The sequence below is a fragment of the Nuphar pumila genome, chromosome 7 (genome assembly GCF_984573655.1).
Source record: "Nuphar pumila chromosome 7, dmNupPumi1.hap1.1, whole genome shotgun sequence".
NCBI classification, from domain to species: Eukaryota; Viridiplantae; Streptophyta; class Magnoliopsida; order Nymphaeales; family Nymphaeaceae; genus Nuphar; species Nuphar pumila.
The window spans coordinates 110,299,717-110,371,805 of NC_143255.1; the positions used below are offsets into that span (position 1 = coordinate 110,299,717).

The following is a 72,089-nucleotide window of genomic DNA, read 5'->3' on the forward strand; positions in this document are numbered from 1 at the left end:
CTCTTAATCAAGCAAATATATATATATATATATATATATATATATATATATATAATAATGAACTAAAAAATTAAGGATGTGTTTGGATCAAGGATGAACAGGAATCCTTATTAATGAAGCAGCCTTGAAATCTTAGATAATGAGAATTGACAGACATTGTTGGTCCAAGGCTGAATAAATATCCAATTTACAATCTCTACAGATAGTAGCCACATAGACATGGACACTCATACAGGACACAACACAGACCCACTTCATACAAAACAGGTGTTTCACAAAGCTAAGACACAAGGACATGGCTGTACATTTTATACATAGTGTGATTATGTGCATGCATTCAAAACCTTTAATCTGAAAATATAAAGCATGAACTTCATCCTAAGTGCAAGTTCTTCAATACTAATTCTAAGACATTATAATTCACAAATATTAAATAATAATTCCAAGTTGAAAATTGAAATATAATGCAATCAATAACAAATTTTGAACAGAAAAGAATATGAGTAACAAAACAACTAAAAGATTGACCATAAAAAGTGATGGATGAAGTTCGGGATAACCTGTTGATTGTGTTCGACAAATCTTTCAGTGACGAAGTATTATGGTGCTCCTGGCATCATGTCCAACATTGTGTTGTTTTGACATGGGGCACGCATGGTGAGTCCTGTGACATAGCCAGATGGTAAAGTATATTACCCTGGAGGGACTAAAACCACACCTTTTCAAGAATTTGATGGAAACATGAGTTTAGTTCCTTCCATCAGGCAAACACTAGAATTATGGGCCTGGTGAGGCTTCTCTTTATGAAGAAACTTCACTATCAGTATTAATCACAATCTAAAACTCTGCAAGATTTCATTTTATAGCAGAAATAAAAAATAGACAGATCCAGCATAAAGATCTTTGGCATGCAAAACCATTGTATACCACCATCAATAAGCACCAGAGTAAGCAATATTTTCTGGGCCCAGAGCACTCAAGCCAGGTACAGATATGCAAGTTTAGGTATCTTTGAGGTTCTTTGATGGGCATAAAGAATTTACCTTGATAGTCACCACCAAACCGATAGAACAAAAGGGTTAGAGAACATGTTAGTAGAAAATTTCGTAAATACCAAGCCAGATCTCTTTCAAAAAGATGGATAAAAGTTTTCAGAAAATATTCAGGGAAAGAAAGGCCATGAAATTAATTAAAGCATGTGAGAATGCATTCAGTCTTAAATACAAATAGGGGAGCATCTGGACAATAAGGCAAGTCTTAGTCAAGAACTATGGATAAGAAAGTGCCCAAAACCCAGGCATGTTGAGGTGGAAACATTCGGTACACTACGGCTTGTTGGGCATCATCACAACCAGAATCTAGAGAACTAGGTACCTGTGTTAAGAACATGCTCGTGCAGGATAAACAAGATGTTAAATAGATAGAAAGGAAAGCCTCTCAGCTGTACACTAGTCAAGTCAACAAAACTTCTGACCAAATAACTAATGTAGAGATAGCAGTTCTGCACATGCAAAGAAAAATTCCAAAGAATGTGAAGTTTAGATGTACAATCCCCTTTCTTCATAGTACTGAAAATAAATATATTTAAATTAAAAAAAATAGTTAGATACAAGATACATGAATGTGCTTAGAGCAGCACAACTTGTGGAATTCTCATACAAGGTTTCTGTTGAAAACAAAAGGTGCAAGATTATGATTTTATAAACTTGGGGAAAAAGAAACCATTTCCTGGCATCCACATTCTGAAGCTGACAACAGTTGAACTCAGTATTTGCAGACGTATAGACATGCCATGCATGTCAATGTGCCCAACTTGCCCATCGTTCATTTATGAATGTGATCAATTCAAGCCAATTTCTTCCAGAAGAAGCAGAGCTTCATGCTAAATTGGAAACTTTTCTTCTCATCACATCAAACAGTATCAATCTGACATGTCATCCCCACTAAAATGTTCCAAGTCCAGTTCATGCGATGTTCTACGCCTTTTTTCATGGTTATCTTCAATTGGAGATCTTCCCCGCTTTGAGTTAGAAATGACTCTCTTAGCTTTGGCATAACCCTACATATTTAAAAGAAAAAGTCAACAGGATAAGGATTGAGCTAAATACCATCCAACAATAGGAGGAAATTAACTTTTCTTTCAGTATGAAGCAGTGTTGTGAAAAGCCTTGAGGCATAGCGCCGCACTCCACCAAAATCTAAAGCGATGTGTAAGCCTCGAGGCGTAAAGCGTAAGCCCCAATTTTTTTTTGAATAACTTTAAAAAAACTATAAAAAAATATCTAAAATTATAAATAAATAAAAAATGCTTTATTGATGAAGGAATTATGCTTTATACCTAAACAAGAATAGCCAAAAAATAATAAACAGAGCATGTTTGGGCTTGGCTCATTTACCAAGGGACCGAGCTAGTGACTCGTCTTCTTCTTGGAAGGACATAGGACATTTAGGAAGATGGTTTCTTGAGGGAACCATCCTTACAGGTTGCTGGTGTGTGGTGTTGGTTTAAGTCTATCATCTTTCCATTGAATGAAAAAATAAGAAATTCTTTTTCCTATTCAATAACCATGTTATGCTGACATCTGCAGAGTTTGCTAATTTCATAATATTAGTTATTTGCATTGATCACCTAAAGCTTCCCTCTTTGCCTCGATGAAAGGCAAACCAGAGAAACTTAATCCTCAAGCTCCTCTTCAGGACAGAAACCAAAAACAATTCTATGAGCAATACAAGTTCAGGTATCCAGCTTCCAAGAGGACCTGTACAAGTCATAGTGGAAAGCTACATGATCCTTCATGAACTGCAGAACAGGTGCCTTATAACTAATTTCAAGAAAAATGTGATCAAATTGACTCATGGTTATGAGGAATGTTTCCAGCCAGTAGAAGTTCTACATTGCAGAAAATCTGAAACTGTACACATGAGCTTTCAACATACCAATCACCTTTAAGGCTATAAAAGAACTTGTCAACCTGAAGCTGAAAAGTTTCATAAACTCGGACAAAAAACTACTCATAAATGTTCAAGTGGATTAGATATATAGTCAACAGACAAAACAGAAAGAATGAGTGGAGTGGTTCCAGAATCATGTAGATACATCATAGATCAAGGGAGGAAATAGGCATAACCCCAAATAACTAAAAACCATGCATCATACACAAAGAACTGGTATATGTGAAAGACAAACATAACAACAGTATGAGGATAAATTGAAATGAGGTGATAAAATGTTCTTTTTAGGGCTACAATTCAATACAACTCTCATGCAACAGCGAGACCAACCCTGAAAGATGATACAATGACTACACACTTAAAAAGCACACTTTCTGCTGCTTATTTTCAATGGAAAAAAACTTTAAAAAGGACTCAAATTTGACAAGCAATGACACCAAATGAAATAAAAGGCCCAAAAGTTTCAAAATGAGATCAGGTATACCTTCTTCTTCTTCTTCTTCTTCTTCTTCTTCTTCTTCTTCTTCTTCTTCTTCTTCTTCTTCTTTCGAAAGGCAGGCTCGGGTTAGGTTGACAGACGAGACAGAGAGAGGTGAGAGAGACGGAGACGAGAGGTGGGAGAGAGCAGAGAGACCAGGGAGAGACTAGCAGAGAGGTGAGAGAGAGCAAAGAAACGAGAGAGAGCAGAGAGACGAGTGAGAGTAGGGTCGGGGGCCCTGATTTGTAACCCTAAATTTTAGTCAAATTGGAGCTTTGACCAAAAAAATGAGGTGTGCCTCACCCCGAGGCGTACGCCTCAGGGCCTTTATACTTTATACATGCACCTTATTAAGATTGGACTGCACACGCATATACGGGTCCAAATCTAGACCTGTATCTCTATCTTTATAATATCGGGTCTGGACTGAAGAGTCTCAGACCCAACCCGATTTGGTGGTTATAAGTCCACATAAAGAAATAGGGCATGACATAACTGGAGACAAGAAGATTTGTTGCAGCCGTTCTCCCTTCCAGCAAACAGCTAGAAGAGCCGGATACTAACAGGTGTGTTTCTTTCATGGCATCTGAGCGAGTTGAAGTCTAACGACCAGGTCCAGTTCTTTCTCCCTCTCCTCTTCTTCTTAAAGTTCCACCTTCCTCTCTTCTTCTTCTTTGATTTTCTGGTCGTACCTAATCGACCTAATCGTGTCCGAGAATGTGAAGAATCTCTTGATTTCTGCTCTTTCTGAGTTAAGTTTTAAGCAGACTGAGCAGGGAACTTGGTACATTGACTTTGGGGCTGCTGCACATGTGACTGGTGATGCCGGTAAGATTTCTCAACTCATTCCTTATCATGGTAAATTCAGTATTAAAACCGGAGATGGTGCCCTCCATCCTATCTCTTATGTTGGAAACGTTTCTCTTCTACTCCCAAACTCTTCACTTCTTTTATCAAATGTTTATCACTCACCCAGTATTGTTAAAAATATTGTTTATGTTTCTAAACTTGTTGATGATACTAATTTTTTTGTCGAATTCACTCATTCTGTTTGTGTCAAGAATCTTCTCACGAAGAAGACGCTCGTTGAAGGAAAACGACAGGAAAATATGTATGTCCTCAAGGAGTCTCATACTGCTCGTGCCGCTCCAATAAAGTCACAGACAGCTCAGCCAATTGTAATGAAGTATGCGAAAGAATCCAAGAATGCCAATGCATTCACTATGTCCAACACGGACAAACAAAACAAGCATAAGAGAGGAAATCCACCAAGGGATATATGAAGGGCCTTATAACAAGGCTACACACATAAAAAGAATATCCCTTTTATTGGAGAGGAGCTCTCTAAAAGCAATACAAGATACAAGGGGGTTCCCCCTATTTATAAGCAAAGGGGGCTCCCAATAGAGTCGTTGGGAGCCCCCAACGGTCACAATTGTGACCGTTGGGGGCCCCAACGACTCCATTGTGGGGCCCCTTTGGTATCCCAATAAACATTTTAGAAAATAAAAAACAGAAAAATAAAAGAAATAAAACAAGTACCCCTATTGGGTACTTGTAAAAAGACCATAATACCCGATAGACCATAATACCCCTATCGGGTATTATGGTGAATACATCTATATATATATATATATATATATATATATGTATTATTACATATGTCTTAACACCCCCCCTCAAACTTTACGGGGAGATGACCGAAAGTTTGCCAAAAAGAAACAAGAAGCGAGGAGCAGGAAGTGCTTTGGTAAAGAAATCTGCAAGTTGATATTCTGAAGTGACATATGGCAGTGTAACTGTCCCACGAAGATATTCATCACATACATAGTGACAGTCCATTTCAATATGTTTAGTCCTCTCATGAAAGGTGTGGTTGCTGGCAATATAGATTACACTTTTGTTGTCGCAACAAAGCTTCGAAGCACCGGTAATTTCGACTCCCATATCTTGAAGAAGATTTCGAAGCCACACAAGCTCCATTGTAGTAGTTGTCATAGCCCTGTATTCTGCTTCAGTAGAAGACAATGAGACTTTCTGTTGTTTCTTGCATCTCCAAGCAATTAGCGAATCTCCTAAGAAAACACAAAAGCCAGTAGTTGAGACTCGATCATTTGGGTTTCCTCCCCAGTCAGCATCAGTATAAGCGAGTAAATCTAAGGAAGAAAGTGAGGATAGGAATAGCCCTTTAGTCAAAGTATTTTTGATGTATCGAATGATCCGAAGCACAACACTCGTATGCACAGATGTAGGGGCATGCTGAAATTGGCTTGCAGAGTGCACAGCATGAGCAATATCAGGCCTGGTGATAGTCAGATAGGTGAGGGAGCCAATGAGTTGCCTGTAGGGCGTAGGATCATCCAGCAGAACTCCATCCTCCAGTCGTAGTTTAGCATTGATAACCTCGAGAGTCTCCACCTTTTTGTCATCTGAAATCCCAGATTTGGAACATTTGTCTGCAGCAAGCTTCATCTGTGACAAAATATACCCTTGAGGAGAGTATGTTACTTCTATACCAAGAAAGTACCTGAGAAAACTCAAATCAGACATATCAAAATTATGTTTTAACATATTTTTAACATTAAGAATACCACTTTCATCATTGCCAGTGATGATCATATCATCAATATAAAGCAGAAGGATGATGATACTATTATTTGCACGTTTAACAAAAAAAGCAGTGTCAGTATAACATGAACGAAATCCCAATTGTAACATGATAGCACTAAATCTATCATACCAAGCCTTAGGGGCTTGTTTAAGGTCATATAAAGTTTTTAATAATCGAAGAGTTTTACCTTGGTTAACACTAATTCCCGGCGGAGGGTCCATATATACTTCTTCATTCAACTGACCATTAAGAAAGGCATTTTTAACATCTAATTGAAATATAGGCCATTTCTTAGATGATGCTACAACAATTAGAGTTCTAACGCTTGTCATGCAAGCCACGGGGGCAAAAAGTCTCCTCATAATCGATGCCATATTCTTGTGAATATCCCTTAGCAACTAATCTAGCTTTAGAACGTTCTAGGGAACTGTCACTTTTGTTTTGACTTTGTAGACCCACCGACATCCTATAGCTTTTTTATTTGGAGGAAGTTGAACTATTTCCCAAGTTTTAGCCTTATTTAAAGCATCTAGTTCAACTTTTATTGCTTCAACCCAATGAGGAATATTTTTTGCTTGATTATAATGGGAAGGTTCATAGTAAGAATGCAAGGCTATTAGACAAGCTCTATAGTTAGGTGAGAGAGTTTCATATGAGACAAACCTATTAGGTGGAATTGATTCTCTAGAAAATCGCCTAAGGGAGGTTTCTTCTAGGGGTTCATTAAGCCGCAAGAATTTTTCTAAAGCACTAATAGGTTGTGCTTCCTCACGCCGAGTGTATACTTGGAGATTGTCACCATTAGTTGGTGATACATCATTATTATGAGTATTTTCTAAAAATTCTGGATGACTCAAAGAGTCATCATTTGAATCTTCTAAAAGATCATTGATAAACATATAATCAATTTCATTTGGTTTTTCCAATATTTCAAATCCATTTTCATCTTCTAAAAAGGTCACATCTTTGGAGACAAATAACTTATTGTTTTTATAGTCAAAGCATTTATAGCCCTTTTGATTTTCACCATATCCTAAAAATACGCATTCTATTGCTTTAGGTGACAATTTATCTCTTTTATGTAAAAGAACAAAGCATTTACACCAAAAAATACGAAGACAATTGTAATCGGGTGTCATATTGAAAACCTTTTCATAAGGAGAGATATTGTTCAATTTTGAAGATGGCATTCTATTGATTAAATAGGTGGAGGTTAACACGGCTTCGGCCCAAAAACTTTTAGGAATATTTTTAGAAATGAGTAATGATCTAGTGGTTTCTAAAATATGTCTATGTTTTCTTTCCGCTAGGCCGTTTTGTTGAAGAGTTCTTGGACAAGATTTTTGATGACAAATGCCATGTTGTTTTAAATATGATTGAAACTCATTTGATAAGTATTCTCCACCCGAATCGGATCTAAGAATGGATATGTGACTTTGAAATTGATTTTGAACTTTTGCTGAAATTCTTTGAAGAAGTTAAAAACTTCTGATTTAAGGTTAAGAAAATAAATCCATACATATCTAGTATAATCATCAATAAAGGTAACATAATATGAATAACCACCTTTGGATAGAACCGGAGATGGTCCCCATACATCGAAATGCACCAATTCAAAAGGTCTTGTTGTCACAAAGGTTCTAACAAGAAAAGGAATAGACTTCATTTTTCCAAAAATGCAATCTTTGCAATTGATATCTTTTTCTTTATAAAACTTGTTTCCAAAAGGAAAAAGATACATTTTAGAGTAACTTGGGTGTCCAAGCCTTTTATACCAAGTTTCAATACTTTTGTCTTGGACATAAGTACAAAATGAGGTATTTGGAAGCATTAAGTTATCCATAAAATAAAGATCTCCCTTCCTATGGCCTTGCCCAATCCGCTTCCCGGACCGGAGATCCTGCACAAAGCACCCTTGGGATGAGAAAGATATTTCACATCCATGGTCGACAATTTGGGAAACGGAAAAGAGGTTAAGATTTAATTTAGGAACTATTCTAACTTTTGGAACAAGAAAATTTTGAACATTTTTAGAATCGAGAGTTCCAATACCATTTATTTTGAGAAAAGTTCCATCGGCCGTAGAGACACAAGATATTTTTGAATTGGTGTGCACGTTGGTTAATGCATTTTCATGAGGAGTCATGTGAAAAGAGGCTCTGGAATCTAAAATCCAAGAGTACGTACCGGGAGGTGATGATGAGGCAATGGCGGCACCGGAGGTGGAAGAAGTAGCATTTAGAATTTGTTGGAGAGCCAAGGAAATTTGACCAAGAGTATCTTTGAGATCCCCGTTCTTGCCTTCATCTTCTTTGGTGGAGGATTCCTCAACGGAAGCCACCTTTGGCTTGAATGCCCCATTTAGCTTTGAGCAAACAGGTTTAATATGTCCCGGCTCATAACAATGATGACATATAATCATTTTTCTTCCACCACTCCCTTGTTTACCAAAATAAGGTGGCTTGTATGTTTTAACATGATTGTCGGGTTTAGATACGGCAAGAACTTCATCTATGCTTTTACCCATGCTATGCCTAGTCTCTTGTTGAGTAATTTCAGCAATAGCCTCTTCTAAAGGAGGAAACGTAGATCTATAGAGAAGTGAGGATCTAACTTGTTCAAATTCGGGACGAAGCCCAAATAAAAATTGAAACAATCTATCTTGTTCCATTTGTTTTTGTCTTAGTTCCACATCCTCCGTAGCCACCCATTTAGGCTCTAAAAAAGTCAATTCATCCCACAAAGCATTTAGAGCACTATAATAGTCTTGTATGCTCATGTCGCCTTGTTTTGTGGTTCTCACTTTTTCTTGCAAAAAATAAGCTCTTGCAAGATCCTTTTGGGTATACATGCCCTTCATAAAAAACCAAGCTTCATTTGCCCGGCGGAATTTTGCAATATTTGCACATACCTTAAGTTCGACATTATTCATAAACCATGCTAGGATTTTTGCATGGTTGCTCTCCCAATCTTCCATTTGGTGATGATAATCTTCAATGGCCTTGAGACGAGCATCACCTTCAAGTGCTTTCTCTTGATCTTCTTCCATCTTTGTGAGCTTAAGTTGGGGTTCCGGAACGGTTCCCATTACATCACCCCAAAGCTTCTTGCCTTTGAGATTATTCTCCATTGCGGATGCCCACATCATGTAATTTTTCCCATTGAGTTTGAATGATAGATCGATCTTGACTTCCATTGCTACAAAATGAAGATGTGAAAAAGAAAGGAAGTAGAGAGAGACATGATTTTACCTTAGAAGATCGTATGGCTCTGATACCATGTAATGAAGTATGCGGAAGAATCCAAGAATGCCAATACATTCACTATGTCCAACACGGACAAACGAAACAAGCATAAGAGAGGAAATCCACCAAGGGATATACGAAGGGCCTTATAACAAGGCTACACACATAAAAAGAATACCCCTTTTATTGGAGAGGAGCTCTCTAAAAGCTAAAACTTCCAAAACTAATGCATCATTAATAATCAAAACTAATTTTTATAATTTCATGCAAAACCAGATGTGTAACTATGGTTAAACAATCACCGAGGTGGTATCCCATGTGGTAAGCGGGGTCCTGTGCTAAGCTGAAGGCCCGGTTTAAGAGATATCTGGTAGGGGTCTGCCTAACCCCAGCTTGCCTTTCAAAAAAACAACAACCAACTGTTGTTTTTAAACAACAACAACAATCTGAAGACAGTGAAGCAATGTTAAAAGTGAGCTACCTGATCTGCAACAGCATACAGAATTGCAATAATACAAGGTAGGCAACAGCATACTACTATACCAATAATGCATGCCAAGGCAATGCATAAGACAACGAAGAACACGTCAAAAGCAAGGAGAACCACACAGAGCCTGTAAATCACAAGGGGGTTCCCCCTATTTATAAGCAAAGGGAGACCAAAGGGGGCTCCCAATAGAGTCGTTGGGAGCCCCCAACGGTCACAATTGTGACCGTTGGGGGCCCCAACGACTCCATTGTGGGGCCCCTTTGGTATCCCAATAAACATTTTAGAAAATAAAAAAACAAAAAATAAAAAACAGAAAAATAAAAGAAATAAAACAAGTACCCCTATTGGGTACTTGTGAAAAGACATAAAACAAGTACCCCTTTCCCAAAATGGATTCATAGGAACGTCCACAATATGTGGCATATTTAAAAGTATTAACTAAAAGTAGATTCAGGCAGCCAATTTTACTTGGGAAAAAATAGAAGCTTGTACACAAAAACCTAAAGCTTTGTTGGAAGCAGATGACATTTGAGAAGTTAAAATAAAAGTAAATCACACATTTGATATGCTACAAAGACAAATGTTGAAACCAATAATTATTGACATAGACTGAAATGAAGAACATTCCATATCTATCATTAGCAAATGTTTTTATTGGGTCCATCCTATAATGACAACAGTGGTATGTAGATGGTCAGGCCCAAAGATCAAATTAACATCAAATGCAAAGGAAGAAATCAAAACTTCCTACAACACATACGATAAGCCTTTGGTTCTGAAACAGGAAATGAATCTCTAACAGTATGAGAAGGCTGAAATTAGTACCTGATCGGAAGAAATTCCTCCATGCTCATTCTGGTCCCCAATAAAAACAGCTGAACTTCTCCTCACTGACACTCTTGAAGGTACAGGATAATGGGTATCAGCCTCATCCATAGACCTTCCCTCCTTTGCCTTCTTTTTCTGTAATACAAGCTTTGTTGGAAGAGGCTGCATTACATCAAAAAAATCACAAGTCATTGCAGATCATTCACCAATCCACTAACAGTATACTTCTAAAGCCAGTTGATACCAAGTATCTGGCTGCTTCTTCATCAAAATGAACAAGGTATGTGGTGGGACCTTCAGCTTCATCACCCCTGACCTATGAAAGACAAGGAAAAGGCATGCATCTAGAAATGGTTAATCTACAATCAAAATGTGCCAAGAATTTTTATTTCCTATCAAGTAATAATTCAAAGGGCCAATGCAAAAAGCAACACACACACACACACACACACACACACACACACACACACACACACACACACACACACACACACACACACACACACACACACAATAGTAAAGAAGGTGCCAAGATTGGATACATACATCCCAGTGGTACTCTCTCACCCAGGAGTATGTCATGTCTTCATTTTCATCAAACATATCCTTTGAAAGCTGCCATAAAAGTGGAATGACCAAGTATCCATTAGCAACATTAATTTGAATACTAGTTGAGAAGTAAAACATAAATCAAATGTAATGCAACATTAAGAGTACAAAGAATTGTGTTTTCATCTACATCACTAGCCATGGTTGGAGAAATAAGCAAAATATACCTCTTCAGGAGCAGGAACCAAATATGCCAAGAACTTCTCTGGTTTAGATGAGTCTGAGCCAGTGATTACAAAACTCTTCATAACAGCCTGAGAAAGTGATGAAAAACATGTATAAGACAAGATATAAAAAATGAGGTAAAACATAGCATGAATGCTCAAATAAAATGGCAGTAGCAACGGAAACAACTTGGGAAAAGTAATACTGGATTTAATACTATAGTTACAAGTTTATCAAAAAAGGAGAAGAATTAGCAAGCAGGATATTAATAAAACACAGCAAGTTGTCACCTTTGATTCAAGATCATCACAAATATCTCGATCTAACTTGCTGTAAATTTCGGAATCAGCTGTAGGATCGCTGTCAAAGGCCACAGTAACAAAGCGGTCTTCGTACCTGGAGATCAGAACCATTGCCATCAATTGGAAAACAATGATACTGGACCAAAATGTTAACTCAATTAAGTGAATTACTGAGAATTTTTTGACCTTTGTAAAGAATCCTCAATTTTTTTCTCAACCGCCAACCATATCCTACAACCTCAGGAAGAATTCACATCTTTACTCTATTTCTAGGAGTATGTGAGTATGGGTATTCATCTAAAGAATAAATCTGCATTCTGAGGTAAACACTTCATTTTTGGTTTTAGCACAAATTTCCTTGTTAATATTCCCAACAATCACAGTGACAAGCTTGATCCCATATCCATTAGATGAATTTCCTTGGTTTCACCTTTACTTAGAAAACAGTAAATTCTAAGATACCAAAATATATAAAATAAAAAAGTACATGTCCGAAACGCCATCACTTTACATGAACCAAAGAATATGTAAATGAAATTTAGGAACTTCATGTTTAATTGCTTAGTTGTATCATTTACTGTGTAACATCCTTCCCCCATTTCATATATCAGGCTCCACCTCCCAGGATTGCAAGCCTCTGTTCAAGGAAATCAGAATAGGAAATGTAGTTCTAATTACCTTGTCTTTATGAAGCTCCCGAGGTGACCTTTGTATATCAATGTAAGTGAATATTCTTATGTATCTGCTTTTCTCTTCTCCCGTGCCACTGTCATATCATTCTTGTTATAATTTCCCATTATCTAATCTCATACAAACCACTAGAGAGGTTACTTCATATTAGTTGACCAAGGAGAAAGAAAGCATTGTAGGATTTCTCCCTAGAGAAAGCTAGACCATCCCATAAAATAACAAGTTTATCTCAGGAGATAAATTTGTTCATCTTATGAGTTTTCAACTAGGAAGAAATACCTGAATTTAGTACTCACAGCTTATGCTCAGTCCTTCCAGTCATATAGACCTGGACCCACCTATTTCAAGGAGGAAGAGATGCCCCCTTCAGCGAATCAGCAGCTTCTCTCTTGCAATATTTGATCCTTCAAGTATAGAATCTTCCTTATCAAAGATTGCAAGTGCATTTTGCTCTCTTTGCTAAAAGGAAGACTATTAATTCATACTGGTTAGTTACTGCAGACCTGATTATCCTATAGATTAATTTGATTTAGAGAAAGTTATCTTGAATAACCTTTCAAATTTAACATATGTGCAAGTCAATGACTCCTAGGAATTAAAAAAAAAGGGGGGAACAACTTGATTGCAGGCTGAAGTGACCAATCCATATACGGAGTAAATGATCATCAAAATGCTGGCTTGAGAAATTCAGTAAATATTATTGAAATAATTTGTGCAGACCAGATCCTCATAAACAGGTATGATGCAAAGTCCACTATAAAAGCAAAGCTAATATTGGGGACAAATAAATATGAAGGACATGGGAGTAATAACTTAGTTAATAAAAGTGGCTCACTCCAAGAAAGGGATGCTTGTTTTCCAATGGAAGAGCATCTTGTACTCGAAGTGAAGTCTGTTAGCTGTTTAGCACATTATAGAAAAATCTGATCCGAGATCAGACATGGTAAGAAGACATTAATTGCATCTTACAAAAGAACAATTCAGATCTTGTTTAATCAACTGTTATAGAACCCAAAGCATGTATATTATTAGCCAGATTACACATTGACCTCTACAAGCATCACATGGAATCAATGCTATGTTCCCAGATGGCTGAAGGGATCTCCTCATGAAAGACTTATATTATCTGCAATAGACACCTTGTGGTATCTACAGAGTTGCATGTGGATTAATACAGATCATGTAAGGACAGAAACTTGACTATAGATTTTTGTATATTTGCAAGTGGAAAGTTGGATGAGCAAAATAGCAAAGAACAAGCAATTGTAGCCCAATCAAGCATTAACACAAGATGCATAGCCATGACCCTGACTACCTCCAAACAGGTGCGGCAGACTTGAATGAATAAATAGAAGACCAAACAGACAGATGTAGCCTAGTCAAGAATTGACACAGTGCATACCATAGTTCAACTATTTCCCCAACCAATATGGCAAAAATTATTCTTAAAGGGTTGGGGTTTCAATCATAACAAATCTCTAACAATGACTGGTGATATGAAAGAAGCAACGCTCGTTTCTAAATCTCAACCTCATTAGAAGATAGTGATGTCGAGCACATTCATCTGAGAAATGGTGCAACAGGGCTAAATATTGTAATATCGTGTGTTTTTCCATGATTTTTAATTTCGCAAACTTTGAATTTTTAACCAAGTATTTTATGAGATTGATAAAAAATCGTGGAAAATACCATAAAAATAGGTGACGTCAATTGTGTCTAGGCATGGCCCGGGGCCCACTGACAAGACCTAGTTGAGACAATTAATATTTGTAAAAAAATTTGTTTTTAACCTTTAAAGTCAAGCAAAAATAAAGCAAAATTCAAGTTATATTCAGGCGAAAATCAAGTAAGTATATCATTAGATGTATATCGTTAGATGTGTCTCATAATTCTGAGAACCTTGGTGCTTCATTTTTCTGAAATCGGGTTACGGTTGGCCCGAAAATCACGTTTTTCAAAAATGACCCACCTCTATTTTTATATTTTTCTGGATTGGAGTGGACCGGATCCGATCCGTTTGATCCAAGTTGATATGGATCTAGACCCAATCCAAGACCCATATTAATTAGGATCTGGTCCAGGTTTGATCCATATTGATTTTAGATATGGATTTGGATCTTGGATCTAGATCCGAAATCCAAGTCTAACAAATTTAAAACTTTAAAATCAAATTAAAGGTTAGATTGAGTAGAATCCTACTATGAGAGGACTTCCAGTGGAGAGGTGACACTCTTTGGGATATTTTTAAAATTAATTATTTAATAATTAAATATTAAATAACTAAATACATTTTAAATTTATTTATTTGATAAGGTGGAGTTCTACGTGAAGTAGAACTCTACCCAAATGAGTTCTCTAGAGGGGATGACCCCCTCTAGATAAACATTTAATTAAATAATATAAAAATATTAAGAGATAATAAAGGAGAAGGTTTAGAGAGGTAGAGTTCTAACCTATGTCACACGGACTCGGCTAGGGAGGTGCCGCACCCGAGTCGACACGCCCCGACACGGGTGCAGACAATGGTGCGGCTTCGGACATGGCCCGGACTCGATCAACGCCGAGTCGGACTCGATTAACGAGTCGAGGCCGAGTCCATCCTTGTTTTAGACTCGGTCAACGTTGACTAAGTCCAAAAATATCTATTTTTAGGGCAAAAGACAAAAAAAATAATCTTTTTATATATTTTTTTAAAATATATATATATATATAGCATGAGTCTCAAACATAAGCCCCAGAAAAAAAAAATTCTGGGGGGCACTGCCCCCCCCTACGGCCCCCCGCCCGCACAGCGGGACCCACGTCGGGGGGAGCCCCCGAACCCCCCTTTCTGCAAGGGCAAAAGTACAATTTGCAAAGTTTGTAAAAGCACTCATGCTGGTGCCAAACTTTAGAAGACAATATCCACATATATGCACAAACTGGATATATTATTATATATATTTTAAAAAATATCTATATATATATAGCCGAGTCCCCGTGTCTATAATTTTTAAAATTGCGCCACACCCGCACCCATGTGACATAGGTTCTAACCCTCTATGAGAGAGAGTCCTCTAGAGGGGACGTCACCCTTTAGAGGAGTCCTCTAAAAAAGAGGAGATAAAACAAAAAATATATATAATAAGAAAATTAAAAATTTCTAGAAATAAGATAAAAAGGGGCTGGATTCCCCCTCTCTCTATAATCGTAATTCTAGAGAGAGAGGGAGCCCAACTCGTGGGAGAGAGTTATTTTTCTAAACAGTGTAGCTATGTTCGGATCTGAATCATATGGATTGTAGGGTGCTATATACATATTTTGGGTTTTACTTAGCATGTTATGCATTCAATTATTATGTTGCATATGTGCATATCATACTCATGAAAAATCTGAATTTATTTTTATGGTTGCATATATATGATCATGTGCATGTTTGAGAGTTTAGGAATGAATTGGATCATGATAACGTGTGTTGCAAGCATCTCTTCACATGAGTATACAAATTGGTTTCATGTGCATTCTTGTTGTGTGATTAAATGTGCATTGTTGGACATGTTTTGTAACAAGTGTATTGCATGTTCACTGAGATTTTGCAAAAAGATGCATAAATCACCCTGAAACTCTTTTGTGGTCAGATGTGAATTACTGCAGGCCATGTGGACCAGGAGTATATGTTGTTTATTTAAATTTATGCATTGCAAAATTTATTTTTAAAAATTATTGTTTTTCAAAAATTAATTGCACTGTTAAAATGTGGCGGGTCAGGGCCCGAAATTGGTTTTGCATATTGATTTGCAAAATAGTTCGTGTGAATAACCTGAATTTGTTTAAAAATGTAAAAGAGGTCAATCAGTTTAATTAATCTCTTCCTTAATGTCCAGTGTAATTAATCTCTTCATTGATGTCCCTTTCACAGTGTGAGAATCTTAAATGGCGGTTTTGAGAAAACCGACAGGATACTAAAACCAGAGTTACCAGTCGAGGAAGCGGGAGCGGGAAGCGTTACGGGAAGCGGGAAGCGAGGCACTTTCAAAAATTTAGGAAGCGAGGAACCGTGGGACTACTTAGAAGAAAACTCTGAACCGTCTCGGAAGCGACCAAGGAAGCGAACCGAAAGCGAGGGGGAAGCGAAAAAAATGGAAAAAATGGGGAAGTGAGAGGGAAGCGCATTTCCCATAAAAGGGAAACGTGCTTCCCATAAAAGGGAAGCGCGCTTCACAAAAAAGGGGGATGCTTCCCCTCACGCTTCGGAAGCGCGATGTTTCGTGCTTCCGAAGCGCGTTTCCCCTTTTACCTAGGCGCTTCCGATAACTCTGATTAAAACTCCACGTGCGAGTGTGCCCCTGAACCCGATATGGTGGTTCACCTCTCGGCTACGATTTTAGGGAGATTCAGTCACTTTGCCTGAAAGTAATTTTGTTGACTCAGCTGTAGTTTTAGTATACCAAGAAAGTGGCGTCAATGGTTAAGGATTTTCATTGATGTTCCGGCATTAGGTGAGGATTCCTAATGTTTTGATGGAAGGTGAGGATTTCTGATATCAATCGAGAAACAAGTGTGAAACCCAGTAATAAAATACAAATTGTGAGTTAAGCTACAACTGGAAACCTAACTTGGACTTCGAGAATTGTTGTACCCGTTGGAAGCATCTGCGGGTTTAAGGAAAAATGAAAACTAAAATTGTGCAATTAATATGGACATGCATAGAAAAGAAACTCTGATAAATAACTTAACAAGTTATTCATGCATGTGTATTGAATCATGCATCTTTATTGTTTTGCATTAGTTTATGCATTCATACTTATTCTATCTCGTATGATATTGGTTATTGCATGATATTTGTTTTAAATGCTTGAATGGTAAGTCGATTATGAAATTTGTTATTATATTCCTCTGAAATTATGCATAAATTTGGTTTATGTTGTTTCCTCTCTCTTTAGCTTTTTAGAAAAATTCGTACAAAGGACTATGGTTCTTACTCCGTCTTTTCAAAACTGTTTTTTTCAGAACCAAGTACACAGTGATGGGACGACTTGCTATATGGAGCCTGCGAGATTTGCGTAACATGTTTTGGGTTCTAGATAGAGTGGCTCCTTATGATAGATTATTTTATTATTTTAGCTTATATGACACTTATTATATTGATTAATAAAGTTGATTATTTTTTCATTGATTCAATGCACTATCTCGCATGGTTTTGTATATATTAAATTTGTGAGACCCCAGATCCTTGGGTTTTGTTTCCACAATTGTTTTTAAAAAAAAAATCTACTTTTTACAAGGATAAGATGGGGTCGTTACAAATATATTTCAGACATGTTTGCAAAAGTTCTGGCCTTGCACAAGGTGAAAAATAGTTGGTAATTTAAGTATGATTCACATGCCAGGTTGATGAATAGTGTTCAAGACTTCAAGATCATTATCTCATGTTTTATATGCAATTCCATTTGTCATCTGGCTTTTATTTAGGTTTTTATCTTTATCACCGAGATATGTTCGATATATACATGCTGGATCAAGAGATAGTGACATCCTTATATTGTGTTACATATGTACTATTATTTAATGTTTAGATTTTGAATTAACAATTTTATTTTTATTTTATTGTTTTCATATGTATATATATAATTATATATGTATATATACAGAGAGAGAGAGAGTATAGGATCAAGAGATAGTGACATCCTTATATTGTGTTACATATGCACCATTATTTAATGTTTAGATTTTGAATCAGCAGTTTTGTTTTTATTTTATTATTTTCATATGTATATATAATTATATATGTATATGTACAGAGAGAGAGAGTATACTGTGTGGAAGTAGGCCTAATTTCTTGGGTCATAATTGCTATCTTATTAAGTGCCGCCACTATTCTCTGACTCCTAAAATGTTTTTCATATTGTCCAATGTTCTAATCTTGTTAGAACCTGTACGTATAAATTGATGCACTTGTTTGGTTTTCCAGGTGACACCTAGGCAACAATTAGGCTCTGTTTGGAAACTAGTAGCTAGGTCCGGAATTTATGCATTTGGTAAAAGCTTGGTCAAACTACCTTGGTGGTGGCTGTTTGGAAGAATAATGTTGAGGTAGTTTATGTGTTTGTGAGAGGTGAGACTGTCTCCCCTTTGTATTTGCATTAAAAGATGGATTTGGTAACTACCACCTCCAAGAGGTGCTAGCTGCCAAATCGAGGAATTGGCAGCTGCCACTTTTTCAAATGCATAAATTTCCTCCAACTGCCAGCTCCCAAATAGAGCCTTAATCTTTAGGAAGTCTAGTGTCTGGCACCACTAGCGTTTTTCACTACATATATCATGCACTGCAACAACAACAAATATTTAGACTCGAGCACACAAATAAAAAGTTTGGAAGATACCTGTCAAAATCGGGCAGAAGTGGCAAAATCTCAACAGGCTGCAATTCAGGTTTAGTTTGATGTACTGGACGTAATTTAGATGCCTTGAATGATTCTTCAATAGCCTGAATTTGCCTATCCCTGGAAATTTTCAGATTATGAAAATTATGAGAATTTAGGGAAAAAAAGGGATTTTTGGAACCCCTGGATAGTTAACAGTGAAAGAAGTCAATAGTCTAGAAAAACTACCTATTATTGAGGTTCTCCAAGAAAAGGTTACGACCTTCCCTTGTTTCTCTTAATTCCTTGGCTTGCTTTTCAGTTATGGACTACATAATTAAAACATTAATTTTTAAAAGTTAATCAACACTTAAGAAAATCATTTTTCTCATAAATCAAGTATATATTTTACCTGTTTTGCAGCATCCAAGCTAATGGGTGAGATATATTGAGTTTTCACCAGCCAGGAAACACCTTTATCAGTAGGACGATCCTTCCTTCTGATTCCATCTAGTTTGACTGGTGTTGCTACGTCACCATCACGCAACAGCTCTTCATCTTCAGGAGCAAGAGCAGGCCTTATACTGGGAGTGCTGGTCAAGAGGCAGGAAAAAAGAGAATTTGAGCATTCTAAACACACCATATGCTTCAAGTTTTAATTTGTCTTGGAGATGCCAAAGCATAGATATTAAGAAAGTTCAGGAAGAGAATAAATGAAAACACTTAACACAATTCCTGTAGGAGAATCGAAAGATATGACAATAAAGAAATATTACTTGTAGACACTGATATCAAGTATGTCAAGTGGTATTCCAAGGTCTGGCTCATGAAAAAGCTTTGGTTTATGCATCTTCTCCAGCGATGTGATGTTGAATCGGGTATATCTGCAACAATGTGACATAATTTATGCATCACAATGAGATATAGAAATATGAAACTCCTTATGCAAAAGCTCATTAATAGATAAGGTGCCCCATACAGGAGCCAAGATTTACTGTTTCAATTGAGAAAATTGAATTTGTATTTTTTTATACTACTTTGAGTCTGCAGGAAAAAAATATAAAAATTAAAAAGTCAAATTAAATTTCAGAGCCATATCACAATGCACGCCAGCAGCCACAGCTTTCCTCCTTGAACACATATATCAACAAATAGACTGGCAAGTTATGAACTATGATGGCTCACGTTCTTCATCAAGTACAGCCATATTGTCATGAAAGCAAGAGAAATACAAAAAACCAAATAGGCAATACAAACAGTCACTACCAATGTCATGGAAGCAAGAAAAATACAAAAGAGCCAACATAGACAATACAAACAGCCATTACGGGCAATACAAAGCACTAAGTTGTTAAAATGTATTCTTCAATCATTGTAATCATATATATATTTTATATATATAAAGGATGATACATATACATATATGGTATATATGTATATGTATCTTCCTAATTATATATATAAAATATATATCTCTATTATTAGTCGTAGGGGTAGTTTAGTCATTTTACTTATTTTTACGCATATTACATTTGGAATATGATTGTAATTTTCCTTTTCTTTTTTATTTTTATTTTTATTTTTATTTTTCTTTTTATTTTTCTTTTTTCTTTTATTTTATTCTTCTTGTGGGAGGCTCCCCAAAAGAGTCGTTGGGAGCTCCCAACGACTCCTTTGGGAGCCCCCTATGTAGATCCTCTAAGGTGTTATAAAAGGGGTCTTCCCCTTGTATTTTGATATTCTTGAGGGAGCTTTAGCTCCATTGTAAAAGGGTTTTTACCTTATTTTTCATAATAAAGAGATATTCTTTTAGCCCTTTGGCTTAACCCCTTTGTGGGTTTATGGGTTTAGCACTTTATGTGCTTTTGGTTGCCCCTTAGTGGATTTGTGTATTTGCACCTTTAGTGTGCATTTATGGGTTCATTATCGAACCCTTTGTTTTCTAACATAAGTCACAAGAGCAAGAACAATCATAAAAATAATAGTATTTTATTCATAATAAAACTCACAAAGGAGTTAGAATGCTTAAAAGAGCATCAAAGGAACAAGAGGGGGTTCACCCCTATTTATACACAAGAGATAGTCTCAAATAGAGTTGTTGGACTCTCTATGTTAACTAGTCCAAAAAGAACCTAACTAAAAAGAAAAAAGGGGAAAAATAGTTACAACATACTTACATATATAATATATATACGCACATACAATAGACGGATACAAATATGTATACATACTATATGTATATACATTTTAACATATATATATATATATATGAATCAATATATTTTAACACTCTCCATCAAACTTACGGTGTGATTACCGAAAGTTTGAAAATACAAAAACAAAGGGAAGGATCCAAGTCTTCACAAAATGTCTTCGTCAGCTATCTCCATCTTCATGATATGATGCATCAAAAACAGAATTTCTTTCTCAACCTATATCATCTTTAAGGACATGCAGAGAGAACAAAACAAAGGTTTCAACTACACAAAGTGGCAATAGGAATAAGAGTCTTAAAATCATAGATTACAGGTTATATGTATATAGTTTCAAAACAAATATATTTTGAACAAAAATAACACAGATTAAAGTAGATGGATATAATATTATAGTATATATATAAATATATATACATATATGGAGAGAGGATGGTTAAGTAACCCAACAAAACATAAAAGTACTATAAACTAAACAATTTTTAAAAAGCAAATAAGATATGCACCTTAAGCAATAATTCCAAAATTTTAGAAACATTAACAACAATTCAAGCAAGGTACAATAGCCGTTAAGATAGACACAAGGAATATACTTCAAAATCAATTTTTAAGAATTTCTCGTTTAGACAATCATAACCATAAAAACAACATATTTTTCAAGGAATAAATTCTGAACATAGTAGAATTTTGATTACTAAAGTCCAAAAGGCAAGCACATATTAAACATAAAATATCAATAAGATATAAACAATCTTGCAATAATGTCCCAAAGGGTTAGGTAAACATTTCAAATAAAGATACAACTCATTAATTATACTAAGCAAAACACAACAACATGTACATTAAATGTAAGAATTTAAAGGAGCTCACAATAAACAAGGAATTAATTAAATTCATACAAAAATGCAAGATAACCAACATGGAACAAATCCAAATACCCTCAACATATATATCCAACATGTAATTAACGCATTTTTAATGAAATCAAGAAGTCTTCACACACTTCAAACAATATGCTCAAAGCAAATCCTCAAAGAGGTATAAACACAAAAACCACTCAAGGGCTAATCAAGAACACTCAAACATAAAAAATATATTCTTTATTGATGAACAAATGCATGAAAATTTTTCAATGAATAATCATTTTTTATGCAAGAGCAAATGGGCACCAGAAAAGATAAGAAAATACATAGAGAGATTTTAAAAATCCCATATACAACAAATCATAACAAAATATATGATATTTGCAAATCTCAACTTTAGTTTGCTCGCCACAAGCAATTACCTCTTTGACCTCCAACTCAACATCATCAAAATTCAAGTCTATCAGCGAATAAGACAAGAGATCAAACACAATGCCTCTTATGGGCTTTACAAACATACAAAAAGTGTTAATAAACAAGGACCGCTTATGGGTCAAATATCAGCTACAACCACAAGAGGTGCACATCCCTCACCTCACAAATGATTGTAAAACTACCATCAATACTATCAGCTACAACAGGTGCACTGATAAACAAAATCTCTTATCCAAAGAAAAATCACTCAAATAAGAGAGAAGAGTGGAGAAAACAAGAAAGGTAAAAATACTGTAATGAAACAAAATTGATGTCAAGAAGATTTGAAAACAATATTCAAATCAAAGCAATAAATTTTGCAATAATATGAGATTTAATACACAAGGACCAATATGGTCACAAGCAAATAACAGTTGAGCCATCACTGATAAAGATCAATACGAGCATCCAATAAACAACAAGGGTCAAATAAGCAATTGAGTGATACAACTCACTCATAGAACCAGAGGTTAAATATCTGTATGTGAAAGCCAAAACAAGCACCAATATTGCACTCATAAATCGGCAATCTAAACTGATAAAAATATAAAGGTGCACACATAACTCACCACAACAACTATCTCTGGCTCCACAAAATCGAGGTGCACATAACTCACCTCGAAAAGGCCAAAAATGGATGCATCGAATAAAAGTATAAACTAAGTCAAAAGAAAGAAGCAATAGGAATAAGAGTCTTCAAATCAAGTCAAATAACAAGATTTTGAATCCTCAAACAAGTTTAGTAACACTATGCAATAAATACAATCATATGGCAAGATACAAGCAAATAGGTAAAGCACAAAGGGCCACTTAAAGAGCACACTCAACAAAGTATGCAAAGGAGTGATAGTCTACAAATATCCCCAATAATGTCCACCAAAAAATACACAATGGACAAAGAAAAAGGAACTCCCAAAGGAGTTCACCCACAGCACTCACAAAGGGGCATACTCACAAAACCCATACAAGGGCAGACATAGAATACAATCATAAAACTATGAAGTTTTATAAATGAGAAAATATGCAAGAAGCATAATACATAGATCCCCATGTAAGTCAACATGATGTTAAAAACACGTAAAATAATGTTAACTAAAGGATCATAAGATAAGAAATACAATAACCACAAGGTACAAATGCCTCAATCCCAAAGGCCACTAGAAAGCGAACAAGAGAGCACTCAATAATTATTTTTAATAATCTTTTAAAAAACGCATTAAAATGTATTCATAAACCTTATCGAAGAGAAATCCCTCAAGGATGAATGCAAAAATCCCATAAGGGACAAATAATTCATGAAGAAAACATGGTCAAAAAAACATAGGAACGAATAAACAAACTTTATGTAAATATAAGACAATCTCAAGTACAAAGATCATATATCAATAGAACAAAATTATGAGTACAAATTAAAATTTGCAAAAAAATGAAAAAAAAACAAGATATATATAACCACACATAACCTTAATATTTCTCAATTACATAAAGTATTTAAGTTTCTCATAAGAGAATGTCAAAGAAATTTTAAACACAAGTTAAGCAAGATCTCATAAAATCACGCGAGCGAATATTACACAAGATTATTATGCAAAATTAAAAAACAAAAATTTGAAATCATTTCAAACTTACTTAATCAAGATTGAAAAATAACACCAATATGAGCTCAACTAAACACAATAATTTTTGAAAAACCAAGAAAACATAAAGGCATTCAAAAGAGCTCAATCATGTGCTTAGAATCAACCAAGAAACAAAGATTTTCTCGAAAAGATTTCGAAGGAGCAACAACCAACTTTTAATAGTTTTTCTTTTTCAAAAACAAATGCTTTCTCATACAAAATGCATGAGATAGGCAACAAAAGGAAGAATAAACAAAGAAATTTTAAAATACTTACCGGATAAATATTCTCTTTTCTCCATGATCAAAGAATACCAAAATGACCATTAAAAGCCAAGATGGTTGTATCCTAGCTCTGATACCATGTCATGAAAGCAAGAGAAATACAAAAGGCCAACATAGGCAATACAAACAACCACTATGGGACCCATGTCATGAAAGCAAGAGAAATACAAAAGAGCCAACATAGGCAATACAAACAGCCACTATGGGCAATACAAAACACTAAGTCACAAGAGCAAGAACAACAATCATAAAAATAATAATAATTTATTCATAATGAAACTCATAAAGGAGTTAGAATGCTTAGAAGAGCATCAAAGGAACAAGAGGGGGCTCACCCCTATTTATACACAAGAGGTAGTTTCAAATAGAGCTGTTGGACTGTTCCAACAGCTATAAATAGAGTTGTTTGACTGTTCCAACAGCACTATTGACTAGTCAACTCTATGTTGACTAGTCCAAAAAGAACCTAACTAAAAAGAAAAAGAAGAAAAATAGTTACAACATATTTACATATGTAATATATATGTACACGCATACATATATACTATATATTTGTGTGTACATATATATGAAAAAAAAAATCCACCCAGTACATTTGTGTGTGTGCAGGTTAGGTGGCTAAGACACAAATAGGTGCTGGTTGGATCCAAACCAAGCCCGTGCCAGATTTAGAATGGACAAAGGTAGTTCTAAGTTATTATTGGTGGGGTTTAATTAAAAGATTAAGACTTTTTTTGTTCAACTTTTCGATATGCAGTGAGAAAAGGAGAAAGAAAAAAAGTAGGCTTGAGAATGTTTCAAGTCTCCAATGGCCTTAATGAGTGAATGGCACACCAAGAATAAGGCAGCACAAAAGGCACTCCAAGTCCAAAACTGGGCATTCAAGCTCGGCTTGGAGTCATCAGCACTGAGCTCAAGCCTATGTTCAAGCTCAATTAAAACTCTTAGCTTAGCTTCAACATAGCTCTATGAACAAAAAATTAGATGGATGTGTTGCCATGTCCCAGTAAGAAGACTTAGGGCATGATTGATGGCTCGTCCCGTGCGTCGCACGGGACGAAACAGACGTTTAGAACATCTTTTTTAACAAACATTGGATGCGGCGGACGGCGTTCTGCGCGTCCATCGCATCTAATATACAGTGTAATTTTTGATCCACCTCCCCCCTGTTACAAAAAGAACAGGAATGAAGGGAACCGATCAAAACTTTTTCGTGCATCGACGAGCATGCCATCGTTTGCACTGAAACGAAAGCCGTAATCGTTGAGCCCCATTCTTCTCTTCCGGAGTTTCGCAGGAGGTCTGAGAGTGTTTTCCCTCTCTCGACTGCAAGCCCTAGTTCTTGATCCCCACGTTCTTGATCATCGGATTCGTGCAGGTATGCCATTATCTATCCATCGTCTGTCTTTTTTTTTTGTTCCTTTCCCTGTTTTCTGTTGAATTTCACCATCCATGTGTAAAGGGTCTTTGCATACAGAAACAGCCATCAGCAGGTCACAATCTTCCCTATCAGTCCTCTAGATGGCACCCATTCATGCATCCACCCATTGGTTCATCAGTCTTCTTAACTCTCACATGTATGCCCAGCCATTGGAGATGGATTCTTGATGTTATAAAGGCCTTTGGGTGAGACATATATTTTGGTATATACACTTACACTTACTATTTCGAGAAACCCATGCTTTTCAAGTGGACCTCACACTCATTTCCCTTCTCAACTAATGTGTGTGTGAGAGAGACAGGGAGACAAAGAGGGTAAACACCTTATGGCATGATAATAATTGTTGGCAATTGTCCCAACTAGCACAAATAGGACAGGTTAACGTCTGTAGGGAGATGGAGATGGGGATGTGGGTGATTGCTTATATCCGATAAATCTAGATTTTCCATGAAAAAAGAGAAAAAAAAAGAGCCACAGAATGAGCCAAAGAATGGTCTCACTACAGCTTGCAACTTAAGTAGGATATATGTTCATAACTTCCAATCACATTCCAACTACTTTCTCTGTTCATGTGCACAAGTGAGGAAGTGTCAAGCCTACTCATTAGCAGACCCATCAAGTTGCTTTGCAGAGACAATGCAAATTGCAAGTTGCTTCTGGTGGTGGTGGTTCCATGGAAAGGCATTACTCTAGCTTTTTCATGTAGGGATGGTAACCTACAGATTCATCGAAACATGGGTCTGGTGTCTTGTAGATATAACCTAAAGAGACTAAAACATGGATCTATCTTGGGGTACAAAATGATGCATTTTTACCATAATAAAAGGCTATTAGCTTGGGCAGATTGAATGCCTTTGTTTTTTTTAAGAAGATATTATTTGTACCATATAGTAATAAAACCAGTACAGCATTACAGTGCCAAGTGATGAGATATCACCTGCTAACGGTGAAAGACAGGTAGCACAAACAAAAACAAAAACATACAAATTCAGTGGGTCTAGTTGTTGTGGGGGTAAAGCATCAGCAGACAACAAGAGAGACAGACACAACTGTCATTTTATCTGCAACTTTTACGTCATGGGTTTTGAATCTAAAATGGTTGTGGGATTTCAGTTGCTCTCCTCCTCTGTCATGACTAAATTGCACTGGTTTCTGTTGCAAGCTTGCTAATTCTGCAAATTCTAAGGTCAGAAGGGACTACCGTGGCTTGGTATTTGAGAGCATGTCTAGTGAAGATGTTAGATTCACAAAAGTTTAACTGTTTTGACATTACTTAGACCAACGGTAAGATACAACATTTCTCTTGGTCTTGGTTTTCTTTGGCTTGTTACAACATTATGTCGAGATGGCTAGATTGTTGTTTGATTACTTTTCTTGTAATGTTGGTTTATAAATTGGTAGATATGCAATATATCCCTTTTTTGCATGTTTATTATAATCCAGAATGGCAGAGGCAATGGATGAAGTACAAGAAGTGCAACCAAGTCAGACTGAAAAAATGCAATGGAGTACACCTCAGGTGGACTTCTTATTTGACTGCATGATAGAGCAGTCTAGAATACCTGCAATGAAATGCTCTGGGGGCTTGAAAGAGAAGGCCATGAGAGTGGTGGAAAGTCAGATGAAGGAGAAGTTTGGGGTCGAATATACCTTAGAAAAAATAAAGAACAAGTTGAAGTGTGCCAGACCCAACTTGACAATAATGAACAAAATCTATTGATGATTTGTTATATTATATGGATGCAACAGGAGGTGCAGCAACTAGCGGTGCGTGAAAGAGCTACTACACTATGTTCGAGGAGATGATGCATTTGCTTTGTCGTGATACTATTTCGGATTTTGTGCTTTCTCCTAGTATATTCATGTTTTTTAATGCTGAAGGGATGTATACTTTTTTGGGCTTTCAGTGGGTGGTTCACACAGGATGATACTCTCTCACATATTATACTCTCAATTTGCACATTTTGGATTTATGATATTGTTGATATTTTAATGAATGAATATGAAGATTTCCTCAGTATGACATCTGAAGCTTCCGCTTTTTTAGTAATCTGTCAATTCTAACTCAGTTATCATTTTTGCCAATTCTGTGGACACCCATCATTTTTTCTTTCATGGATGGCTTAGCAGATCCATCCTTCTATAGCAATCAGGACAATTCTCCACACCACAGACAAGCACAGATCAAGCACTCTTTTTGTTATTCTTTGCTTGTATGGTTAGAACAAACAATTTCTTTTTATAGATTACAACCATGGTAAACAATTTCTGTTTTTTACTATACTTCCTCTAGTTATAAAAGAACACTTGCCTTTCAAAGTGAAGGAGTGCTTAGATGCATCCACTTATCTGGAAAACAGGACTAGCATGGAAACTACACCCTGAATTCTGAAATAAAATGTGAATTTCCCTGCTTGTCCTGCTTTTCTGGTGAGGTGAGTGTATCCAAACATCCCAAAATGATCTTCTCTCACTCAATGATTTTAATGAATTATTTTGCCCTGTATCTTTATCCATAGAGGCAATTCTTCCTCCACATATCATGTTTCCTGATTTTGGCTCCATCTTTCTTAAAAGTTTTTTATTTGCAGATCTGCACCTTTTTCACCAATAATTTCAACCTACTCTCACTGTCACATTCTATCCAGTAGTGATTCTATTGTGATTCTGTGAAAGGTGTTTTGCCAAAAATGTGGTGTTGAAGATGGAGTTGCCAAAAACATCCTATTGTGATTCTGTGAAAGGTGTTGAAATGTGGTGTTGGGGCTGCTAATTCTATTCCCAATGGAGTGTTTTGGCAACACCACTGCTCCCAAACAGCAAAAAGCATGAGATCACACTGGAAAAACGACAACACGCCTCCACTTCAAGGCTCCCAAACGAAGCCTCACTGTTTGGATTCATAAGTTGGCCACAAATGTACTTCAGTTTCGCCATAATACCCAGACGGGTAGATTCGAATTCTCCATGATTCACACATGGGGATGCTACTTGGAGATGTTCAATTGTGTACTCAAATCATTGAATGTGCATATACTTTGAATTCCACTATTACTTTTGACAGTATATTATCATCATTTCTCCTATATTATCAATATGACAGCAGATACAACACAGGACAGACCATGAACAATCATAAGTAGTTACGTGAAACAAGTTTACTCTGTCCCTTGATCTCTGTATGTTGCTATAATTGCACTCACATGATAGAAATTGTATCATACTCCCAATTAGGTCAAGGAATATGACTGCTCCTTGTTGCTTATCTTCCAGTAGTGCATCTTCACCACGTGTTAGCAGGCGATCATGCATCGGTGTTTGGGATGTCAATGGGTCGGATGTAATCCGACATACCTGAATCTGAATCTGACTAGTCGGTAGCCAAATTCAAATACAACAACAACAACAACTACGCCTTCATCCCAAAACAATTGGGGTCGGCGATATGAACCAACAAAGAAAATCATTATGGGTCTTCCACATGAATCCTTCTCCTCCATTCATTTCTATCCAATGCCATGTCCTCGGTGAGGTTCAAAGCATTCATATCCTTACTTATCACCTCCATCCATGTCTTCCTAGGCCTACCCCGACCTCTTTTAACTAATATATTTTCCCATTTCTCCATACTTCTAACTGGAGCATCATTAGGCCTTCGTCGAATATGTCCAAACCACCGTAAATGATTCTCTCTCATCTTATTTTCAATGGGTGCAACGCCTACCTTCTTACGTATCTCCTCGTTCTGAATCTTATCTTTTATTGTATTTTCACACATCCATCTCAGCATACGCATCTCAGATACACTCATTTTTTGAATATGATGTTTCTTGGCAGCCCAACATTCCATACTATATAGTAAAGCGGGCCTAATAGTCGTCCTATAAAACTTTCCCTTCAACCGCAATGGCATTCTACGATCGCACAACACTCCAGTTGCACTCTTCCATTTCATCCACCCAACCTTTATCCTATGATTTACATCTCCATCAATTTCTCCATACTTTTGAATGATAGATCCCAAATATTTGAAAGAATCATCCACCGGTATTTTGTGCTCACCAAGCTTCACTACACTCCCATCACTACTTTGTTGCTTACTAAATCGACATTCCATGTATTTTGTCTTACTCTTACTCAACTTAAAACCTCTTGCTTCCAATGTTTGTCTCCATAATTCTAACTTAGCATTAACCCCAGCTCTAGACTCATCAATCAAAACAATATCAGCAAACAACATACACCACGGCACATTTTCTTGAATTGATCTCGTAAGCTCATCCATCACTATAGCAAATAGGAAAGGGCTTAAAGCAGATCCTTGATGTAACCCAACCGTTATAGAAAAATTGGTTGTCACCCCTCCACAAGTGCGGACATTGGTTACTACTCCTTCATACATATCTTTAATTATACTAATGTACTTGAGAGAAACACTTTTCTTCATCAATGTCCACCAGAGAACGTCCCTAGGTACTCTATCGTAAGCTTTCTCCAAATCAATAAAAACCATATGCAAATCTTTGTTCCTCTCTCTATTTCTCTCAATAAGTTATCTAAGAAGATGTATAGCTTCCATAGTTGATCTTCCAGGCATAAAACCAAATTGATTCTCCGATATCATGACAATCTTCCTCAACCTAGACTCAATCACCCTCTCCCAAAGTTTCATAGTATGACTCATGAGTTTTATACCACGATAGTTTGTGCAATCTTGTATATCACCCTTATTCTTATATAGAGGCACCAAAGTACTCTTCCTCCACTCATTAGGCATCTTATTTGTTCGTCAAATCAAGTTAAAAAGATTTGTCAACCATTCTAAACCTTTCTCTCACAAGCATTTTCAAGCCTCGATAGGTATACCATCTGGGCCAACTGCCCTTCTTGATTTCATTTTGTTCAAAGTCTCTGCAATTTCTTTCTTTTGAATCTTGCGCATGAAGTCACGATTCATCTCATGAAAAGGAATTGAAAAGTCTCCAGGATCCTGAGCATGACTTTCATTAAATAGCTTATCAAAATGATCTTTCCATCTCTCCTTAATCTCCTCATCTTTGACTAAAACCCTTTGTGTTTCATTTTTGATACATCTAACCATACCCAAATCCCTCGATTTCATATCTCTCATCTTTGCAAGCCTATAAATATCCTTCTCACCCTCTTCGGTATCCAACTTGTCATAAACTTCCTTATATACCTTATCCCTCGCGTTCCGAACTACTTTTTTAGCTTCCTTCTTTGCTATCATATACTTCTCCAAATTCTCATTATCACGATTTTTACTTAGATTTCTATAACATTCTCTTTTAACCTTAATAGCTAATTTGACATCCTCGTTCCACCACGATGTATCCTTACCTAGCGATGCACCGCCTTTAGACTCACCCAATACCTCCTTAGCCACCTTTCTCATGCCACCCGCTATCTTATTCCACATAGATTCTGAATCCTCCTCGAGACACCAATCAACTTCCCTTGTTGTAGCCCATTTGAAATCTAACTTGTTGTAGCCCATTTGAAAGAAGGATTTGATCTAAAAAGATCAAACCACTTCAATTCTTTTGGCTCAATCAAAATATGTTAAACAGAGATTAAAATGCAACAAATAGGAAGATGAAAACTCAGATTCTAATCTATTAATCATGCTATGACAAGAAATTTAAAGAAATAGAAGAGGAATACTCACATTGGCTGAAGGGGTCTGAAAGAAAGGGCTGGAAACTTCTCTCAAATTTTCGTAAACTCCAAGTAAGAAGGAGAGAGAGAGAGAGAGAGACTGTTGACCACCAATCGCTGATTGTTCCCCCTTTCTTCTTCCTCTTCTTATTCTTCTTTCTCCTTCTTTTCTTGTTTCTTTTCTGCTCATTTTCTTCCTTTTTTTCCTCCTTCGTTTCCTCCTTTTTTTCTTCCTTTATTTCCCCCTCCTTTTCTTCCCCTTTTTCTGGAGGGTCTTGGGTTGAGGCAGCAACCTTTCTTTAAAAATGTATTTTTTTTAATGATTTTAATAGGTTTAAAAACCTAAGTTAAATAAAATATAAATAAAAAGGAGGATTTTGAAAATAACAGATTTCAATTGGATCCAAGATCCAATTTGATTTTTGAATCCAAATTAAGTTAAAACCCAGATCCAGATTGAATTTTGAGAAATTTTGCAAAAGTATTGAATTTGGGGCTTGAAATTCAAGAATTGTTTTTTAATTGAAGATAAAAATTGGATTTTGAAACTGGATCTGGATCCGTTTTGGTATTTTGAAATTGGATTATGAATTGGATCCATGGTATTTTCAAAAGATTTTTGCAAAATGATGGACTTAAATTTCAAATTTAAGAATTAATATTTAAAATTAGGATAAAAATTGAATTTTGAAAAGGATCTAGATCTGAGGTTTTGAATAAAAATCAGATTTGGATCTGGATCTCGATTACAGATCAAAATGAGGGAAATTAGTTCAAATTGGGTTTGAACCATGGGAATGAATTTATAAAAAAATGAAAAATTCAGGCCTATTATGGAGTTCGGATTTAGATATTAGATCAAACCTGGAAACAGATCTTAGATATTAGATCAAAACTTAAGAAATGAAGTTGGATCTCGGATATCAGATGAACTCGAGATCACGAATTGATTCAAATATACTTTTGAATGAATCAGGAATTCAAAAGGGGTTGGCATATGTAAAAGGGGGGATCCGAAATGGATTTGAAAAATTTGGGGTGTTTACAGGCTGGGATAGTTTAAAAAGTAACCCTCAATGTTTAAACAATAACAGGAAGCTCGAGATGCTTATCACAATTCACAAGCATACCCAACACAGTTCAATTCCTAGGTGATCACCGTAAAGATTTCACATTTCTTGGATGCTCCGAGATACGCCAAAATGTTAACTAAATATAGACTATTTTTTTCATGTTTTTTGTTGTTTGTTAATGATTATTCCTAACTTCAGTTTTGAATCATTGTGATATCATTTTCAAACATGAACTTTTCTGTGGGAAATTAGAATGAAACAGTTTTGTGGTTACTAGTTACTTATTCTGGGTTAAGGCTCTAATGTAGGGATTCGCTTACAGTACAAGATCAAACAACTCAGAGGCCACAAAGCCTAACTTCTGATTGTTCAAGAACACCAAACAGAAGAATCTGCCAATTTATAGCAGTCTCCACACAAGTCATGATGAACATGAGCAATCACAATAAGTTAAGATCTTCTCATGTACATATGTAACCATGAATAGTTTAACAGAGCGTGCATCAATCCATGTTCATCCAGTAGCTTGTGCATGTATTTAACAAATAGAACATCTATACAGTCAACGAACCAGATAGAAAGCACTTTTATCGATGTTATTAAAGAATATATCCTCTAAAGATATAGCACAGCAAAAACAAATTTAAGTACTAACAGTTTAAATATTTAAAATTCAATAGGGAATCAATAGATGAAGTATGCTCAGGTGGTGGAAAGTGACTGAATAATATATTGGATCGAATAAACATACCGATCTTTGTTTGTGCTCATGGTTAATAGCTTTGGTTGTGCAGTTGCATCTGGAAGATCGTTCCTGAATCTTCATGCAGCAAAAAGCATAGAAAAATATACCAAAGAAAATTAGATGACCAAAATAACCAATAGGAATCAGTATAACAAAGAAAAATTTTGAATGATGGCAAATTGGCAATAAGAATGAAAACAAGATTAGAGTTTTTCTTGAAATATGAAACTAGCAAACTAACATCAACTACATAAAAAGATACAAGCAAGCCATGGATTTTTCCTCCCTTTTAGAGCCAATATGGAAAATAGCACAGGGTGGGATTTCTACCCAAGATCCCTGCGGTTAAGATAACAAGATTTGTCCAAACTTTCTATCAAGGCTCAACTGCTCTAGAATTATATCTCTAAAGAGTCCTAGTAAACAAATGCCGAAAAAAGAGATATACTGTTTTCGCTTCTTCCCTTCTCATAGCAATTGGCCTCATGTGGGGAAAGTATTAGATGATGCTGATAATTCTTTTCCCAAAGTAAAACGAAAACAACTCATTAAAAAGAACGTAAACTTCTGGCGTACCAACATAAACCTAAAAATATTTAAAATAAAACACTCACACACAGATATATTATATTATATTGTATTATATATAGGGAAATGGAAACCTACAAAATGGGCACGGTGCTAAATAAAACATGCTAATGGATATCCGGTGTTTTTTTTTAAATTCTGACCCCAAAGATGTGTTCAGCATGATTGATTTACTAGAAATCAACACTTAGATCATGCATTTTGGATGAAAAAAATGGTATATGGTGACTCAAAAATTTATGAAAATTGTATGTTGTTGATTTTTGAGACCTTATAAAAACCAATCCATGCATCAAAATCAAATGCTCCAAGAAGTGATTCCTATAAAAACAAGCATATAGACCACATCTGTACTGTCAGAATTTCGAATAAACACCGAAAATCGATTAGCATGTTTGATTTAGCATCGTGCCCATTTTATAGGTTTCCATTTCCATATATATATCGTAGTCACAAATATCGGTATCGGCTATATCTCGGCGAGGCTATTTCTCGCGATATTATCGGTTTGGTGATAAATCTCGAGAAAATCTCAAGACTTAAAAAATAACCAAAATAAGTAAGAAAAAATCATGTTTAACAAAAAAGTACATAAATAATAAAAGAAATAAGTAAAATATGTAAAAGAAAGAAGAAAAACATATTTAAAATGTAAAAAATAAATAAAAAGTAAAACTAATTGATAATATTGTGATATATATAAATTTCTGATATTTTGAAAATATTGTGATATTTTACCTTAATATTGTTTTTCCATCATATCGCGATATTTTCAAAATATTGCCGATATATGTGACTGATATATATAAATGGAAATATGTAAACCAGAGTGTGAACTAGGCACTTATGACACTTGTTTTGCAAATCCAACCATGTAGATGTGTTCGGCACGGTCCATTTTCTAGGAACAGACTGTTGGATCATGCACTTTTGATGAAAAAATATTAGTTTTAGACGCATGAATAGTTATGAAAATTCTAAGTCGTTGATGTTCAAAACTTAAAAGATCTTGCTTTTATCTCAATCAGATAATCCAAGAGCCAGTCCCTATAAAACCAAGCATGTAGATCATGTCCGTTTGGTGAAATTTAAGAAAAAAAAACAAAAGAACCAATGAAAATCTCGGTTTGCACTCCGGTGCATATATATATATATATATATATATATATATATATATATGGAAAATAAAAGGTGTTTCTGTAGCATGATACTTTACAGTAGTACACACTCTTGTTTGCATAGATCCAACCGTCAAATGGTAGATTTAACCGTACAGATGTGTTTAGAATGGTTTATTTACTATGTTAGAAGGTTTTATCATGTCTAATACATTATAAGATCCTACTTTTCAGACAATGAAAATCAACAGCTCACAATTCATGAAAATAAGGGTGGTCTAGAAATGGTATAAAACATCATAGTTCAGTCAACTTTAACACTGGAAATAGTAAATAGAACATGTTAAGCATGATCCAAATGTTAGATTTTGCATTTGGAGCATAGATCTATGTAAATCAAGTGTGTACCACCATAAGTTATGGTGTATGGTACCACCATAGAAGCACCCGTGTGTGTGTATATATATATATATATATATATAGAGAGAGAGAGAGAGAGAGAGCATCATAAATGGATTTCTTTACCCTCCTAAAGCAGCAGAAAGAGAATTTTTACTAAACGAAGTGAGGTACAAGAGAAGAGGCATATGTTGTCACATTCATGAACTACTGTGATCCATGTCAAAAAAATTAAAATATATCTCTTAAGTCTTAACCAAATAAAACTATTCCAATTTTAAATGCCTAGGTATGAAGCATTTTTGTCAACTTGGACTCCGAGATGTCTCAAGTCAAGTCAAAAGTATGAATCTACCATGGAACAGGCTGAACTGAATTTTTTAGGAATATTGCACACTTACTCAGCAGACCTGCTCCAAATCAGTTAACTCGCAACCAATTCATGCAAGATAAACTAAGTCAGCATGTATTGATTATTCAACCCTGATGACCAAAGACTATGCACTCAGTTTAGAGTCTTTACACTGACTAGGCCAAATTTTGTATAAATTCCAGCCACTCCACTGCACGTTGGAGGACTCAAGTTAGTGACCAAGTCTTCGAGGACTACTAGCCACCCGAAGTCCATGCTGCTGACTGTGTTGCCCTATTCCACAAAGTGTCAAGTCCAGACATGACTCTCATGTCACTCTTGACAAATAATGTGAGATCACTGAATACAACAATTGAACTTGGCTACTTATAAGTAATTCCACTGCCATACCAGTGAGAGTTCTAAAAAAGTAGTTGGATGGCTTTTTCTCTTAATTTATCAATCAGTTTTAGACCACTCAAATACAGAATAAGTCAGATTTTTGTCAGCCCCTACCCTTTCCAATTCACAGTCTTTTTTTAATATTTACCATATAATTAATATAGAAGGAGCCAACTACCTGAGCACTATTTTTGCCTTGTAGTTCTTCTGATAATAGTAAGATACATTAACGCCAACTGCATTTGTAATATGTTAGGCGATTGTTCATCTACAGCATCCCTGTTCCTTTAGGTGACTCACTCGTCCTAAACGGTAAAGAGCAAGACATCCTTCCTAGTCAACAGCAAACACATCATGCACGGTTCATACAATATTACAATCATTAAGGTTATTTCATTTCAACAAATCATGAGTTTGGCACATTCTTACACTACTACTATGCTTCTGTTGCATCATTCATTTTGACACAAAAAGCTTCTTCAGTGCATAAACCATACCAGGATGGACTGCAAAAGTGTTCAATATCACCATCTTGTTGGAGCTATCCCTTCCTCATGTCCCTAGATAGACAACTAGATCACTTCAGCAATTTTCAGAAAGCTTTAGGACTTCTGTTATTCCTGTAAACTCTCAGTACTTTGCCTTATTGACTGTATTGCAGCAGAAGTATATTATTCAAATTGCTAATCAACAAATGTGCTCTTCCTCCTCCATGAGTAACACTAAAACAAGATCCACGAAGACAAGCTTCATGTCCTGTATATAGATATTGGTGACTAGAGCTATCATTTGATTGGGAGATATTATCCTTTTCACTTCTATTGCATTGCATCGATGACCTAAATGAAACCAATACACATTCCTTTGTGTCTATGTGTATGAGAAAGCTAAGAAAACACTTAGTGTCTTGCATCTTGTTTGACTGAATATGTGCCTAACATGGGTATAGGGGTTAAAAAGAAATGAACTGTTCAAGCAAAATTGACTATTAACAACTCATCTGAATCTAGTCCCCCAAACTACTTTTCAGCCACTTATCAAATAAATTTCCAATGTCTAACCAATGTGTATAACAATTCAACAGCTAGAAAAAATACAGTAACAAACCGGCAAGTAACTTGAAGGTGCACTCATATGCCCGTTTGAACAGGTAAGAAAGTGAAAAAAGCGCACCAAAATAACAAGCACTTTGGTTTCATATTAAGGAAGCCAGCTGCTACTGTAGCCCATAATCTTCTAGTTACTCAACATAGCATATCAGTGTGGACTACAACTCATGCAATATGTCAAATCCATTCTTTGCAAAACTCATCCTAACTCAGACAACATAAATTTTGATAAATTGGTGTGATCTAATCATCCTTAGCCATGTTTTAATAAGTTGGTGTCAGTTCAATCATCACCATACATGTTTTGATTAGTTGGGTATCGAATCTTGACTAGAAACTAGCAAGAAACGGTTATGTGCAGCATCTCAAACCAACAGAAGTGCTAAATATACTATAATACACTTAATGGGAGGATGTCATTATTCCTTTGGGACTTCAATGAAGAGAAACATCGGTTCAAGACATACTCACTTCAATTTGCACAAGAACGTGGTGGGCTTCTTCAATCTGTTATCCACCCTGTCCGCCGCATGAAACGGAGCCTTCCTCTCCACGCCCCGTGATCCGGTAACAGAGCCGTGCATCTTGGCACCTGAAGACAACAAGTTAGTCTTGTGCAGCACCGTCGCCTGCGACTCCTTCATCAATCGCCGCTGCTTCTCCTCCATCCTCTGCCGCTCGTACTCCTTCCGCTTCCGAATCCGCCTCTCCTCCTCCGTCTCCACCCTGGCCGCAGGCTGCACGCCTCGTCCAGGCTTCTGCACGGTCACAGGACGCTCCTTCTGCTTAGGCGGAGGGGGCTGGACTGGCTTGGGAGCAGCAGTGAGAGGTGGGTTCGGGGGAGGTGGGGGCAGGGCCGGAGGAGATGATGGAGGTGGTGGGGGAGGGGAAGAAGGAGGAGGGTATTGGGGATACTGCGAAGAGGGATAGTACTGCGGCGCCGGGGGCGCAGGAGGAGGAGGAGGAAGATGCTGAGAATTGTTGGATGGAGGAGGAGGGGGAAGTGGAGGCAAAGAAGGAGGCGGAGGGGGAGGGGGAGGGACGAGTTGGGGGTTATTGGATGGTTGGAGAGGGGGTTGCAGGGGAGGTGGGGGGAGATGGGGATATGGGTATTGCTGGGGGAAGTGGGAAGATCCGTAGTTGTGATGGATTTGGTTGAAATTGTGGGAAGGGGCTGGTGGAGGAGGAGGAGGTGCACCAGGGTGGTGGTAGGAAGAAGGGTGGTATGGTTGGTGGTGGTGGGGAGGAGGATATTGGTTTGGTGGGAGGGAAGGAGGAGGGTTGTGGTTGGGTCTGAAGGAAGAGGGTGGTGGTGGTGGCTGCTGTGGTTGGGGTGGGAAGGCAGAGGGAGGAGGGGGTGCGGGTGGCCTTCCGGGGCCTCCACTGTGATACATGGAAGCCATTCTTCCTACAGGAAGACTATTGCAGCTCGTGGGGAAGACGATCGATCGATTCTTAGAGAAGATAATTGCCGTAGGGATCTCTTCTCAAACGCGCCTCCTCCTTCCTCTTCTCTCTCTCTCTCTCCTGAGCGATCGATATTGGTGGGATGTCGATCCCAACAGGACGGGTCAGCCCCAGGAGGGTGCCCTTTCTTGTGAAGGAGCTGAGTCAGGATGGGTTTCTACAGCCTGGTCCGATTAAAACTCTTCAAAGCCGCGGTTGATTGTTCGAAGTTCGACCTCGGGTTCGGGTTGGGTTTGGAGACCTTAGGACTGCAAGTACATGTGTATATCTGGTCTGATTTTCTCGTTTGGCGATTTAGGGTATGTTTGATGCACTGTCTCAGCATGATTTAGAACAAAAATTGGGCTGGAGACAGTGTTTTCGACAAATATTGGATTTGGCAGACGCGCGAAACGTGCCTGTCGTGTCCTTATTTCTATGTAATTTTTGTTTCACCCTCTCGTTACAGTGAGAATAAGGATGGACGAAACTATATTAAAAAGAAAAAATCAAAGGGAGATTTGTCCTCCCCCCCTCTTTCTTTATGATAAACTTTCATAATTAGATGTAATATAATCTTGATTAAATTATTTATATATTAAAAAATATCAATTCTTATTTTTTCTTGAATTACTTAAATTTTAAACATTTTTTAATTTTTGGATCTAATCTAGATTTTAGATTTTAAATGTTTTTTTTTATGCTATGGTATTTTGATCCAATTGGAGATCTATATTCAAGGCAAAAAATCCATAATTTTAAAAATACGTTCGTAATTGAATCCATATCTGATACCAATTATAACATTGTGATATTGAAAAAATTATTGCGTATTTGTTTTACGTACATTTTTTATGTTATGGTATTTGAATTCAATTCAAGATTCATATTCGGATCAAAAATACATAATTTTAGACATATGTTCATAATTAGATTCATATCTAGGGCAAAAATCCATAATAAACATGTAAAATGGTAGGTGAATCGGGTCATACAATTCAAAATGAAGCAATCTGGCCCATTATCCATGTTTGTCCAAGTTATTCGCACATCATCGTCAAACAATAGACATTTCAGACGCAACATCCGAGTATGGTTCAAACAATCATTGAACTTGGTACAATTGTTATGGAACGAACAGAACTAGTGCTCTGTCTGTTTTTTTTTTTCAATCCTTGACAAGCCATCAAACAAGCCCTTAGGGTGAGGTGTTTGTTGGTCTTTGTTCTTAGCATAGGCGCCATGCTAAAATCAATGAGCTTGAACGAGGTGCCATCACATGGCACACTTTGAGTGTGCCTCTCCACCTGGCTGCTCTCCATCTGCACCTGATCCTGGCTCAAAATCATTACTTCAAACTGACAGACATTAGGCATTTTTTTCAGTCCTATCCAAACTAAAGAGCTTTTTTTTTTTTACCAAGAAAGCTAGGGTTAGGCTGAGGTAGACCCTACCTGTTTTTTGAAACCTGAAAAAGATATCTACACAGTGGCAACGCAATCAGGGTTCATATTGTGCCATTGTTTATCATGGTCTGCATACCCCAAAATCTGAAGGAACCGAGCCAGCCCATTTGATTCTGTTGGGACAACACAAATTTCCATCTTGGAAAAGTTCAGTAAACAATCAATTAGCCTTTTCAAGTGGACATTGTGAGTAGGGATGGCAGTGGGGCGGGGCGGGGCGGGGGACAAGGTTTCCACCCCTGCCCCGCCTCAAAAATTTATCCTCCACCCCCGCCCCGCCTCCGCGGCGGGGATGGATTTTATCCTCCACCCCCGCCTCCATCCCCGTTTCATACCCTTCATCCCCGGTCCAAACGGGGATGAGGCGGGGTGGGGCGTGGATATTGCGGGGAAAAGTGGTCAGGGCGGGGTTGGGGCGGGGATTAGGCGGGGATCGTGGTGGGGACGGGGAAAAGTGCACGTCCACCCCCGCCCCGCCTCCACGGCGGGGATGGATTTTATCCTCCACCCCCGCCTCCATCCCCGTTTCATACCCTTCATCCCCGGTCCAAACGGGGCGAGGCGGGGCCCCGCTTTCCCCCGGTCCACTGCCATCCCTAATTGTGAGGAATGTCCACTTCCAATGAAAGGTCCAAGATGAGGATATCTGGCACTCTTAGAGGATGTAAAAATTGAACCAGTGACTTAGACATAAGCAGTTCAAGGTATTCGATCAACGGCTTTGGGGAGTCCCATGGATCCAGCCCAAAGGAAGTTTTTTGGTCATTCTCCATATGCCATTTGATGCCTTCCTGAATACTATGAAGGCTGTGAATTAAGCTTTTTCAGTCGTGAGAGCCTCTTGCAACGAGTTCAGGAAACTAAATAGAGTTCCTTTGAAGGTATTTACAATTAAATAATCTGACCCAAGGATTGGAGTCAACCTACAAAACCAACCAAACCTGCTTTGCTAAACAAACATTATTATGTTATGTCCGATATTTGATTGATTGCACTCTTCACAACATAAACTGATTCATTAATTTCCTCCATTTGATAAATCATTGTGCTCAGAACGAGGCAAGGACAAATTTAACGAGGACTAACCTGTCTGTCATGGAGACGACCCGACTGCTCCAATTCTCCAATCTACTATGAAATTTGGCCACCAAAGCTCTCTGCATAATTGATCGATATAACACATGCGGGATTTACCTAGACTCACAGAAAACCTTGATTTATCTTCAAATTCTCAAATAATGTTCATGAAATTACAGATGGACTGTTTTTTGTCTTGCAAAAACAAGAGCATCATCGACGAAGAGGGAGCAATTCCAGCAAAAGCCTTTATCCTTGAAAATAATAAATCAGAATGAGGTGAAGAAGCTACCTGGAAAGCCATCTGGGTCAAGGGTGCTTTCACCATTCAGATAAAAAACAACCTTAAAAAATTCATCATCAGATATAGGGCATAGTAAGCTTGCATTCTCCTCTGTGATGAGTAGGGTTCTAAAGAACCATAAAAAAGGAATGAAGAACTGACAAATCTAGAGAAAAGAGTAGAGAAATATTCGAAGGCCTCTCTGAAAATATTCTCATGACCAACCACACTCGATCCATCTTCTTTTGAAGCCAAAGGATTTGTTGCCACTGAAACATTTGATTGGATATTAAATGAAAGAAATGTGAGTTATGGTCCCCAGCACTAAGCCATCGACACCTTGAAAGCTGGTGCCAATTAGCTTCTTCCATTTAAAGGACGTCTGAATGCTCATCTTGAAGGAGGGATTCCTGCTTAATGGCCCTCGAATTTCCTTCGTCTACCTGAGCTTAGAGATTAGAAATGACAACATTAATCTGTTATTTGCGAGTTTGAAGATCACCAATGACTTGTTTCTTCCACTCGCGCAGGTGCCAATGAACATTGGCCAATTTTGATGCAACTTGAAACATGGGGTAGCCATTAAAGTGCGTGTTTCATGCCCTTCCACAATTTCCTGGCAGCCAACAAGATTGGCCTAGGATGAAAAAAACTTGAAGGGTCTTCAAGCCTTGTTGCAGATATTTGCAGAGATAAGCAGTACATCATGATCTGACACTGATTTAGGGAGGAAAGTCAGTGTCGAGGCAGAAAAACGAAAGAGCCAGTGATAATTTATAAATCATCTATACAACTTGTTGACTCTATAATTACTCCCAAGCTGTTTGTTGTGCCAAGTAAATCTGCATGAGGGGTCGGACGCTTCCATAAGGCCAGCCAATTCAATAAATTGATTGAAGTCTTATGAGACTACGTGATGCGAGGATGAACCCCAATGTTCTGACAAGGAACGCTTAATACCCCAATCTTCAATGGTCAGCCAATGGAGAATCAATGTGATGTTACTGTAGAGAACACCATAAGGATTTACAGTCAATACGGGAGTTATGGTCGTAAACTCTCGAAATGACAATGATGTTTGCATTGGGATAAGCCACACATCGTGGCAGTTACCCACAATTTGGTAACTTTCCCTTTTGTGTTTCTTCAAATAAACATGCCGAAGATTAAGGAGGGAACGGTTACACTAACTGACCCTACTACAGGCTATATAAACGAGTATCAATGAGAAACCCGTACGAGGAAAAAATGCAGAAAAATGGTTGAAGAAAGAAAAATACCTTTTCTGAGTTTTTCAACTAAAGAGGAAAGGGGGATCTTGCGCACCGATTGTTGAAAGAGCCTACGCTCATTGGAGCACTGCAATCTGACTGCGAAGTTCACCCTGTTCAAGCCATCAACGTCAACCATCAGTCGTTGTCGGTTCTCAATGGCTTCTTCAGGTACACTGCCTTCTCTGTTTTTGTTGTGGGTAGGTCACAAGATCCCAACATTGGGTTACGCGCCCATGCCATGCCTCCGTTGCGAGGGCTCGATGGCATTTTTCTGAAGACTGTCGCCATGGGGCGACAGTGTTTTTCGACTGAATGGAGTCATCGTGGGGCGACGTTGCTGGCAGTCGACAGCAGGTTGTCGTGGGGCGACATGGTGTCACTGGTAGATGGCGACTGTCGACGTGGGGTGATAGAGTAAAAAAAATAAATAATAGATCGGGTTTTTACCTATGGCCGTCGAGCTGCAGGAGCTTCAGCCGTCGTCAGGGACTCCGTGTTTTTCATCACCGACGTCTTTCGCTAGCCTCCAGAAAAGGTTTTAAAAAACCCTCCCCTTTTTCCCTTTTCCCCTTTTTCCATCTACCGTCAGGCAGTGGGGCCTTCTCATCGTCGTCTGCAGGACGTCGTGGGTGCATCGTTAGGAAGAGACAACCTTTGTTTGCCTCTTCACCGACGTTGTGGTCCATCCGACATCATGCGGCATCCAGGGCAGCGAAACCCCCCTTTTTCGGCTTCCCCTCTACTGTCGGGCGATGGGGGTTGCCATGAGGGTGTGTCGTCGGGAAATAGCGGACTTCGACGGTCGATTCACCGGCGTCAAGAGCCATCCAGCGATGTACAACATCTGGGGCACTCCACCATTTCCTTTCAGCCGTGGGGCTATGTCGGGCGACGAGCATTGTCGGTGGAGCATCGTCAGCTGGCCTCCGTGTGTGTCGTTGGTGGGGCTTCAATGTGGGTCGTCGATAGAAGACATCGGTCGCTGACAAACCGAATGGGTAACCCCCCTTTCCTGTTTTCACTATTTTTGCAAACAGAAACCCTTGGCTTTCTATTTTTTTTTTTAATCAGTGAAATCGGACCGGGTCCGAGTATGAGTATGAAAAGACTGGGTCCGACCCGAATTCAGTTAATACTGGGTCAAACCCGGATCTGGTTCATACCGGGTCATACCTGGATCCAATTCTTACTAGGTCAGACCCAGATTTGTCTTATGCCGGGTCAGACCCGAATCTGGTTAGTAATCGGGTCAGACCTGGATCCAGTTATAACTGGGTCAGACCCGAATCCAGTAAGGGTTCAGGCACTATTTGGTTTGAACCAGATCAGGGACTGATTTGGCCCTTTCTGGGACCGGTTCAGAGCCATTTTGACAGGTTCCTTCTAGTTTCGCACCGGTTATGAGATGCTAAAACCCTATTTTTTAAATATAAGAAGATATAGGGATTTTAGCATATGGTTATAGGGTTTTTATGAACTTTTGTTCATACTTGACACCGGTTTATAAGGTTCAGAACCGATTCAAACCCTTGGATGACTGGTTCAGGGTTGTTTTATACCGGTTGAGAGTGCTTTCAGACCAGTTCTTGCTTGAGGACCCAGGGTTTTACCCATTTAAGCTTGGCTTTTGTTATTGTTCATGCATTTTATTTGTAATTATGCATGCATAAATGTATGTATAATATTGGCATCAAGGATAACTAGATGACTTAGTGAATTCATGTCATCAAAGTGACTGACTACACGTATGTTGTCAAAAAAATTATACTATCATATAGATTTAGCTAATATTATTATTGTACTTAGATTCATGAAATAATAAATGATCCAAATGAGTTTTATCGTATTTGGACTTTAGGTAGGGTAAAATGAGGTAAATGTGTTGAGATACATTGCACATGTGTATCCAAAGGTTTCATGTGTTGATGGTCTAGCTTCACATGAGCCTCAGTTTTACTAACTATGATCGGTAGGCATAGTGATTACGCGTGTCGAAGCTCTTACCAAAGTAGGATTTCGATGTCCCCCTACACTCGCCCAAAAATAAGCAAATTCAGGGCCTTTTATTTATTGTTTTTTTATCAAGCTTGTCTCGTATATGCTTTCTTTTGATACATGTCTTTCGTCATGCAATTTTTAGTTTTGTAATTTTACATGGCTCAAGTTCTATACCTTTTCTTGATGGATCTAATTTTAGTGATTGGAAAGAAACTGTTCTTTTTACATTAGGGTGTATGGATTTAGATCTAGCCTTAATGATAGATGAACCCGCTGCCCTGACTGATCAAAGTACTGATGATCAAAAGAGTGCTTTTGAGAAGTGAAAGTGCTCGAATAGGCTTATCATGTTGCTTTTGCAATCAAAAGTGACTAAGAATATTCGCAGTGCTATCTCACATTACAAGACAGTGAGGGAATTCGTGAGTACCATTGAGGCACAATTTGTGAGTTCAAATAAGGCAGAGCCAGTACCCTAATGTCAAAGCTTATAATTATGAAATATTCTAGAAGAGGTAATATTCGACAGCATATTTTGAAAATGAGGAACATAGCGTCTCAGCTGAATGACATGAAGATGACTATTTCTGACTCATTTTTAGTATATTTGATTTTGGCGTTCTTACCTTTGGAGTATAGACTTTTTAAAATCTTTTACAACACACATAATGATGAATGGACATTCAATGAACTTATGTCCAAGTGCGTTAAAAAAGAAGAAGTTTGAAAAGGAAGAAGGTGCAAAGTGCACATATGGCTTCTTATGGCTCCAAAGTAGGGTCAAAAGTGAATGCATTCAAGAAAAATGATAGGAAGAAGTCAGCAGGAGATAAAACATCTTAGAGCAAACAACCTGATTCTGCTCCCATAAAGTGCTTCTTTTGTAAGAAGGATGGACACAGGAAGACGGATTGCATAAAGTACAAGAAATTGTTAGAAAAGAAAGGTAATTTGTCATTTATTTATCATGAATGTAATTTATTATAAATTTCTGAAAATAGCTGGTGGATTGACTCTAGTGTTCATATTTCCAACTGTCTACAGTCGTCCGAAAACAAAAGAGAACCAACAATGCATGAGAAGAGCATCTATTCGGGAAACAAGATGTGTTCGCGTGTGAAGGGTGTTGGGACCTGCAGGATCACTTTAGATATAAGCGTAGATTTGGATCTTCATGATGTCTTTTATGTTTTATCATATAGTATAAACTTGATTTTAATTTCAAGATTGGATAAATTTGGATATTGTTTTAAGTTTGGAAATTCTAAATTATTCATTTACAGAAATCCTATTTAAATTGATTCTGCATCAGTTTATGATGGTTTGTATAAATTGAACCTGAAGATCCAAACTCAGGAGTCTTTGACTTCTGAATACGCATTGGTTGTGAATAAACTTAGCATGATTAATGATAAATCCTACATGCTTTGGCATCGAAGGTTGGGTCATATCTTTGAAAAGAGAATAAAGAGACTTGTAGATGAAGAGATCTTGAAATCTCTATATTTTACTTAAAATGACCCGTATATTGATTGCATAAAGGCTAAGCATACAAACACATATAAAGAGGGTGCCAAATATAGTATTGAGATATTGGAGATACTCCATACGGATGTATGTTGACCATTTACCCTCTATTACATAGGAAAAAAATATTTTGTCACCTTTATTGATGACTATTCACGGTATATGTGTTTCTACTTGATCTTTAAAAAATCTGATATTTTTTCAGATGTTCAAGAAATTCAAGAAAGAACTAGAGAAACAAACCAATAAAGTTATTAAGATAGTAAGGTTTGATAGAGGTGACAAATATTATGATAGGTTTACTGAGATAAGGCAAAGGGAAGAACCATTAACACGATTTCTCAAAGAGGAAGGCATTGTGCCTCAATATACCATGCGTGGTAGTGCTTATCAGAATGATATAGCTGAAAGGAGAAATTGTACGCTTAAAGAAATTGTCAGAGATATGTTGAATTATTCAACACTTCCCATAAAGTTGTGGGGTAAAGCCTTAAGAATTGTTGTGCATATTTTAAGTAAGGTTTCTATGAATTCTGTGCCTAAAACTCTCTATGAGTTGTGGACAGGTAGGAAACCATTAGTCTTATATGCACATATGGGGATGTCCTGCAAAGGTTAAGTTGTAGAACCCTCACATTAAAGCCTTTGATCCAAGAACAACTAGTGAATAATTCATTGGTTATCGAGAGAGATCAAAAGGATACAGGTTTTACTGCCCATCTCATTCACCACAGATTGTTGAAATGGATAAGGCAAAATTTTTTGAAGATGGTTCAGTTGAATTAAGTGCACTTCAAAACCTTGGTGTTGACAAAATACAAGATCCAGTTTCATTACCTATTAAGGAAAACACCGAAAGATACCATATTGTTATTCCTAATAATGATGTGGTTGATCACCGGCTGTTGATGCACAAATCCAAATTGAACCTATTGTGGATAATGCAGAAGAGTATGAACAGGTTCAACCTGAGCCTGAAGAATGACCTGTTTGGAGATCCATAAGAATTAGAAAATCTGCCATACATCCTCATTATGTAGTGTACCTTCAGGAGCCTGATGATTTCATAGATATAGATGATGACCCGTTGACTTTTATGGAAGTTATTGAAAGCAAACAATCTTCACACTAGATAAAAGTCATAAAAGAATAGTTGGACTCTATGGCTAAGAATCAAGTATAGAATCTTATCGAGTTACCTAAGGGAGTAAAGCTCGTAGGGTGTAAATGGATCTTTAAGATTAAAAAGAACTTCAAAGATAACATAGAGAGACATAAGGCAAGATTGGTTTCTAAAGGATTCACCCAGATGGAGGGCATTGCCTATAATGAGACATTTTCTTTTGTCTCAACTAAGGAGTTAATGAGGATAATTTTGGCCCTCGTAGCTCATTATGACTTAGAGCTATATCAGATGAATGCAAAAACGACATTCTTCAACGGGGATCTGAATGAAAAGGTATACATGGAACAACCTCTTGGTTTCTCTGAAGATGATCGTTTAGTTTGCAAGCTTAACAAATCAATATATGGACTTAAACAGGCCTCTCGACAGTTGTATATTAAATTTTCCTAAGTCATTGTGACTTTTGGATTTACAGAAAATATTATTGATCAATGTATATACCTTAAGGAAAGTGAGAGTAAGTTCATTATATTGATATTGTATGTGGATGACATTTTGCTGACAACCAACGATATAAAGTTACTTACAAAGACAAAACAGTTTCTTGCATCACATTTTGATATGCAAGATATGAGTGAGGCTGCTTATGTACTTGGCATTGAGATCCGTCGAGACAGAGCAAAAAGTTTTATAGGCCTCTCTCAAAGATCCTACATAAATAAGGTATTAAAGCGATATAGGTTGGAGAATTGTTCTCTTAGTACATCACCCATATCAAAAGGTGACAAATTGAGCCTAAAGGATTGTCCACATAACGAAGTTAACAAAACACAGATGAGTGTCTATCCATATGCATCAATTGTTGGCAGCTTGCAATATGCGCAAACTTGTTCATGTCCAGATATTTTCTTCGGAGTAGGGATGCTTGGTAGATTACAGTCTAATCCAGACCTATCCCATTAGAAGACTGCTAAGAAAGTCTTGTGGTATTTGCAAGGGACAAAAGATTATATGTTGATGTATTATAAAGTTGATCACCTCGAGGTCACCAGTTATTCAGATGCGGACTTAGGAGGATGCCTTGATAGTAGAAAGTCTACTACTGGGTATGTCTTCTTACTTGCTGGGGGTACGATCTCTTGAAGGAGTAGGAAGCAGACGACCACTATTGCTCACACCATGGAGGCAGAATTCATAACATTGTACAAGACTACTTTGCAGGCCATATCGTTGAAGAACTTCATATCACAGTTAAAGGTGGTCGATTCCATCGAGAAGCCACTGAAGGTCTACTGTGATAATGAAGCTGCGATGTTCTTTTCGAATAACAATAAAAGTACTACATCGCGTAAGCATATAGAATTAAAGTACTTTGTTGTTAAAGAAATGACAGAGAATCATCTAGTGCATATTGTTAATATTGGTACCAAAAAGATGATTGTTGATCCTCTTACTAAAGGGCTAGCACCGGAATTATATTTCGAACATGTATTGAGGATGGGCTTGTTAAACTCTTTATTTTGACCTAGGCATATGAATAAAGTGACCATATACAGTTTATTGATTCTCATTATAGTTGTTAATTTCATAAAGATTAGAGATTTAACTAAGGATATGTAAAATAGATTTTTTAAAAGGCCAATCTATTCATTAAACAATTCCCATAAAGTTTATTGGTTTATCATCGAAACAAGTGAGAGAATGTTGGGATAAGCCATACATCGTGGCAGTTACCCATAATTTGGTAACTTTCCCCTTTTGTGTTCCTTCCGATAAACATACAGAAGATTAGGGAGGGAACAATTACACTAACCGATCCCACTGTTACAGGCTATATAAACGGGTGTCAATGAGAAACCCGTATGAGGGAAAAACGCCGGAAAAGGGTTAAGGAAAGAAAAATACATTTTCTGAGTTTTTCAACTAAAGAGGGAAGAGGGATCCTACTCACTGATTGCTAAAGGGGCCTGCACTCATTGAAGGACTGCAATTCGACTGAAAAGCGAAGCTCACCCTGTTCAAGTCACTAGCACCAACCATCACCCGTTTCCAGTTCTCAATGGCTTCTTCAGGTACACCGCCTTCTCTATTTTTGTTGTGCGCAGGTCCCAGGATCCCAACAGTTTGCACCATTATCTACCAGGACTGTAACCACTGGGTTCGAACTCCATAACACTTCTACTTGAATTCGTTGGCTTTGCCACAAACATAAAATCCTGCTAGTTGTGAAGGAATCAAAGTTGCCAAAAATTTCATATTGAGGAAAACTCTTATGCACTGCTAGTAAGGCTTCCAATGAGATTTTGGTCTCAAGAAAGCAATATCTGGCTAGTGAATGCTCAATAACACTGATATGTGATGACGAACCCATCGACGACCCAACCCACGTATGTTCCAGCTAAATATCTTCGTGTGGAACAATCACTAGAAGATTACTCATAGTCTCTGAACTATCCTTTTGAGCACCAATGTGCCCTTGATCCTTGGAATGACAACTAGAATCTGGGCAAGGTGCATCAGTTTGATGACTCACCTGGGGGTTCTTGATGGTGATTCAACGAGTTTAGAGTCAGACTGAGCGACCAGATGAACCAAACAAAAAGAATGGGACCCAGGGCGGTCTGTAACAATTCTCCAGCCTATAACATTTCCTTGTCCTCAAGGAGGAAAGTCTGGGTAAAGTTGCAACAATTTATCCTCAACTTCTTAGGTTGCCTCATCTATTTTGCTCCCAATCCCTAAATCAGTACCTCTGTCACGAGTTGTCTGTTTATTGTACCAACAATAGACCCAATCAAGATACCACTATCCTTATGCTTCACGCCACATGGGTTGAATGTCTTCAATTGTCTACAACCTACGAAGTTGCATATATGCCTGCTTGATTATGGTTTACTGAGAGATAGATCAGAGATTTGAGCACAAAGTTGATTTATGTGATCCCTTCTGAGTCGAATATGCCAACCCAATGATTTGTAAGTGTGTTGTGCTTGATGGCCTTCCCATTCCAGTCAAGATTTTGAAAAGCATAAGTTGACTATTGTCGTTTTGCAAACTACTTGTAGTCGTTGTACATTGATGGTGACCCTTTCAGTTTTGCATCAACAAACATCTTTAATAAAGCAACTAATTAATCAACCCTTATGTCTATCATTCTATTGGGTTGTAAGTTTACCATATTTGGTCTAATTGGCCAAATCAGCTATGACTGTAATAACAAGTTGCCAATTGATGTCGATCTATACTCCAATTTTGTGACCTTGAGCCAAAGCAATTTGCCCCATTATAGACTGAGGTCGGTGATGTGGAGCTTCATTCTTTAATGCTATTTTCCACCGATTCCTCAAAGAGGGCAGCCAAATCTGCATCGACAAGTATTCGATCGATCTCCTTGCATGAATTAGAGAAAAACTTCTGCAGATCAACACAAAAAATAATCTAATCAATATCCCTTCTAGTATTTCATTCAGGGAGTTCACGTCTAAGTCTGCAAGCCTGTTGAGGGCATGCTCAATACAGGTCCAATGCTCCTCCATGTCTACCTTGAGCCCTGTGACCATCTCCTATGTTCGTATAGTCTGGGGTACCTATACTCCTACAAGTGCATGATAGGAGATCTGTGTTGTCCCGTCAGCCTGATCCGTTATCTCTGGCTTAGCCTCAACACCCACTTTCTCATCATCCTCGTTATCTGAGTCAGACACGTACAAGTAAAGTAGCTTACACTTGTGTGCTAGCCGCCACACCCCATCACAACTGTAACAGAGTCCCTTCTTCTGCCTCTCTACCATCTGCTCATGGGTGAGAGTACGAGTCTCCCATCCCTTCTTTTGTTCAGGCCTCATGAGAACCTCTCCTGACTCACTTGTTCATGAAAGTCCTATCGACATGTTTGGCCTATCTCTTATGCGCATCCTACCTTTCTGTGCTCATGCCATGGTCATCTCTATACTCACCATCACTGGTGAAGGGTTGTACTTGGCTAGTTTTGAAAAGAAGGAGAAACTAAGTCTCAGATTTGTTAGACCTTTTGAGATCCTGGAACGAATCAAAGAAGCCACATATCGTGTACCCTTACCTCATCAATATTCTTAGATTCATAATGTATTACATATGTCAATGATGAGAAAGTACGTCCATATCCATCACATGTGATCCAGTACGAGGACATGGATGTTCGGGAAGACTTGACAATAGAGGAGAGGCGAGTAGAGAATTTGGATTGAAATGAACAAGTGTTAATGACGAAGATCATTCCTCTTATGAAAGTATGGTGACAACATCATGAAATAGAAGAGTGTAGGTGGGAACCGAAATGAGAGAAAAGTACCCCAATTTGTTTGAATAGTAATTGTAAAAAATTTTGAGGACAATTTTTTTTTTAAAGTGGGGGAGGATGTAATAACCACCAAATTTTCATCAACTTATCAGTGAAATAAAATTGAATTTTATGTGAAATTATGACTTAAAATTAGCTAGTATTTAATCTCAAATTAATGTTGAATTGTTGTCTGAATTAAAATTAAAGTGAAAGTGAAATTTAATTTAAATTCGAAAGTGAAATTTAATTATAATATGAATTTCATTTTGAAGTTCAGGTTAAATTGAATTTGGATTTAGCTTAAAATTTAATTAGGACTGAATTTAGATTAGATTTAGATCTAAATTAGGTATTTAAATAGATTTAATTGGGATTTGGATCTATTGGGTGGGACGCCCCACTATGTGAGCCCCACTTAGAACCATATGCTTATGTGGCATAGATTTGAGTTAAAGTTTGGGAAATTTGGTTAGGGTTGGACATCCCTTACTCTCTCATTCTCTATTAAGTAGTAACTAAGATTAATTAGGTGAGTAAATTACTTAGTCAACAAGAAACCAAGTATTTACCTTAGGAAGTTGAATTGGATTCAACCTCCCGCACTATTTTAGGGTAAAAAAATCAATTCAACTTGGACTTTTTGTGGCGGGAGCCAAGTGTCACCCCTCCCTAATGTAGTTAAATTTTTAAACAAGCAAGTTACTAAGGAAAAAGAAAAGAAAATAGATAAATGTATTGGACTCTATCCTCCCACACAGTTTTAGAGAGGGAGAGTTTATATCTCAAGTAGGGATTAATGCGGGGATGACAAGTGACATTTCCCCCTCATTTATCATAAAATTTTATTTGAATGATAAGTAGCTCGGGTAAATCATGGTGAATAGTATACCAAATAGGAGATTCTTGATAGACCTCAAGCCCCTACACGTTTTTTGGAAAAGAAACCATATGGGGTGTAGGATTTAATATGGAGGTGACGTGTGGCACCCCTCCTATATGAAATTATATTATAAGTAATTAATTAACTTAAATGTTAAATGACCTACATGTGTCAATGGATTAGAGGATCCAATTGGAAATGGATGGCTAGGATTGAATAGGGTTTTGAGGAGAAGTTATAAAAAGGGATGAGAGAAACCCTCACATGATTTTCTATTTCTCTTTCTTCCTAGCTGATCCCCCCTATCTCTCTTAATCCCTCTCTACTCTTCTTCCTCCCCACGAGTGTAGAAGACTCCATTGAAGGAGGTCGCTAAGCCTGGAGGTATAGCAATAGATATAAAAAAGTTCCAATGTGGAGAAGTGCTCGATTTACACGTATTGTGAAGCCTCACACTTTAATGCTTTTGGCTTTTGAGGAGGTGGTTTGAGGAAGATCTACTTTGTTGGAATCGAAGGACGAGTAGATCCGATAAATTCAATGTAGGTTTTCACCAACTTGGGTGTGTATACGGGCTAAGATATACAGTTCATGCATGGGGATGAATCCCTTACACATCTTATGACCAAATAACAATTTAGATCTGAGTAGGATATGATCGAGGATGCGTTTTCATGTTCTTAAAACCCGAAATAGGTTTATGGGAGATCGATTTTGAAAAAATAGAAAAAAAAAACTATGCTCGATGTTAATTTGATATGTTTCGTATATATGATCATGTTTGATTTGTAAATCTATATTTACGTGTGTATATGTTTCCAAACAAGATTCTATGATGATTTAATGGAATAAAATCATTTATAGGTAATTTTCATGGTATATTGTGATGTATGCATGATTCTTGATATATTACTTGAATAAGCATATTGTTTTTTTGAAATTTTGACCCGACTAGTTTGCGTATAAATTTCGATTCTCCTAAATGGTGTATGAATTAATTCTGAGAAAAATTGTGGATACTCTACACATATAAAAGAATATCTCAATCTAAACCTTGCCCTCATTGGAGTTATGATTAAGGAGTTATGATCTATGAAAGTTGGCATAGAGAATCTGTCCCAATGCATAACCTGTTTTGGACTGATTTTTGTTGAAAACATTATATCCCTCAAACCATGAATTATTTAATTTTAAAACTTTTGTTGATGATAGTTGACTTATCTAAGAACTTGTGATAACAATTTGGTAGGCTAAATCATTGCATTTTAAGAATTAAAAATTAAGCAAGATGGCTTAGAAATCTGTTTTGTCGAGAAACAACAGGTACATGTTGTACATAATTTCCAATTTTTGTTTGGTAATGTATTTGGCTCTAATTTTTGTTGTGCTTATTCTAGACATGTCAAGCTATATTAAAAAAAAGTACCTTAATTTATTTTATTTTTATGATACCCTGTTTGAGTGTCCAATTGACAGACCGAGTTAGACAGTTCTAGCTTGTAACCCGAAAACATACTATCATTGCAAAAATTTTAAAAATTCATCTGGAATGATTTTGAGGTCAAGTTTTCATTGGTATTCAGGTAAGACATAGGAGAATATACTAAATTAATTTGAGGGTCAAATTTGCTATATACAAATTATGACAGATATTACAAGACAGGTAAAAAATTTGTCTACACGGTTCCTAGTATAGAACATGTTGATTGTTTTGGTGCCAAAGGTGGGCCCCATGGGTAGGGTATAGTTCCAAAGGTGAACCAACCCTATATTTAATTTGTTTCAGTATATTAAGTGAGCCTGGTGAGGCATTTTAATTGTACCTGAACTTGTGAGCATACTTAGCATGAACGTGTGTATATGCACAATGATTTGACATGTTGTATGATACGATGACATAAAGCATGCTATGATGTTATGCATCATAATGTAATTAAACACTATGATGTGGTATAAGATAGGGAAAAGTTGTATGCACTTGCGAATGGTCTGAACGGGCAACTAGATAGTGGATCAATGGGTACCAGAGCACACCAAGTTAGTGAAAAGAAACACATGCACTAATTACCTCAATGAAGGTATTGTGTATATCCAGTTTAAAGGTATCGGGGGCACTATGAATGCGTTATGTAAATGAATATTAGCCTATGATAATGAGAAACTATCAGCGAATGAGTAGTATGTGACTCTTGCCAGTGGGCATTGTGATGGTTACCCTGGAAGGGTAATCATGCTAGAGAGCCTTGGGTGCCAAGTGATATGGCACATATGTTAGCATTGTAATAACAAACTCTTAATAACCCATTCTGACTTCGATCTATCTTGGAGATGGTAGATTGTATAAAACTTTGAAAAATTGTGTGTTTGTTTTGAGAGTTGTAGAAGTCTCTTTTGGTCCTCAGTCTCTGGAGTTAGGGGTCGGGACTACCGTGAGTAGCTTAGGTGGTATGTCCCAGACACTGCAGTAGTCACAAGTTGTGCAACCCAATTTGTCATTGAACACGTTGCATTGGTGAGAATTATCTCTCGATCGTGGGCCACCCACAGTGGATTTGTTTTAGTTAGTCATACTGATTATTTAAAATACATAGAATAATAAAACCCCATGTAGTCTCAACTGTTACAACAAATATCCTGCGAGTACCCGACAAGAAAGAGTTAAGCAAGAGAAACAAAAGCCTTAAAATTTCACAGAATTGTGTTGTTAAACATGTGTTGAGAATATGCCCTAATACGTGAAACAGGTGTTAAGGATTATGTTCATGCTCTGAAATAAATGTTTATGTTTTGAAATATGTTCATGTAGTAATATATGTAACATGCTTTGGAGTATTACTATATTGCATGAATTGTTGTTGTGTTTGTTGATAATTTTATGCTATATATATACTTAAAACTGTATATACATTCATTGTCAGTGATTTCCTGCCAAGGTGCAGAATGAGTTCTGACCCCTAATTTTACCAAAATACAGATGAGTAGTGATTGTACTGTTGTGATGGCGGGATGCTTTAGATGACCACCTGAACCCATCCTTTTGTCTTGGGGATGTTTTGATTATAGACTAGATTATTTGAACTATTGTTATTCATACTTGTTTAATTGATTATTATTTAAGTTGATTATTAAATGGTTTGCTTAAATCCTGTTTAGATTTTGAATATGAATATGAATTATGTTGTGGACCTGAACCCAAGCCAAGAATAGAGAATTGGGTTCAATCCCGAGTCATATTCCTATTACTTGGAACTCACCCAAAGTTTCTAAATTAATCCATACTATTTTTGCCATTTATAAAAAAATTAAAAAATTGATCATATTTTCAAGTTTAAAATTTTAGGGCGTTACAAGCATGATGGAGGCGAAGGTGATGACGAAGAGGCATTGGGGTAGTCCTCGTCTGCCTTCTTGAGGTCGACTTCAGCCTCGCTGGGATGATCTCGCTCGACACAACGAAGTTACAAAGAGAGAGATTGAGTGCGATGACAGACAGAGGATTCATTTCTCCCTCCCCATTGTGATACCACAGTGATTAGGATAGGGCTCTGGCTAGGAAGGCCCAGGTGAAGGGAAAGGATGATGGGATCACCCCCGAACAGTGAAGGGAGGGGGATGCCAAGATGCTTCAAGAAAAGTCTGAGAAGAAAGCTCCTTCAACGATGGTCAGGGATGCTAGAGGCAATAAGAGCTGCAACAAGAAATAGCCCTCGTGATGAGAGTAGTCATCCTCTTCACCGACTATGAGAGAGAGGCTTCTAGAAGAGAGGTCGATGACTTGAGTGAGAGAGAGACACCGGTGTGTTTTGCAGATCGATCGAGGGCGCATTGCAAATCGACATGCATGCATGGATTGATCGGCGTGAGAGAGAGACCGATGAGGGTCGACCTCTGCAGATGGAGAAGATGTTGGAGATAGCCTAGTCGATGCCGATGATGGTCGATGCAATGCCAAGAATGCTGACTTTGATTCCAATGTTAGAATGTCAATCTTTGGATCAGTGTCCTAACTATTTTCTCAAAAATTATAAGGGGCTTGGGCCCCTCATTGATGTACTCATGAATCCCGAGAAACCGCAGATGTCACAATCCAAGGAAGAAACATGTTTACGACAATCAGAGGTGGTAGGTTCAATCAAAAGGAGATCCTCAATCTCAATGATTGGTCCCCCTTATATAGTCTAGTGGTGGATTAGGTTTAGTGTGGATCTGATCCAGTACAAACCAAAGCAAATACAGATCTGTCCAATATGGATCTGATCTTAAACATTCCAAACCAAAGCAATAAGTCGAAAAGCCAACCAAATACCCAACCCAGATATACACGAGTCCAAACAAGAAGGAATGGATCTGATCGATCCAAACAAAAAGAACGAGACCCAGGGCGGTCTGTAACAGGCTCTCAAAAATGATTGCTAGGGGGCCCTCGAAACCTTGGGAGGAGCTGACTTGGCAGGGCGCCTATTGGGTGTTGCCAATTGGACCTCATCAGAGGTTTTGTGGATGGTGGAGTGGCTGCCAAATTGCTCCGGTGAAATTGCCCGACTAGAGGGATTCTCCAGCTTATTTTTTGGCATGTACTTGCTGATGGAAATGTCAACCTTAGAATCATGGGGATGTGGCGATCCTTCAGAGGCAGATTTCTAATTAAGAGTTCTGGTTTCCACTTACATTGCACCTTACGAAGAACTAGAAGCATTTAGAGATTTACCTATGATAGGAGCAAGGACAATATCATGAGCACCTTCTGCGATGTCATTTTCTGAGAGAGTTGCAAAGTGATTTGCTGGTGCAGCCCGCTGTATGCAATCTGGGGCAGTGGAGCTTCACCTGATTCTAGTCATCATGACGAGGAGGAGAAGATTCTACTGTGAGCGAAGTCTGTTGGGTCGGGCAGGTAACAATAGAGTGGCATGCAAAATATTTTTTTTTTGGTTTAGAAATGATTTCCTGTTGAAGAGTTCGGTGGTCAAGAATCACAATTTCTATACGGGGCTGAGGGGCAAAGTTCAGCGGGACCAACATGCAAACTGGGACAAAAGCGACACGCTCCATGGCTTGAGTGTGATGATTGATCTCTAAGAGACTTTCTTGAAGAAACTGTGCAATCTCTTCAAAAACATCCCTAGTCTAGCCTCCAGGGAGTCACCATGCTTCAGCTTGAACAAGGGGTGACACCCATAGGATTTGAACCTAGACCGCCTTTCTAGCAGCCTAGCCCCCCATCCCACTACGCCAAACCCCTTTCCGGCCAAAGTAAATTCTTCTCTCTTAAAAATTGTTTTGATAAAAATATGAAAGGTAAGTGGTGCCACTCATAGGCGGAGCTAGGATTTTTTTTTTTTTTGTAAAAGCTCAGTCCTAGCCCAGCCCTGATTCCATATGGAATAGATTTTTATCCATTTTTTTAGCCCAGCCCAGCCGTGACTGCAGCAAATAGTTTGATTTGTCCATATGAAATAGATTTTTATTAATAATTGTAGCCATTTTTTATTTTATCTCAAAAAAAATTATTTCGGGGGCGCTGCCCTCGAACCCCCGACTATCAAACCAGTTTTTTTTTGCTACACCCCTGTTTGCCCCCCCCCCCCCCTCACATGAATCCTAGCTACGCCACTGGTGCCACTAAAAGGCTAGGCTAAAGCACGCTTAATTTTAAGATAAATAGCAACAAACTTTTTTTTTTTCAGGAAAGACAAACAACAACAAACTTCATAAACCTGCATACCTAAGATTTAGGTTGGCGCCAAGTAAAATATGCCCAAAGTCCAAATGGGTGCAGCTCACCTCATGTGTATCAAATCTAAGTGGACTTGAGCCGGACACATAAAGACCCGACTTTCGGTCACAAATTGGATCCCAGGGGTTTCAATTGAGTCCAGTAGGTGCTCATGTCTGTCCGAGTGTTGGCACCTATCAAGGCCCAAGTTTTAGGAGTGGTCCGAGTTTGCTTGTAGGCCAAAGAGAACAAAGATGATAGAGCCCTAGAGTCAACCTTGGATCATGAGTCCACCAAAATAACTCGTGATCCAGTTTGAACATTACCAAACCAACTTAAATTGAGAGTTACCAAGATCTAGCTAGTTTTTTTCATAGCAGAGTTTGGGGGAATAAGGGCCCCCTCCCTTGACAAAAGATGATCAATAGATCCAATCCTGATGCCAGATTACAGTCTTTTTGAAAAGGAACATGGTAAAGCCAGAGAGACTATTGTACAAGGATTACAACCAGTTACCAAGAAAGCAAGATGTAAGACAGGTAGCCTAGGATAGCTGAAACTAATATACTGACGGCCTTCCACTATATTAAGTATAGCCATGACCTCCAAGAGCTTTACATCTAAAGATGATGAATGTATCTGATATAATCTGGATCCAAATATATTGATTCAAAAGGCCTGTAGTAAATTTTCAAAGTTCACCTGACATGGGATGACTATCGTTAGAACTCCCTTGCCGCTAGGAATGTCAATGGGATGGATATATCCAATATCCAACATGATTTCTCGGATTCAGTTGCGAAAATTGAAACCAATTATTAATCTGATTCAGATTCGGTTTAAGGATATCACGATCGAATCTGATGGATATCTGAATCCAACTACATGCATTTCTTTTGAATTTGGCATTAGCTTACTTTTCATCCAAATCCAAATTAGAATATGAATCTGATTAGCCAATATTCGATTAGTTGGATTTGATATTGGCTACATCCGATCCCAATCCAAGCCATTTATATCTCTACTTGCCACTAGGCCGAAAGTTGAGTATACTACACCGAGAGAACCTCAAGGCTTTTACCAACCATAGGCCAACCAATATGTGGTTAGTGATTGAGATTGGTGGGGGTTGCTAGCAATCATCCAAACATGATCAGGTTTGCACTCACAAACCTCTATTTTTTAAAAAAAAAAAATCCGTGATCACAATTTAATATATGGGCAACTTATCGTTTGTTGTTCATATAGCATATCGGTTATATATAGCCTATATATTTTTTATTTATCGACAACGAAGTTACTATCAAATATTCAAAGAAAAAAAATCAAATTCAAGCACTAAATCAATCCATTAGCATTAATCTTCATTTTTTTTTGTTATTGAAAATAAACAAACATACACGTTAAAACACACTATATGTTTGGATTCTTCAAACCTATAAGCTATAAAGAGGATCAACCATGTGGACAGGGGAATCATAACGAAGAGGATCAACCATGCGCTTTTGGGGAATCATACTTTTTTTATCTTTCTAAATGAGCCACCCAAAAATCTCTAGTTTTGCTTGTTTACATCATTTGAAAAGTTATTTTTTCAAAAGAAAAGAAAAATGCAGGTACAATATTTAATTTTTTACATAACACATATTGTGGTACCTATTTTTTAAGATTTTGAATGAGTTGCACTACAAGGATGAAGGTCAATAGCGGTGTTTTTTCTCACTGCTATTGCTCTATTTTTCGTCGCTATTGGCCTATACCCGCAAGAATTCTCGCTGATAAGACGTCACAAAAAATGACATTTGTTGACCAATAACGATGACATTTATAGGTCACTGTTAAAGGGTGGACCAATGCCAATAAAAAATCTCACCGAAACTGAGAACACTAATAGTGGTGAGGTAGCCTATAACATAGTGGCAAACGTTAAAAATGACAAAACATCATTTTTCAAAAACTCGCGAGAGTTTGAAAATTTTTCATAAATCTCACATTTTTTTGGCAAAATCTTGACAATAAAAAAATAAATTTAAAAATATAAAAAACAAATTTTATAAAAAAAAACAATAATAAAAATTATTTAAAAATCTATATATTTACTTTTTATGTAATTTATATTTAAATTATATATTTGTTTGATTATTAATTTAATATTTATGTATCTATATTATATATGTTTATTTTTTATGTTGTATATTTATATCCAAATCATTATTTTTGGTTATATATATTTATTTATAAGTTTAAATTTTGTATCTAAAATACCCCAACTTAATATGAAACATGGATTGTGGTAACACAACACTTGCCTAAGACAATTGGGAACCAGAAACATTCTTTGTTTTTTAAAACAAAGGAAAACAATAAACAATATGCATTAAGCCAATTGAAAAAAAAATAATAAACTAAATCAATAACCTAAATCCTAAAAAACATCATGCATTAAGCCAATTGAAAAAAAATATAATCCCTAAAATATAACCATAAAGAAATAAAGGGGAAGAAGAAGACCTAGATGGTTCGTTCATGGAACAGAGAGAGATCTTAGTGGTCCGGAAGAAGAAGACGTAGATGGTTTGGCAACAGTTCAACAGTGGAACACAAAGGATTGAAGGGTCATCGACAATGTCACCCGAGCAGGGAGGAGAGATGATTGAAGGATCGAGCAGGGTCATTGGCAGTGTCACCCAAGTAGAGAGGAGGATCGGGCAGGGTCATCAATGGTGTCACCCGAGCAGGGAAGAGGGAGGAGGATTAGAGGTGGTAGTCGGCGGTCAGAGAGAGAGAGAGAGAGAGAGAGAGAGAGAGAGAGAGAGAGAGAGAAGGCCTGCCAAGTCATATAATGGTGCGATCCAGATCTCGCCCTTATTGATCTATAATAGTGAGATTCTATGGTCATTAAATATTGTCGTTAAAGTGTTTTAACAACAATATTTAATGGCAGGGAATCTCACTTATAGACTCCTATTTAAAGGAGGCAATCCTACTCTTGTATTGTATCTCAATCAATAAAGAAGAAGGCTCAATGTGATCCTAAACATAGGCAATTCTTGTCGAACCACATAAAATCTTTGTTCTTTGTGTGGTTGTTTTCTCCTTTTTCTTTTTCTCGTGTTTGTTTCTTCGATTCATCAGTAGATCATAAAGTCATTTCCCAACAAAGCATATAGATTTTCTGCTGATTTGATAAGTATCAACCGACCAGCCAATACACACCGATACCGACAACATTGCCTTGGCCAACTTCCTCATTAAACTGGTAGGGGTCTACCTAACCCCAGCTTTCTATGTCGAAAAAAAAAACTTCCTCACGACACAAACAAGACCATGTGTATATCAAAGGAATATTGTGGTCAAAACACTAAATTAACTAAAAAAAAAAGTTAGGAAAATGCATCATCAAAATATCGGTTATATATAACCTATGTAATATGATATATCACCACACTACAAGGATGAGGGTCAATAGCGGCAATTCTTTAATGGCGAGAAAAAAAAACTTGCCACTATTGATCAAGCAATAGCGACGAGGGTTTTGTCTCCACTAATTGATAGGTAATAGTGACGACATGAACGTTATTACTTTACTATGGTCATGAATCTTGTCATTATTGCTTCATCAATAATAGCGAGTTGGTTCGGGCCTTCCATGCCTTGTCACATCTCGCCTCTACGGCGAGTTATGGCGAGTTATGGCTTATTGTATCTAGCCAAATGCATTTGGATTTTATCTATATTGTTATGTTTAGTTTCTTGTGTCTCGACTCCATTGCATTTCGTGACAAATGCTACATGTAACATTATCATTCTATTGTTCCGCCAAAACTAACCAAGTCAATGCTGTGTAAATTTGTTTCAGGCCATGCAAGCAACTCGGATTATGGCGATCAAGCTGGTTTAGTTTTGTAATTCAGTCTGTCAGCAACTCAATTTAATCTGGATCACCCAATCAAATCCAATAAAAGCTCATGTCATTAGGAACAAATATAACCTAGTATGCAAATTTGAGTCAACAACATAATCCGCTAATCCGATATCATAGTCCAAATTTAGTCCACTAACAAAGTGATTTGAATCTAGAATTGATTACAAACTTCAGTTTCAGGTAAGGGCATCAAATGTGAACTTTCATATCCAAACTCAGATTATCTGATTCGGACCCATGAACCCGATGAAAGATCCAAAATTAATTTGCAACTCATCCATTTTTGCAAACTCTCAGATATTTTCAAACAGTAAATAAAAATTCTGTAAATCATTCCATATTAACCAAATGATAGACTGACAATTATCCACTCCTAAATTGATTATTTTTTGATAAATGTAAAAAAAATACTATCATCATTGAGAAGACCAAAACAGGCACAGAAGCTCATTCAATGCATGAAACGTAGACGCAGTTGAGGCAGCCACCTATGTGCTTGTTGTGTCAAGCAACCCTTAGACATGCAAAAAGGACCAGCATATCTGAACCAAAACACATAAAAGACATGTCCAAACCTCAAGGTGAAACAAAGAAAATTGAGTTTTTCAATGAAGGGGATCATGAATCAAGAGAAAACAGAAGAAAAGAACAGAAGAAGCCAATGTCCAAGATGCTACCGGTGACTCAATGGGCTTATGGTGGTGGAGGGCTCTATGGGACCGAGCAAGGTTCGCAGGCACAACCAAGCATGCCTACAGCAAGCGAAACTCGGAGCGCCGACGGTCCCCCCTCGGCCCAGCGAGGAGCCGAAGCACCCCCCACCACCTTCCTCTGGTGATAAAGCTATGTAGACATAAAGGGCCAATCCTATATTCAATGATCAACCAGCAAACTGTTTTTGTGTTCACGTTTCTCTTTCCACGTATTGATTGTGTACGTTGATTTCTTCTTTTCTTGTGATTGGTATTTGTTTAAGGTTTGTTGTACGAACTGGTTTGTATTAGAGTAGGTGGCATTATGGGAAGATTGGTTCATGATCTCCCACCCTGGTTTTTTTTCCCTTCTTGTTAAGACTTTCTTATAGGAATCGCAATTCCCATGACGTTTGAATTCCGATTCTTGAAAAGGAATCACGATTATTAAGAGTGGAAGAATTCCTGGAAATTTGAATTTCAATTCCTGTGAATGAAATCCAATTTCTGATGTACGAGAATTCCAATTCCCACAGTATTCTCATATGAACTGAAAGGCTAGCAGAGGAATCTAAAGTTGGTTGGGAAAACTAAAACAACAAAAATTACAGTATATGTCCTTATTTCTAATATCCAAATAATACAACATTGCCGCTGTTCCCCAATACAGAGAAGAACAATTTAAAATACAATAAGACCAGACAATTATACGGAACAAAACTATCCAAGCTAGAAACTGAGACCACAAGCTGTTAATCAGTCCCAAATTCAACTCATCTCTTTGCTTCTCCATGAAATGTAGAAGACAGCCAAACTTAAGGTAATATAGAAGCTCAATTGCCATCCCCATTTTGCTGCTTGTAGCCGTTGCGCAGAATTTGCTGGACCCACTGTTGGTTGCAGGATTGGGGGACTCACGTTCACACCATTAGGTTGTGAAGCTGGGCCAGGGGTTCCCCCGGGTACCCTAGCAGGTTGCAAAGCTGGGGCAGCTGCATTTCAGGGAAAAGATTGTTACCATTGTAACAAAGAAAACATGCAAAGGAGGATGTTAACGCTAATTTTCTCCCAATCCCACATTAAATTAATACTAGGCTCATTCCACGTTCTAACTGCCACAGAATTTCAAGGATTCTTGTACCATTTAGTAATGTATTTTCTTTAGGAGGATACCATTTATTAATGTATACCTAATTCATTATACCTATTGTATACATAATGTTTTATTGAATATACTATGCATTTCACACGGCCCTGTGTGTGTGTGTGTGTGTGTCTGTTCCAAGCTTGTTGGATGGACAACTGGCATATAGATGCAGAAAATAAAAAAGCAGCAGTCTTTTGGATCTATGCGAAGCAAGAAGAGATAAGTATAGTTGAATTAAAATTTTTAGAACTATGGAACAGATTGTACTAATATTGTATTTAAGAACAATTAATTAAATTTATTGAAATTGAAGCATAGATTATTTGTCAGGGAATCTTCAGCAGTTCTATTGTACAATTACAGAACTGATCTATCATAAAAGTATTAGTATAAGGATGAAAATTAGTAAGAACATCTTAAATCCAGGCAGAGAACATTGTTCAGTAATCCCAAGAAAACAATGTGGCAAATACACACTTGTACTAGTTTTTAGTTTCTAAGAAGGCAAGTTTTTGAGAATACATAGGAGCTTCCAAAACGACTGCTTGCAATTTCTGGTCTTCATAACTAATTGAAGTTTTGATGATGTCTCAAACTATGCAGTGAAGGCATTAACAAGTGCATATTTGATATACTATCCCCAAATCATACTGTGCACATTTTCTTTTTTGATATTTACACGAAGAAACAGCCCCCTAGGATCAGAGACCTAGCAACGCTGGCTCTGCCTGCAGTACTTATGATCACTGTCCTGGCAGCATAAAACTAAAACTTCGTGGGCTTACCCTTTTCTCCCAGGGGTCACCACACTTCAGCTTCAGCTTGCAGAAGGGATGAAGCTCATGGGATTTGAATTTAGACTAGGCATTGTGATATTTAGTAATCATTACGAGTATGACAAACTTACGTGAAGCGGCACATGTTGATTCGGTGGCCATTTTTGTGAGGATGCTCTGATTTGTGTAACCAGCATATGAACATGTCAACTCACAGGCACTTCCAAGGGTCGAGTTGCCCAGGACAAGGTCTGCGCCTTTGCATTTCATGGATGGGCACATGGACATATTAGCCACTGGGTTAGGCTCACAATGTAATCTGAAATCATGCACACCACCAAAACAAGACACCCCAAAATTAGAAGCCAAACAGAGAGAGTTTCTGTTTGGTTACTAATGAACAAAACTATCCCCAAGAAAATAGGGCACCCTTCAAAAATTAGAAACCAAAAATATAGAAAGTTTCATTACTAATGAATCTGTAGGATTTAGGACCATGGTGTGTGCAGTGAAGGCGAGGAGAAGGGAATAGGGTTGAGATTAACGATCTGCTTCAGAAGAATTTCTCGATAGAAATATTGAGCTCTTTGTGTGCCTACAGAGGCAGGGGTTGGGATACTTATCTTCCTGAATTACGGTTAACATGTTGAAAATCCGATGTGATGTGGGGCCCGCCACTATTATCATACCCATTAATCTAGATCTAATACCTAGATCCATCTTTGGCTTATGGGTTTCATGTGTGAGACCCAATAATCACACTTGATCTGTACCAGGATCCAACATGAAGAGAGAGTTTAGGAAATTACTGCCAAGTGCTGCTGCATTTACACTGAACACAGTTGTTTGCAGTAAGAGCATAGCTGCCGTTTGTCACCGCTAAAGACCTATCCAACGATGTATTACGGATTGTAGATGAACAAACTGCAAGGAAATGAAGTCAGTGAGAAGCTTGCAATGATATATATAAAATAGAATATATCAGGCCTTCTTAACATACAATAAAAGTGAGGGGGCTCGATTTAGATTGGCGAGAGACATGGTCACAAAAGTTGAAGACAACAATTATTTGGATGCCAATTTCAAGCTTTTATTGGTAAAATCATAGAAGTGATAAACACATTTAAAAATTCAAAAAGTATATGACAAGCTTGCCTATAAATATGAAAAAAAAAGAGAAAAAAACAAACAAACAGTACATGAAAATAAAATAAGGAAAAATTACACAAACATGCCTAAATTTTGTCCTATTTACAAAAAACAACTTAACTTTTGAAATATTACAAATACATGCATAACTTTTGAGAACTGCTTTGTTAACTAGGCGTGTATTTGTAATATCTCAAAAGTTAGGCAGTATTTATAAATAGACCAAAATTTCGCGTGTTATTGTAAATTTTTCTAAAAATAAATGTTTTTTAATGTCGGTAAAAGCATAAATTCAGTGACATATTTCATTTGACGGATAAAATCACATTTTTTTTTGAAATTTTCCTCAAAGTGGATCTGGGCCCAGCCCTGATCCGACCCATTAATGAACGGAAACCCAAACTCACTCACCTCTAAGGGGGATGTCCAGGACCTGACCGGCCAAGAGGAGGGTCGGGTCCGTGATGTCATTGAGCTTCATGATCTTGGACACGTCCGTCCCGAACTCGGCCGCGATGCCGTTCAAGTCAGACCCGGATGCGACGACGTGGGCATAGTGCGTGACCGGGAAGGTGTGACGGGTCTGGTCGCAGCTGCAGGGGAGTGGGATCCACAGCCTCTGCCCGTTGTGGATCGTGTTGGGGTCCGGGATCCGGTTGACGTCGACGATGGACGGGTAGTCAACCAGGCCCGAGAACACCATGGTAGAGATGAGGTAGAGGGACTCTCCGTCCTTGACAGTATGCACTGGGCTCCGGTCCGAGTAGCCCGTGCCGTTGGTGCAGCGGCAGGGGATGGGGACCCGGACCGTGGTGGTGGAGTTGATCCGGTGGTGGGCGGAGGTATTGAGGGGGAGGGAGTTTGGGCCGAGTAGGGAGGCGTAAGAGCGGAGGCCGAACTGGGCAGCGATGGCCGAGAGAGTGGCGGTGTTCGACGGGACGTAACCCACCAAAGCCTCGCACGTGTGTGTGGAGGGGGAGGAGCACTTGAACCCCAGTGCTGTGGCCGTTCGTGCACACGTGTGGATGGTCGAGAAGAGAGCGAGGAGGAGGAGGAGGAGGAATTCTTTCATGGCACCTATGGCTGGATAAGATGACTCTCTCTCTCTCTCTCTCTCTCTCTCCCTATGGTCCGTATGTGTGTGCTTGTGTTTTATAGATGGACGGTGTGAATACGAGAAGAGAAAAGATCAGGTGCAATTACGTTTTATACATGGCATGTAAGTGTCGCGTTTCGACTCTTGAGTCCTGGACATGGGCCCCTAAAGCCCTAAATGACCGTCCTTGTGATCTTGACCTTTACGCGCAGATCAAGGAAATTGTTGCCTTGACTCGGGCTGTGTTTGAAAAGTAGGCTTGGAAAGTCGTGCTTGAAGATGTTAGGCCCGGTTTGGAATCTGTGGCTGGGATGGAAGTTTATGGAGATTATCCATATGAGGCAGTGACAGCAGTCGAATCCATTCTTTAGTGTAAATACAGAGGAGAAAGGGCCTTACTTCCCCGACAGGGTGGTGTATGTTCTCCCCTGATGATTCACTGAATCCCACGTCTGTGTTCGGGGGTCTGAATGAGCACCACGTATACAAGCACATGGGGCTCGTATTCCCATGTATGTTGACATCACTTAGCATTGGAGTTTGGTGTGGTTGCAAAGACTTCAGTACCCTTTCTTGCTATTCTTCTCATAAAGCGATGATTTGAGAAAATAACAAAAATGCCTTTCATTCAAAAAAGAAAAAACAAACAGTTCAAAAAAGGACAAACATGTCCTCCATCCAGAAAGTCGAGGATGATGTTGACTCTTCAAAGTCTTCTTCTTCTTTCTCCGTAAAACACTGTAAAACACTCTCTCTTTCTCTAGAGAAGAAATCAAGGAAGACAAAGAGTTCTCCCTGGAGAAGGCCATGAACATCAACCCTCTCACTCTCTCTCCCTTCTCTCTCTACTTCTGTGCACATCCAACAGACGATTCTACATTGTTCCATCAAACACCGACTGACCTGTACACTGACTGTAGCATCGTTCAACTTGATGAGTTGTGGAGCCTGATTCATAGTTTTTGCTCTTACAGGAGGGGGTTTGGGGGCTCCTCCCAGCGTGGGTAACATCATTCAACTTGATGAGTTGTGGAGCCTGATTTAGAGTTTTTGCTCTTACAAGAGGGGGTCTGGGGGCTCCCCCCGGCGCGGCTCCCCCCCGGCGCCGGGATTAGCGATGAATATTATCCATCGCTAATATTCAACGATGAATTTTCCAAAGAAATTCAATCACAAAATGGCCATGGTATTTGTTGGTGAATAATATCTGCCGCCAATTTAGCAACGGATTAGGGACGGATATTTATCTGTCTCGAAAACTGAATCAACCGATGTTTTGTGACAGAATATAATCCATCGTTAATCCATCACTAAATTGGCGACGAATATTAGAGATGGATATGTATTCGTCGTTAATTTTTTGTGACGGGTTAGCGATGAATATGTATCTGTCGCAAAACCAAACCAGTGCTTATTTAGCGACGGATCATGACATTTGCTAATCTGTCATGAATTAGTGATGAAAGTAGCGATAGATCAGTCATGTCGCTAATTAGCGACCAAAAAATTACGATGGACGCTATCCATTGCTAAGTCGTCGCCAAACAGTTCAACGATGGATTTGTGATGGATTAGCATCGGATAGCGTCCGTCGCTAATCTGCAAAATTCTTGTATTGACAGGAGATGAAGATAAACTTTCCTCCCCTGGGTAGTCGTTTTCCTGCATTTGTGTCATGCATGCGATTTTTCCTCATAAAAGGTAAATTTGTTTTGAATAACTTTAAAATGGGGCACATTTGATATGCCCACGTATATAGGCAACCCATCGATCATTAAGCAGAGAGTGAGCCCAACTCTCTCCTTAACGCATGAGTCCATGCATGAGGCTCATGGTCATCTAGATGCCATGTATGACCAATAGACTAACTATTTTTTGGGGCCTTCCAACAACGATTTGTATTATTATCGGGCTTTCCTACAGCGATTTGTAGCATTTTCGGGTCTCCAATGAGCCCCACAACGATTTATAGTGTTATCCGGCTTTTAAACAACGATTTGTAGTGTCTTCCGCAAATCACTATAGCGATTTATAGTGTTTTTGGGTCTCCAACGAGCCCCACAACGATTTAGAGTGTTATCCGGCTTTTCAACAACGATTTGTAGTGTCTTTCGCAAATCACTATAGCGATTTATAGTGTTTTTCGGTCTCCAACGAGCCCCACAGCGATTTATAGTGTTATCCGACTTTTCAACAACGATTTGTAGTGTCTTCCGCAAATCACTATAGCAATTTATAGTGTTTTTGGGTCTCCAACGAGCCCCACAGTGATTTATAGTGTTGTTGGATCTCACTATAGCGATTTTTAGTGTCTTCCGCAAATCATTATAGCCATTTGTAGTATTATTCAGTAAGCAAATCACTGTAAATCGCTACCCGAATTAGGACCAACTTGTCAGAGCCATATCTCCCTAACCGAAAATCATATTCCAAATCCGTAAAAAATGGTGTCTTCGTTATTGAGTCTAGTTTATTCCTGTAAATTTTCAGCGATTTCTATTGTCATTTCATTCCTCATTTTAACTAAAAACCAGACCCCTATTATTCTGTGTTATTTGAGTTGCACAACACCATTCTCGCTTGACATCCACATCTTGATTCTGGCATGCACCTTGTTGGATTTTCCATTGATTTTTTCCAACCTTGCTTGGAACAAACATATGTCTTTCTCACCATGACACCCAGTGCATTTTTTGACCACGACACCCGAGACCCGTGTCGGAGGGAGCCCCCGGACCCCCCTCCTGTAAGAGCAAAAACTCTAAATCAGGCTCCATAATGAATCAAGTTAAACGATGCTACCCACGCTGGGAGGAACCCCCAAACCCCCTTCCTGTAAGGGCAAAAACTCTGAATCAGGCTCCACAACGAATCAAGTTGAACGATGCTATCCACGCTGGGAGGAGCCCCCAAACCCTTCTCCTATAAGGGCAAAAACTCTGAATCAGGCTCCACAACGAATCAAGTTGAACGATGCTATCCACGCTGAGAGGAGCCCCCAAACCCTCCTCCTATAAGAGAAAAAACTCTAAATCAAGCTCCACAACTCATTAAGTTGAATGATGCTACCCACGTTGGGAAGAGCCCTCAGACCCCCCTTTCTGTAAGGGTAAAAACTCTGAATCTGACTCCACAACTCTTCAAGTTGAATGATGCTACCCACGCTGGGAGGAGCCCCCAGACCCCTCTCCTGTAAGGGTAAAAACTCTGAATCATGATCTACAACTCTTCAAGTTGAATGATGCTACCCACGCTGGGAGGAGCCCCCAGACCCCTCTCTTGTAAGGGTAAAAACTCTGAATCAGGATCTACAACTCATTTAGTTGAATGATGCTACCCATGCTGGGAGGAGCCCCCAAACCCTCCTTCTGTAAGGGTAAAAACTCCGAATCAGGCTCCACAACAATCAATGTGCAGGTCAGTCGGTGCTTGATGGAGCAATGTAGGATCTTCTGCTGGATGTGCACAGAAGCAGAAAGAGAAGAGAGAGAGAGAGTGAGAGGGTTGATGTTCATGGCCTCCTCCAGGGGAGATTTCTTTCTCGGATAATCCTGCAGTGCAGAGACTGGGTCTTAAATAATCATCTTCGGGGCACTTAAGTATTTACAACCACTCCTTTTCAAGAATCGTCATTTTTTTTGGCACCAATGGAGGAGAGGGTACTTAAGTCTTTGCAATCGCATCAAACTCCAACGCTAATTAATGCTGACAAACATGGGGATACGAGACGCACATGCTTACATACGTGGTGCTCTTTGGGACCCCCCGAACATGAGATGTAGCTAACTGCCCTGTTCGGGGGGGGACATATAACCTGCTTCGCACTTCCCTCATCTCTAATGCATAAACGCCCATTCCGGCTACCAGATTCCAAAGGGATCACCAATGTAGTTTGACCAAACATGCCCTTAAAGTTTTCTTTTTCAAAACTTTCAGGTGGGCCGGTTCGTAAGAGTAGGGTGGTGACTTGTGAACATTAATGAGGGTGTCCCTTGCCGCAAGATCAGAACCAACCGGCTGTTGCGTCTCGAATTTTAGGCACGTAATTTTGATGTCGAGACTTGTGGGTTATATATATTATGCCTAGCCTACCACTATCTTTAACTAAAATTCAAACCTTGTTGCAGACTACTTCTTTGAACATAATTAAGCTTAGAAGATGCTCCTAATCAATAGCTTTCCAAAGCACAAAAAATCACTCAAATCTAGAGAGTGGTTGAGAAGACATAGCATTCCAAAGTTGTCATACATAAGTTGTAGGCAAAGAACCGACGGTTTGGATATTCATGAACTGAGATTCGATGAGTTTGAGTATGAATCAGAGGCTTTAAGATATACCTAAAGATGTATGCAAAGGCCTAAAATAATTGATTATGGCCTGAAATAGGTGAAAAAACTGAAAAAGGTATGGAATAGTTACATAGTTTAAATATGAACTATGGACTAAATCAAGTAGGTCTGTTTTGGGTAGTTGGGTTCAACAGGTGAAAGATTGAGTCAAAGGCTTAATCAGGAATTGGTCGAGTTAACGAAGGTTCTAGGGGCATAGAAGAAAGTCTAAAGAGAAGTTGAGGCATTAAGATAGATGTATGTCAGTTTTGAAAGTTAGAATTGTCTTGGTAGGCAAACGACACTTACTCGATAAGTGCAATTTTAGGTGTTCTAGTAATTTCAAATTGTGGGACAGTTCAGAGAGGCTCCAAAAACTGTATTAGCTTAGGTATATCTTTGAGAATATTAACAAGAGACTGGATCAACAGAGCCATGACTGAAGAGAAGCACCAAGTCGGATTACCAGAATGAATGACACCTCTAAATGGTGTCTAGGAGCTAGAAGAGCTTGAGTCCTTATAAATGTGTGACTAACCTTAGAGTGAGAGCTGAGATTCACGTTAGTTGCTTAGAGGAGGGAGAGAAATGTGAGAGAGGTGAGAGAGCAGACAGAGAGAAAATGAGAAGAGAGATGTTTATAAAAAGTCAAATTTATTTCATAATTCAATTTATTATAAGGAAATTATCAAGCTTTTATTTATAAACTTGAGGTCTGGAATAGTCCAGTTCTAATTCTTAAAATTAAGTTAAACTATGAAACCAAAACACTCTATAGTTGTAAAAAAAGA

General features: G+C 38.0%; 2 protein-coding genes across 2 annotated transcripts; both read right to left on the reverse strand.

Annotated features, from left to right (window-relative positions):
- Window positions 1–1,568: 1,568 nt before the first annotated feature.
- Window positions 1,569–38,633, reverse strand: LOC149832910 (protein PAF1 homolog). Its single transcript, XM_090014775.1, has 12 exons — window positions 37,542–38,633; window positions 33,109–33,177; window positions 19,488–19,595; window positions 19,124–19,304; window positions 18,961–19,040; window positions 18,733–18,852; window positions 11,669–11,774; window positions 11,381–11,467; window positions 11,151–11,219; window positions 10,849–10,920; window positions 10,602–10,766; window positions 1,569–2,059 (listed from the first exon to the last, which is right to left on the reverse strand). Exons 1-12 carry the CDS (start codon window positions 38,471–38,473, stop codon window positions 1,922–1,924), a joined length of 2,127 nt encoding a protein of 708 aa, XP_089870901.1. The 5' UTR covers window positions 38,474–38,633; the 3' UTR covers window positions 1,569–1,921.
- A 24,727-nt stretch (window positions 38,634–63,360) lies between these two features.
- LOC149832911 (lysM domain-containing GPI-anchored protein 2-like) lies at window positions 63,361–66,968 on the reverse strand. Its single transcript, XM_090012638.1, has 4 exons — window positions 66,285–66,968; window positions 65,534–65,648; window positions 64,856–65,043; window positions 63,361–63,793 (listed from the first exon to the last, which is right to left on the reverse strand). The coding sequence occupies exons 1-4, from the start codon at window positions 66,943–66,945 to the stop codon at window positions 63,570–63,572; spliced, it is 1,188 nt and encodes a 395-aa protein (XP_089868764.1). The 5' UTR covers window positions 66,946–66,968; the 3' UTR covers window positions 63,361–63,569.
- Between the last annotated feature and the right edge of the window lie 5,121 nt (window positions 66,969–72,089).

Excerpts from the sequence above, each read along its gene's own strand:
- LOC149832910 (XM_090014775.1), bottom strand. The coding sequence starts at position 38,473 with ATGGCTTCCATGTATCACAGTGGAGGCCCCGGAAGGCCACCCGCACCC. Across the intron at positions 19,596-33,108 it reads ATGAGCACAAACAAAGATCG|ATATACCCGATTCAACATCA; the intron begins GTATGTTTATTC and ends ACATTGTTGCAG. Across the intron at positions 11,468-11,668 it reads GTGATGATCTTGAATCAAAG|GCTGTTATGAAGAGTTTTGT; the intron begins GTGACAACTTGC and ends TCACTTTCTCAG.
- LOC149832911 (XM_090012638.1), bottom strand. The coding sequence starts at position 66,945 with ATGAAAGAATTCCTCCTCCTCCTCCTCCTCGCTCTCTTCTCGACCATC. Across the intron at positions 65,044-65,533 it reads AAATGCAGCAGCACTTGGCA|ATTACATTGTGAGCCTAACC; the intron begins GTAATTTCCTAA and ends GCATGATTTCAG. Across the intron at positions 63,794-64,855 it reads ATCAACATGTGCCGCTTCAC|CTGCCCCAGCTTTGCAACCT; the intron begins GTAAGTTTGTCA and ends CCTGAAATGCAG.